The sequence below is a fragment of the Dendrobates tinctorius genome, unplaced genomic scaffold (assembly GCF_039654945.1).
Source record: "Dendrobates tinctorius isolate UK_male_01 unplaced genomic scaffold, ASM3965494v1 ptg000042l, whole genome shotgun sequence".
NCBI lineage: Eukaryota > Metazoa > Chordata > Amphibia > Anura > Dendrobatidae > Dendrobates > Dendrobates tinctorius.
In genome coordinates, this window is record NW_027361710.1 from 1,346,482 (window position 1) to 1,418,570 (window position 72,089).

The window sequence follows — 72,089 nt, forward strand, 5'->3', positions numbered from 1 at the left end:
CAACAATATATTAGCTCGCACTGAATAGCTTTACATTCACTTGAACTATCTTGCACTCAATGAAAGTAGATTTTTGGACATATTCAGTCACTAGTAAAGAAGAGCGAATCTTGAAATTTGTATTTGCCAATTTCAACTAATTTTCCCCTAGTTTGATTTGAAATTAATAAATGTGTGCAATTTTCAATAATGGAAAACTTGTAGTTACTCATAAAATACACGTGAGGGAGAGGAAAGAGAGAACTTCACTGACCATAAGAGCTTACGCTTTACAGGGAAAAAAGTAAGGACCCTGTTGAGCATAAAGATGACCCCAGTGACCTTAAGAGATTACATTCTGCAAGAGAGAGGACTCTGCTGATTATCAGAGCTTACACTTTACAGGCGAGAGAGAAGACTGTTGGCCGTAAGAGCATAAAATCTACAGGAGAGACAGGACCTCACTGACAGGTCCAGTTTTAGAAAAAATGGGGCTATGAGCAAAAGTTTAAAGTGGGGTCCCACATGCTAACGTACTGCACCATGACACAGACACATTTTGGCTGCATTTACATGCGCTGAGTTTAGGCTGTTAAACGAGCATGATCGACAACATTGAAGTTGTTCAACTCCTGTTTCCCAGCCTTTTCACACTGGTTGAGGAAGAATGATGGGCACAGAATGATCATTAGTAGATTAATCCATCCCCATACAGTATCATGTTGTCAGCAGCATATCTGAAGTTTTCACCAGGCGATGTGTTGCTGAGAACAATGATTTTTTTCCAGCATAAACAATCAAATCACTTGATGAATAGAAAGCATTTTCCTTGTTTAGCATAATGCACCCAATAGTCCTCCATGTAGTACGATACACACCCCTCCCTCCATAGTATAATGCACCCCATAGTCCTTGATAGAGTATAATGCAGCCCCTATATGGAATATTGTAGCCTCCATATGCTATTATGAAGCCCACATATGGTATAATGCAGCCCAATATAGTATAATGCAGCCCCATATAGTATAATGCAGCCCCAATATGTTGTAATCCAGCCACCATATAGTGGAATGCAGCCCCATAAAGTATAATGCTGTATCCATATGGTATAATGGAGACTTCTTATGGTATAATGCAGCCTCCAAATGGTTTAATGCAGCCCCATATGATATAATGCAGCCCCATATAATATAATGCAGTCCTCATATAGTATAATGCAGCCACCATAGTCCTTCAGTTCCATATAATATAATGCACACCACATAGTCTTCCAGTGTTATGGCTACAACATACTCTCTGACTTAATAAAAATATAATATTCATCACTCCCCATCCTCCCCCTTTCTCCAGTCTCCACAGCGCATTTCCTCAGTATCTCCACTGCCCAGCACAGAATGGCACCACTTGGGGGCCCCTGAGGTAGTGGAGGCCTTAGGAAAATGCCTTGTTTGCCCCTACCTAATGCCAGCCCTGCCCACTGACAATAAGAGCTTACATTCTACATAAGTGGGAGATATACCCTGTGACTCTGGAGATGGCAAACTGTCCTCCATTGGGAACTGCTGAACTTTAATGGTTCACTTACTGTCTATCACTGTGAAAGGTATAAAGATTTTGTGAGATGTTAAAGATGCAGAGCATTATGAGGAAGCGACAATGCAAAATTACATTTGCTTCCTTTCTGATGCTTCAGCAGTGTGGAAAATGTTGCAGGGAAATAATTTTTTTGTGAATTTAATCTCAAAATCTTGGAATTCACATAAAATCATGAAGTTCAGAAAATGTAACTTTAACTCAGTCCTCATTGGACTGGCATGAATGCAGTCAAGTATATCTCTGCACAATTAGACTATGTACACATGTTGAATATTTGCTTTCAGATATTTCTGCAAGGTTTCTGCATCTTTTGGTAGGGAAAATGCTGCATTTCTGCCTTGTTTTTGGTGCGTTTTTGCAGTGTTTTTTGTATGCGTTCTTGCATGTGTTTTGGTACAGCATGAAGACTTTTTCCAGCTAAATAAAGATATTTAAAAAAAAAGTTTTGTGATGTAATTTCATGGTTCAGCACCACCTTTATCATGCTGATGCAGTGTGGTATTAGGGTCATGGATTAGGGCTTGGTTTCAGCAGCTGTCATTGACACCTAGCCCTAGGTTTAGTAATGGAAAGGTGTCAGCCCGACTCCCTCATTACTAAGCCGATATGTAAACACAAACACAGGTAAACACACACATTGTCACCAACCTATGTAGGAGCCTTAACAGAAGGAATGTAGAGCCTTAACAGAAGGAATGTACAAACATTGTAACCAGACAGCAACTGTTAATTTTAAAGGAAAAAAATGTAAAAAAAAATTGGTTCATGCATAATTTTAATAATGAGCAGAGGGAAAGCTGATGGCTGAGGGATGATGTTAATATTCTGGGAAGTTTCTCAGGCTATTAATATCAGCTCACAGCTGTTTGCTTTGCCTTTACTGGCTAGTTTACAGGGGGACCTCAGAAAAAATTTGACATAAGGTCCACCTAAAAAATCTAACCACTAAAGGCCAGGCAGACAGCTGTGGGCTGATATTAATGGCCTAGGAAGGGGATGTGAAAAACATCAGCTCTCAACTGCCCCAGAAAAGGTATATATATATATATAAATATACACTCACTGGCCACTTTATTAGGTACACCATGCTAGTAAGGGGTTGGACCCCCTTTTGCCTTCAGAACTGCCTCAATTCTTCGTGGCAGAGATTCAACAAGGTGCTGGAAGCATTCCTCAGAGATTTTGGACCATATTGACATGATGGCATCACACAGTTGGCGCAGATTTGTCGGCTGCACATCCCTGATGCGAATCTCCCGTTCCACCACATCCCAAAGATGCTCTATTGGATTGAGATCTGGTGACTGAGGAGGCCATTTGAGTACAGTAAACTCATTGTCATGTTCAAGAAACCAATCTGAGATGATTCGAGCTTTATGACATGGCGCATTATCCTGCTGAAAGTAGCCATCAGATGTTGGGTACATTGTGGTCATAAAGGGATGGACATGGTCAGCAACAATACTCAGGTAGGCTGTGGCGTTGCAACGATGCTCAATTGGTACCAAGGGGCCCAAAGAGTGCCCAGAAAAAATTCCCCACACCATGACACCACCACCACCAGCCTGAACCGTTGATACAAGGCAGGATGGATCCATGCTTTCATGTTGTTTACGCCAAATTCTGACCCTACCATCCGAATGTCACAGCAGAAATCGAGACTCATCAGACCAGGCAACGTTTTTCCAATCTTCTACTGTCCAATTTCGATGAGCTTGTGCAAATTGTAGCCTCAGTTTCCTGTTCTTAGCTGAGAGGAGTGGTACCCAGTGTGGTCTTCTGCTGCTGTAGCCCATCTGCCTCAAAGTTCGACGCACTGTGCGTTCAGAGATGCTCTTCTGCCTACCTTGGTTGTAACGGGTGGCAATTTGAGTCACTGTTGCCTTTCTATCAGCTCGAACCAGTCTGCCCATTCTCCTCTGACCTCTGGCATCAACATGGCATTTCCGGCCACAGAACTGCCGCTCACTGGATTTTTTTTCTTTTTCGGACCATTCTCTGTAAACCCTAGAGATGGTTGTGCGTGAAAATCCCAGTAGATCAGCAGTTTCTGAAATTCTCAGACCAGAACTTCTGGCACCAACAATCATGCCACGTTCAAAGGCACTCAAATCACCTTTCTTCCCCATACTGATGCTCGATTTGAACTGCAGGAGATTGTCTTGACCATGTCTACATGCCTAAATGCACTGAGTTGCCGCCATGTGATTGGCTGATTAGAAATTAAGTCTTAACACACAGTTGGACAGGTGTACCTAATAAAGTGGCCAGTGAGTGTATATATATATATATATATATATATATATATAAAAGATGCACCAAATCTGCCACTTGGCTTCACTCTTCCCACTTGCCCTGTAGAGGTGGCAAGTGGGTTTCATATTTGAGGGATTGATGTCACCTTTGTATTGTCGGGTGACATCAAGCCCACAGGTTAGTAATGGAGAGGTGTCTATAAGTCACCTCTCCATTACTAAACCAATAGTGATATTGTATAAAAAAAACACAAACACCAAGAATACAGTCCTTTATTTCAACTAATGACACAGACTCTTTTAATGAATCTTATTTACACCATACTCACCGAAATCCACATAAGCCAATGTCTCCTGCAACAAAAATAAAATAATAAACCTCAATATTCCTCACCTGTCTGCCGAGAAGATAATCCATAATGTCCCACAACAATCCTGATCACTTTGAGAGCATTCACATCAGTGATGTGACTGCTCTCAAAGACAACTAGCGATATACTGACAGGAGGTAATCACTCCCACAGTGTATAGCAATGAGCTGCTGTGAGAGAGTTTGCCGGAGTCCATCAGCTCCAGTGATCTCCCTTATGGCACCACTGCTGCGTGAGAAAGTTCTCATGCAGCAGTGCCATAAGGGAAAGCACCGAAGCTGATCAGCTGATGAACACCAATGACCTCTCTCACAACCGCTCAGTGATACACTGCAGAAGTGATTACCTCCCATGAATATATAATGGGTTTTTATTTTTATGTGAATATTTATGTATTTTACTTTTTTTAACTGTGAGCAGAGGTGCCAGCAAATGAGACTATGTCTCCCATCAGCTGCACCTTCTGTCACTGTTATCAGTGACAGCATACATAGCCTGATGGGAGCAGTAGTCTCATCAGCCCACGACTGCTGACCTATGGTAAGCTTTTTACTGCAGGTCACCACTGCGGGTCACAGTGACAGCTGCGGGTGTCATGCTGACATCTGATAACATGATCCCACTGCACTCTGACCAACAGTCTGCAGTAGTATTACCGCAGGTCGCAATCACAGCTGCGGAGTCACGCTGACATTTGTCAGCGTTTCCCTGCAGCACTCTGACCGATGGTCTTACCAGCAGTAGCATTAACACCACTAAGAACTAACACATCAGTGTTTCCCATGCTGTCAAACAGATGACAGCATGTGAAGCATCATAGGAAACTGGTAAAATGCAAAACAAAAACTCAGCAAATCCACAGCCAATCTGCAAACATTTTTATACCTGCGATTTGGCTGCGGATTTGACTGACTCAATTGAAGTCAATGAGTTAAAAATGCTGCAGAAACACAAAAAAAATTGACATGCTGCAGAAAAAAAAACACACTGCAAATATTTAAGGAAATTTACTGATCATATGCACAACACTTCAGGATTATCATTGAATTAGCTAGCATAAGGATTCCATAGTGTTTTTGGCCCATTTCCGAGCAGAAAAAAACACAGCAAAAATGCATAAAAAACGCACTGTGCGCACATAGCCTTAGAATGAAGGTCAAATAAAGAAACCTTTTGCAGAAACAGTGTTCTAGGAAGAGCTGAAACAAGGAAGAGATTCTGGTTGATAAAGCAGCAGAGAAGGAAGTCTCCTATCAACTATTGTAAATACTGCATATCTAAAAATGGTAGCTGCCAGACAGTTTTTTCCTGTTCATGATGCGACTAGAGCCTAAATAGCTGATTTTACAAAAGAAAGACTGCACACCATTAATTTGGATTATTTAGCATGCAGAATTTGCATAAAAATAACATACTGTTTCACTGCTACTTACAAAACTAGGACATCTCTCTGCTACAAAACCTTAAAGTGTGAAATAATTTGTTATTCAAAGTTAACATAATTTTGAACAATGCCATTTATCAATTGAAGCCTGTTGGGCATGGCTTTACATTTTACATGTTTATTCAAGGCTAAGAATGCCCAAATGTCAAACTTTGGAGAATTGATTCACATATTTCTGTGTAGTGACAGAAGGCATGCACTATTCATTGTATTATTCCTCATCATAACGTTGCATCTCTCGATAAAAAGAAATAGAGATGATGTTCCTTTGTACCATCTGTGTTGATAACCAAGAAACGTTGCATACAATATTTATTTTCTCCAGCTTGGTAATGGATACTGTGTCACGACTTACAATACTGAGCACAAACCTAACCTCAAATGAGCCTATGGGATCAGTTTTTCCACTAACTTCATTTTAGTACTAGGTGACTACATAGGTCCTTAGATTAAAGTAATATAACTGATAAATTGAAATACAGAATACATATACAATGCAGTGGGCAAATTTGTGGCATGGAAAGATATTTCATGTAAACATGAAATATAAGTAGCAGAAAAAGAAAACTTGCTTTATGAACTGTGATTACTGGGATGTAAAATGCAGAATAAGGAATAGTTTCTGGATTGGGGGAGAACAGTGGGCTCCCATTCCATCCAGAATGATTAGGCTTAGGCTAACTAAGCTAGGGAAGAAAGGCTGATTTGCAAAAGGTATAGAGCCATAGGGTATATAAATGTTACATTTTATTAATTACATCATAGCATATACAGTTAAAAGGTTTAACAAGCAGAGAGAGTATACAGAGGAAAGCGACAAACAATAGCAGGGCACTAGGTTAAGTAATATCTATCATACATCAACATATTCTGTGCAGAAATGTAATATATATGTAACTAGTGGAAGTGGAGGCACAGATGGAGAAGTTCACATTCGTTTTTATTTTTAGAGTGGAACTTGGGGACCACGATCAAGGAGGCTCCGAAGGGGGCATTACTAGTGAGCTCCAGGTATCCTTAGTAAAATCCCTCGAACAGGACCAGAGTGGAATACCTGGGGGACACAGGTGCTACCTCCTGTTAGACCCCAGACACGTGGCATCTGTTCCAGCGGGACAAACGGGTAACAGATATAACAGATCTGATGGAGCTAACCAGCAGACACCGGGTATGTGTGGTGAAGCTGGCACTGGTGAGGAAGGTCTGGTTCCAGGTAGATGATAGGAAGCTGGCTCCAGTAACCTTGATGTAGTCCTTGGGTTGGGATGGCACTTGAATAGATGGATCCTGATGTCGTCTGAGATAGTTGAACACTGGTCACTGATTCTCTGTGGAAACAAACAGTATGAGCAAGTGCAAATGGATTGCTAACGCAGCGCAGACAGAACAGAGACTGTACCGGATGTAGCAAGAGTAGATACTCGTTGCTCTGGCACTCTCCCTATGGAGGAGAGGCCAGAAATAATAATCAGTGTGCTGCCATTGGATAAATGCTATTTTAAAAAAATGCATGCTGTCCCTTTAACCCCTTCACTACCAAGGGTGGTTTGCACGTTAACTCCCGGGCCAATTTTTACAATTCTGACCACTGTCCCTTTATGAGGTAATAACTCTGAAATGCTTCCATGTATCTCGGTGATTCTGACAATATTTTCTCGTGACATATTGTACTTCATGTTAGTGGTAAAATTTCATTCAAATAACTTGCGTTTATTTGTGAGAAAAATGGAAATTTGGCAAAAATTTTGAAAATTTTGCAATTTTCCAACTTTGAATTTTTATGCCCTTAAATCACAGAGATACGGCACACAAAAAACTTGATAACTAACATTTCCCACATGTTTACTTTACATAAGCACAATTTTGGAACCAAAATTTTTTTTTGTTAGGAAGTTATAAGGGTTAAAATTTGACCAGCAATTTCTCATTTTTACAACACCATTTTAATTTTAGGACTACATCACATTTGAAGCCACTTTTAGGGGTCTATATGATAGAAAATACCCAAAAGTGACACCATTCTAAAAACTGCACCCCTTAAGGTGCTCAAAACCACATTCAAGAAGTTTATTAACCCTTTAGGTGCATCACAGGAATTTTTTTGAATATTTAAAAAAAAAATGAACATCTAACTTTTTTTCACAAAAAAAATACTTCAGGTTCAATTTTTTTATTTTACCAAGGGTAACAGGAGAAATTGGACTGCAAAAGTTATTGTGCAATTTGTCCTGAGTATGCTGATACCTGATATGTGGGGGGGGATGACTGTTTCGGCGCATGGCAGAGCTCAGAATGGAAGGAGCGCCGTTTGACTTTTTCAATGCAAAATTGGCTGGAATTCAGATCGGACGCCATGTCACGTTTGGAGAGTCCCTGATGTACCTAAACAGTGGAAACCCCCTACAAGTGACCCCATTTTGGAAACTAGACACCCCAAGGAACTTATCTAGATATGTGGTGAGAACTTTGAACCCACAAGGGCTTTACAGAAGTTTATAACGTACAGCGGTACAAAAATGATCTTTTCACCCCAATTTTTATTTTCCCAAGGGTAACAGGACCCTAAAAGTTACTGTGCAATTTGTCCTGATTACGCTGATACCCCACATGTGGGGGTAAACCACTATTTGGGTGCATGGCAGAGCTCGGAAGGGAAGCAGCGCCATTTGACGTTTTTGGCTGGAATTGAGATCGGACATCATGTCGCGATTGGAAAACCCCTGATGTACCAAAACAGTGGAAACCCCCCACAAATGACACCATTTTGGAAACTAGACCCCCTAAGGAACTTATCTAGATGTGTGGTGAGAACTTTGAACCCCAAAGTGCTTCACAGAAGTTTATAACGCCCAGGCGTGAAAATAAAAAAATATTTTTTCCACAAAAATGATATTTTTGCCCCCAAATTTTTATTTTCCTAAGGGCAACAGGAGAAATAGGACCCCAAAAGTTGTTTTGCAAATTGTCCTGAGTAGGCTGATACCCCACATGAGGGGGTAAAACACTGTTTGGGTGCATGGCAGAGCTTGGAAGGGAAGGAGCACCATTTGACTTTTTCAACGCAGAATTGGCTGGAATTGAGATCAGATGCCATGTTGCGCAAATGTGATGTGCGCAAATAGTGGAAACCCCCAATTCTAACCCTAACCCTAGCCCTAACCCTAACCCTAGCCCTAACCCTAACCCTGGCCCTAACCCTAACCCTAACCTTAGCTCTTACCGTAATGGGAAAATGGAAATAAATACATTTTTTTAATTTTATTATTTTTCCCTAACTAAGGGGGTGATAACAGGGGGTTTGATTTACTATTTATGGTGGTTTTTATGTTTGGCGGCTGTCGCACGCTAAAAGACGCTTTTTATTGTAAAAATAGTTTTTGCATCACCACATATTGAGAGCTATAATTTTTCCATATTTTGACCCACCGAGTCATGTGAGGTCTTATTTTTTGCGGGACGAGTTGATGCTTTTATTGGTATCATGTTCGGGCATGTGACATTTTTTGATCGCTTTTTATTTCGTTTTTTGGGACGCAGAATTTACAAAAACCAGTGTTTCATGAATCTCTTTTGGGTGGTGCGTTTACGCCGTACCAGGTGCGGTAAAATTTATAAGGCAGTTTTATTCTTCAGGTCAGTACGGTTACAGCAATACCTCATTTAGGTCATTTTTTATGTTTTGGCGCTTTTATGCAATGAAAACAATTTTATATAAAAAATAATTATTTTTGCATTGCTTTATTCTGCGAGCTATAACTTTTTTATTTTTTCTCTGATGATGCTGTGTGGCAGCTCATTTTTTGCGGGACAAGATGACGTTTTCAGCGGTACCATGGATATTTATATGCGTCTTTTTAATTGCGCGTTATTGCACTTGTTGTTCGGCGGTATGATAATAAATCATTATTTTTTGCTTCGTTTTTTATTTTTATTTTTTAAGTGGTTCGCTTAAGGGGTTAACTATTGGGACAGTTTTATAGGGCAGGTCGTTACAGACGCAGCGATTCCAAATATGTGTACTTTTATTGTTTTTTTTTTATTTCCAAAAAATGAATTTATTGGGGAATATTTTTTTTTTTTTAATTTATTTAGCGATTTTTTTTTAAATTATTTTTACACTTTTTTTTTTTACTTTATTACAATGTCCCAGGGGGGACATAACTGTCCTGTGACAGATCGCAGATCACTGTGACAGATCAGCGATCTGTCACAGGCACTGCACAGGCTTCCTCATGCCTGCGCTTTGCAGGCACTGAGGAAGCCAGCTTCCTGCAGGCCCCCGGAGGTCCCCGTCGCCATATTGGATCCGGGGACCTGCAAGAAAGGAGTCCCCCGCAGCAGCGCTGCACATTGCGCTGCCGTGGGGGGCTCAGGGAAGCACGGAGGAAGCCCCCTCCCTGCCGATGCTTCCCTTTAACCCCCGGTACACCGCGATCGTGTTTGATCGCGGTGTGGAAGGGGTTAACGTGTCGGGGCGGTCCGTGACCGCCCCTGACACATTGTGCTGGGTGTCAGCTATGATAATTAGCTGACACTCGGCCGCGATCAGCGGCGCTCACCACGTGGGCGCCGCTGATCGCGGTGACGTAATATTCCATCCATGGTAATTAGGTCCAGGGTCATATGGACGGAATATTACGTCAATTGTAGGTAAGGGGTTAAGAGACCAGAGGGAAGCGCACTTGCATCCTAAGCACTCTCCCTGAAGGCTTGCTGGCAGCATGTCAGGAAGTGGGGGAGAGAGAAGCAACAGCAGATGCTGAGAGACAGACAGAGCACGAGGATCCAGACAGGGACCTCGCTGAGGTAGAGGGGCAGCGTGGAGAGCAGGAGCAGGTGAGGGACCAGAATTGGGGGCAGTGTCAGAACTGGGTGCAGGGCCAAAACAGGGACCTGGTGTAACAGCATATACACATATCAATGCACACAGGGTATAATCACCTGTATCCATTTCTTCCCGCTGGAATGAAATTCAGCGCTAGCCTTCTTCAGGGGGTGTGGCATCAGACCAGCAAGGGGTATGATATAAATATCCACCAACCAATAGGAGCAGTGCATGAACTGTACACAAGTTGCACATAACGCAGGGAGATACAAACGCAGGGAGATACAACCACAAAACTATGTCATGGGAGCGGAACAGGTCATGTGACCAGAGCCGGGCATGGATAGAGATACATCATGGCACACACACAGGAGACAGATCCGAGCATAAAAGCACGATTGCAGGTGTATATATCACCATAGTGACATTTGATAATGAGGAATTGTTTTGTTTAATTATCAACAATTATGAGGCCAATGGGATAAAATGTATATATATATATATATATATATATAGCAGGGGAAATAAGTATTTGATCCATTGCTGATTTTGTATGCTTATGACTAAGAACATTATTCGAAGTGCGTCAGGCGTTAAGGGGCTGCGTCCCCGCAAGATGTTTTTCCTTGACATGAAAACAAAATATTGAAGATTTTAATGAAGAGACGCCTGGTGCTGGAACTCTTTTCTCCTTCTTTTGCTATTGTTGATTTTGTAAGTTTGCCCACTGACAAAGACATGAACAGTCTATAATTTTAAGGGTAGGTTAATTTTAACATTGAGAGATAGAATATCAAAAATAAAATCCAGAAAATCATATCCTATAAAACATATAAATTTATTTGCATTTTGCAGTGAGAAATAAGTATTTGATCCCTCTGGCAAGCAAGACTTGATGGCAAAACCCTTGTTGGCAAGCACAGCAGTCAGAATTTTTTTGTAGTTGATGATGAGATTTGCGCACATGTCAGGAGGAATTTTGGTCCACTCTTCTTTGCAGATCATCTCTAAATCATTAAGATTTTGAGGCGGTCACTTGGCAACTCGGAGCTTCAACTCCCTCCATAAATTTTCTATTGGATTAAGGTTTGGAGACTGGCTAGGCCACTCCATGACCTTATTGTGCTTCTTTTTGAGCCACTCAAAAGCTGGTCACAAACATGAGGGTTATAAATACCATCATTATAATTGTAGGAATGGTACAAAATTTAGAGTTTCATTTAACTCCATAGGATATAATGTGTCTAGGGTCTAGATCCATTTACTTTCGCACAGAGAAAGCCTACGTGAAATGTAGTTTAAAGAAATGTAACTGATATATTGATATAGACAATACGTATACATTGAATTGGGCAAATTTGTGGCATGGAAAGACATTTCAGGCAAACATAAAATACATGCATCAGAGAAAGAAAACTTGCTTTATGAACTTTGACTACTTGGATGTAAAATCCAGAATAGGGCATGGTTTCTGGATTGGTGCAAGAACAGTGGGCTTCCTTTCCATCCAGAATGATTAGGCTTAGGCCAACTAAGCTAGGAAAGTGAGGCATTGGGAACCATCAACATCACTGGTATGCTGCATGTGTTGGAGTTCTGGAAATAGGTAGCTTGTACTGTAAAAAATATTGCTTTTTCTGTACAAAAAGAATACAGATAAATCCAAGCTGTTACAAATATGCTTATCTTCTTATTAAATTCCGCTAGATATATGTTGAGAAATCTTTAGAGTAAAGCCTCAAGAGCATGATCCTCAGAGACAAAATCAAATAATAATTATAATATGCTGCATTATTATCAATCAATATTTTGTCACGATACCTTTTCTAAATATCTTCTTAACACTAATACGGAATATATTCTCTTCTATAATAGCTTTTAATAGCTTTTATAGACCAATTTGATTCATTAATATAATATTACATATCCAGGTGAACCAAGTACTGAATTCGTACCTGAGCAAGTTGCAGGCATAGATTATATGGCATTTTGAACTCTGCTCATTAATCTCGTGGCACCTATGAAAGTGATTGAGCTTCTGGACTGTATTCCAAAGGAAATGAACATGCTCCACACATGGCAGATGGAGCAAAGAAGAAAAGACCATGCATAAATTTAGGATCACCACACAAAATACCAATAGATATAGCAAAATATAAATTATTGTTTACAGAACCAAAAAACAACACACAGTTAAAAACACTTAAAAAAATCCAAGGGCCTGAGACAAATATAGTCCCCACAATACAATGTAAGATGATCTCAATAATATAGCCACTGTCTGCTGATAGTTGAATATTGCACAGAAAATATAACATATAGATATGCTGCTAATATAGACCCACAAAGGTGGGATCAAAAACCAGCCCACATTCTTATGATGGCGGAAGACATAAAGGTTAAAGCCACCAATCAAGTCCTGGTATGTACTAAGCTCCTAAATACTGGGTAAAAAAATAACACAGTAAAAAACTGTTTAGCCTGCATGCAGTCAGGCAGAATGATACATCACCGCAGACCAGTCCAGTCAGAAAGGAGTAGCAGTTGCCCCGTCATCTATATGCAGCAGTCATGCAGCCAAAGTGGCGTAGGAGGACCCACGCGTTCCGACACTCAAGGTGTATTTTTCAAGGTGAGTGTAACCGGTTCTGTTAAACCCAACTATTTAAACATAATTCATTAGCAACAGATCCTTACCAGCTGATAGCCGGCGGCAGGAGAACGGCATGAAACATTGTGATGATGCGCAGTGAACTACCCGGAAGTACTCCCTAATCAGGGTCAGGACATGCAGTGCGCTTGCGCAACCAAGGTGTCTCACAGAAGTCACATATATGAATATCGCGCATGCGTAGTAGTTAGCTGACAAAGGCTGAAGGTATTGCCATTACCCATTTAGATGAATGAGAATGCCCACGAAAATAGACGTATTGCGCCGATGAAAATAATGAAGATACACATGACTAAAGCATAATATAGCGCATCATGATCACTCATAAATATCCAGCGCATGTGCATTATCTTACTCGCAAAAGTATAAAACCGCTGCGGTTTTTTGCGCTAGTTTGCATGATTACAAACAAGGAGGTCATGTGTCAAATAGAAAAAGGTGCAGATAAAGTTGTTAAGATAAAAAATCATTATAGCTAAGAATTACAGAGAATAAAATATTTTTATAATTTTTTATAAATGTATAGTTTTTAACCCATGATATCAGGAGAAATTGTCCACAATAGAGGTAATTCATTAATATGGTATTTAAAAAATTTACACATTCACGCCAGATGCCTAGTTCTTTTTAGCACAAAACAAGTTAGAATTATCTGGAAGAGGATTGCTGCAAACAGACGGTGCTCAGATAATAAAGGAAGTATGGATCACCCAAAACGCTCAGATAGTTATGAGCATATAAACCAGAGTAAAGTATCATTTGCCCATTAACATGTAAAAAATGGTGTCTCAGAGAAGAGATTTGTCAGTCCAAATCTATAAGGGCGGCTAAAAATCAATCCCTCCAAATATTAATACACTGGTGCAGATGGTATATACGGATATCCACATACAGTGTATGAGCAGTCACGCCTATTATTCAAAAAAGGTCTAGTTTATAAATGTCATTTGTTGGCACAGACCTCCCCAACAAAACCCTAATGGTATAAAATAATACTTACAAACAGATATATTATGTAACCCAAAACAATGTGTATATGTGCACAGATATACCATTATATAAATATACACAAATTCATGTACACAAATACAAGTCTGCATATTCGAATGGGTGCTGTATAGAGTGGCCATATAAATAACTTTGTAAAAACGATCACTATCACAGTGCAAAAGTATACTAGATCAAATTAAGGAGTTATCCTCAGATTGTCGAGGGCAGTTCACATTATAACAAATGCGATAGGGCAGTGACAAGGTCATATACTAGCAGCATACCTACGTGTTTGGGGCCCTATAGGCTGATGCCCTTAACCCACCGTAAGGTACCACAAAGAAAACGTGAGCATCGTTGTTTAAGGTATAGCTGGCCAAGAAAACATTTACAAATGGCACTTAATCAGACATACTTGACAAAGAGTATAAATTGTACAGTTGTGGCCAAAAGACAAAACACACAATGACCCAAAACACAATTCAAAAAGCACTAGAAAATGGTTTGAGAGAAAGCACTGGAGTCTTCTAAGGTGGCCAGCAATGAGTCCACTCCAGACCTGAATCCCATAAAACTCCTGTGGAGAGATCTAAAAATGGCAGTTTGGAGAAGGCACCCTTCTAATATCAGGGACCTGGAGCAGTTTGCCAAAGAAGAATGGTCTAAAATTCCAGCAGAGCATTGTAAGAAACTCATTGATGGTTACCGGAAGCGGTTGGTAGCAGTTATTTTGGCTAAAGATTGTGCAACCAAGTATTATGCTGAGGGTACCAATACTTTTGTCCGGCCCATTTTTGGAGTTTTGTGTAAAATGATCAATGTTTTGCTTTTTGCTTCATACTCTTTTGTGTTTTTTCATTTAAGACAAATTAAATGAAGATAATAATACCAAAGAATTTGTTTGCAATAATTTTCAGGAAGAAACTGAGTATTATCTGACAAAATTACAGGGGTGTCAATACTTTTGGCCACAACTGTATACATATAGCATAGATTAAACAAATTATTGACAAAAATCTTCATCCTGATTAGACCAAGCCCATCCGAAAAGTGCTTCATTATTACACTTGAACGTAGAAACCTAGAAAAAAAGAGTAGAAATCAACCACAGGTTGGACTTCATAGGAGACCATCAATTGCACTATACTGTATGCTGCAATAGTCCACTATTGCAGCCTATAGACCAAGTAATTCAAGGATCTCAGGTTCAAGTCCAAAAGAAAACTGAAAAATACAAAAAAGTAACAAAAATTATGTTTTAATATAAAAATTTAAATGAAACCCTTATTCCCAGCTAAGAAATAAAGAAATGAAATGAATAAATTAATAAATAAACATATCTGGCATCAGTACATCAGGTAGGTCTATCAAAATATAAAAGTAAGTATCCTTTTTGCAGACATTGCATTGGCAGTGATTTGCAGGTTGTATTACAACTAAGGAAAAATCAACTTTATTTAAAACATCTGATCAAGCAAGTACAAGAGCTTGCGAGTTAAATGGTACCTGTGTGTGTGTTAGGCACCAGGATTCTCCCTCTGCACAGGAGGAATCCTATGCCATGTCTTCTCCTGCAGTCTCCCATTAAGTCTTAGCCACAGCAGATCCTGCTCAGCAGAAACGTCGGACTCAGCGTATTGCTGACCCGTGCTGTGCAACTGAACACTGCTGCTTCTCCAGCTTCAGCTATAGCAATCAACAGCAAACAGCAGCGAGCAGTCATTCCTGAGCCTATTTCCGGGTTTTGCTCTACTGAGCAAGCTCGTGAGGTGGCAATCTCTCATTAGTGGTCGGAGGTCACCTGCTCAGGTCCTCAAGTGAGACCAGATTGGTCCACTAGCAGGGTCGGGATCGGCATCTCTGCTGAGCAGCCCCCTCTGCAGTCGAGACTGGATGAGAGACTGCAGAAGGCAAGGCTCGGGATTCCCCCTGTGCAGAGGAAGAAATCTGATGCCTAACACATGGCATATGGATGCTACGTGAGAAAGAAAAAAAGCATGACACTCACCTGACACTTTCCAACTTTTCTAGCTGAGAATCTGAGCTACTTTATATGCTCAGTTGTCAGCAAACCCTAATACTCTGGTTTCGTCCTGCTGCCTGAGCTGGCCTATAATGCATTGGGGAGTGACAAAATAGAAACCTGACATACACATAGTAACCCAATGCTCATAGGAGCAGAAGACATCAGCCACAGCAGACATAGGATGAATAGAACAACACTAGATTTAAAACAGTTGAGTAAAGCCCCCGTCACACACAACGATCTCGCTAGCGATATCGCTGCTGAGTCACAAGTTTTGTGATGCGACAGCGATCTCACCAGCGAGATCCCTGTGTGTGACACTTACCAGCGACCGGCCCCCCTGCCGGTTATCGCTGATCGTCCTGGTATGGCCAGGACATTTTTTTGATCACTGGTCTCCCACTGGCCAGCATGCATCGCTGCATGTGACAGGCGGGATACCAGCGATCAGCAAGCAGGAGCTGGTAACTAAGGTAAACAGAGGGTTTCTAAGCGGCGCTCAGTGCTTAGAAACCCGATGTGTACCTTACTTACCAGCGCAATGGTGCATTGAGCTGGTTACCAAGGTACACATTGGGTTTCTAAGTGCCGCGCGCCGCTTAGAAACCCGATGTGTACCTTGGTTACCAGTTCCCTGCACCAGCGCGCTGGTAACTAAGGTACACAGTGGGTAATTAAGCGATGTGCGCCGCTTGTTACCCCGTGTCGCTGGTGCTGATCGCTGGTGAAGCTGCCTGTTTGGCAGCTCACCAGCGATCATGTAGCGACACACCAGCGATCCTGACAAGGTTATATCGTTGTCGGGATCGCTGGTGCGTCGCTATGTGTGACGGGGTCCCTAATAATTGTAAAATTAAATTAACCTATAGCATTAAGTTTCATTTCTAACCCAGGCTAAGCTTCCTTCACATTACATTTTTCTTACATAAGAAACAGTAATTTTATATATGTTCTACTTTATATTGTATTTTTTCATTTATTAAATATATAGTTTTGAGCCATCATGCTCTTTTACATACTGTATGACCATTGGTAGCTTAAAAAAAAATCAGTCTGAACCACTATGCGTAACCAACATTTCCCTTATAATTTTACTGAGTTAAAAACTATTTCTATTCCTAAAGGACAGCTCAGGGAACCGTCTCTATTTTACACTTCAAGGATCTAAGCTACATCACAAATAAGCGATCTAGTTTACTAGAAAATTGCTCTGTTGTTGCTCAAGTTGAGGAATTTATGCACAGCATGGTGTACACAGTGCACAGTGGGAGCTACAGACAGCCATGAGTGACAGATTCTCTTACATTACTATTGCTTACTGCTTAATTTTTAAGGAATTTTGTCCCTTCATTTAATTGGATACGAAAAAAACCACTGACGAAGCCTCTGCATTCTTATTAATAACCAGCTTTTTCCGAAAAATACTTAAGATGTTTCTGAAAATCTTAGACCAAAAAAAAAAGAAATAGTAATGACCTTTTCTAGGGTCCTTTCAAATGAATCCTGTAGTAAATAAATCCTTTTATTTAGAATTTAGATGGTGAAATTCGTATTCTAATTGACAGATAAAACTGCGCGAGAAGCACAGGGTTCATTATATCGTAATTTTCTGTGGTGATTGCCAATGGGAAATGCACAAGATTTCTAAAGGTAATTATTTCCAAAAATTTTGATGGATGGTAAAGCAGTCAGGAGTCTGTCCAAATGCCTCACACTGTTCCCAATGCTTGTTCCTGGCTTTCTGCGCTCTCTAATTAAATATATTGAACATATGTTTCATATCGCTGTCATTTCATTTATTGTAATTCATGTCTATGTTATATGGGATATAAATGCTGCTAAAACATTGACTGAAATCATGGCACAAAATGTCTACTCATCCAATCTTTTTATTTAATTGTATTATTAGACTGCCATTAATATTCATAGAAGATATTTAAATATAATCACTCTCATATTAAGCTTCTCAGTATCCAGAGGGTATAGCTGGTGACAAACTAGACATGTGTCCCTGGTTCTGGGCGTCAAAGATGCTGCACAAAACCACTTTGCCATGGTCTGAGCCTTGTCCAGTGAACTAAACCTCTGTCCTTAGTGAAGGGGCAAACCTAGCTGTTTCTCTATTTGGTGGAGTAAGTTCACATGTTTTTAGTGGAATTCTCCAGGAAATACAAATTTCTGGTGGGTGGTGCAAGTTTACACCCTATCTTTGTGTTAAACAGGTTGTTCACTACATTTTAATTGATGATCTATCTTTAGGATAGGTCATCAGTAGAGTTAAGTGAAACTCGAACTTTAAAGTTTCCGGTGCTAAAAGCTGAACACAGACTTCTCCCGGAAGTCCATTTCAGTGTTTGAAGTTCCAGGTAAAGTCCGAGAGAGAGAGATTTTCCAGCTTCAAAGTTCGTGACCCTATTGATTTCAATGAACTTCAGGTTGAAGTTCGGGTACTGTTCTGATACCCGAACTGAACTTTAACCTAAATTTCAATAAAATTAGTGTTTTATCAACAAGAGGTTATCACTAGAAGGCTAGATGTCTCATGCCTCCTGGTCCAACCCTGTTGACCCACCACTGATAAACTGCTTTCTGTCAATGTTCAGTTTACACATAGAGCTGCCAATTAGGGGTGTGGGTGAGGTTATACACATCTCAGCATTTAGAGCACTGCTAGATCTGCATTTGAGAAAACAATTCTATCACAACTGCTGAACCCAGTAAACTAAAGGGGGTTTTACACACAGCGAGATCGCTAGCAATATCGCTAAAGCGTCACCGATTTTGTGACGCAGCAGCGATATTGCTAGCGATATCGCTATGTGTGATACTTACCTCCGACCGGCTCCCCGCTGTCTGTGGCTTATCACGCGAGATCGGCCGGTTCCATTTCTCGTCGGGCGCTTCCTGCTGGGCTTCCTGCTGGCGCTGACGAGCGACGCGTGGACGTGGGTGGGAGGACGTCAGCATCGCTGCGTGTGAAAGGTAAGTATCGACCGCTGCTGCGTCGCTACATCACTAGTGAGATCTGCCTGTGTGGCAGCTCACTAGCGACCATTTAGTGATGCATCAGCGATCCTGACCGGGTCGTATCGTGGTCGGATCGCTGGTGCATCGCTAAATGTAAAGGGGCCTTTAGTGTTGCATCATTAGAATCAGGGTCTCTGCCCCTACAGATCTTAGATTACGTAATAAAAGCTTGATGATAGAGTCCTTTTAATGGATGTATATAAGCAACTTATATAAATAAAATAAATAAAACGTTTACATACGGTATATAGACCTCATACATTTATAAAATATTAAATAATGATATTCTTGGATTGTATCATGGATGAGAATTATGAACTGTATGACAGAATCATGATGATTATTGGGAGTATATAACACATGGAAATCATTATCTATATAAGCTCAAATGTGAAATAATATTTCCAGTACACTTTTAGAGAAGATGAAAGTAGCATTACTATGATTGAGAAATATTTCTTCTATGACTTGCAATTCCAAAACTCCTCACCCTCATTACAATTTATCACACAGGAGCCAGTACACTCATGCAATGTTTTTCAGTAGAAAGGAGAAAGATAATAGCAAAAATGTCTTCAGGTGATCTTATTATCAACTTCAGGAGATTATATAGAGAAAACTTGAACATCTGCAAAATAATATTCTGCTCTAATTCTGATGACAATGCTGTGGTTAAGATCCTTCTCTCTTTTAGAGGTTACTTACATTTGGATAGGGCTAATATTTCTTCCAAATACACTATGGCTTGATAACCATGAAGTAAGAAATATATTAGTGTGCTGAATAAGAACCCACTTATAATTCCAATTAGAGATTATCAAACCTTTAGAAATTCAAATTTTCCAGGTTCAATTCATTTTTCCAAATATTTGATTTGACGCAAATCAATTTACATTTAATTACAATAATTCAATTGAGCACTCTGCTCCCATGCCTTCACATTATGAGATATGAGATGCCCTCACTTGGACATGCATAGTCTGGCTTAACTAACAGTGGGAGGTTCCAGAGTTATGGGACCAGGTGTGCACACGCTGAGAATGGTGCTGTGAATGGTTGAGTTCCAATCAAGTGATTGAACTGACTGGATACTTAAAAATCTATTAAAACCATGCCCCCTAAGAAAGCTATATGTGCAAAAATTGTTTTTGTGAATGGTGGCTGGAGTGCTATTTAGACACAATATAGGTGAGAAATACTCTTGACTTTTGTTCATATATGATAACCCATCTGTCATGATCCAGGTCGGGGTTTGCTTTCTGCTTTGCTTTCCCCAGCCTGGTCATGTGGGGGTTAACCTTCTCTGCCTCTTTCTTGTTTGCGGGTGGCTATTTCTCTGTGCTACCACCGATAACCCTTGTCAGTGATAGTTCCGGACCTCAGCTAGAGCAGCTTACCTAGTATACCCAGTGTGTGTCCTTTGCTCCCTGACTCCCAGCATTAGTATTTACCCCACTCCCTAGGCCCGTCTGAGTGTTTCTTCTTGTGCTTGAACCCTGCAGTGTATGACCTGGCTTGATATCTGACCTGCCCTTCCGGTTTCCATTTCAGTGTTGTCCTGTCTGGCTCTGACCTTTTGGCTTGTTTCTGACTGTGCTCTCATCTGACCCCTTGGACACCGTGCTTCCAACCAGCTTCTGACCCTTTGGCTTGCTTCCAACTCTGCTACCTGTCATCTCCTCTGGTACCGCGTTCCTGGCTGTTGTCGACTTGGCGTGTTTGACCTCTCTACTGTCACCTTGCGGAGCCTGCTCTGCTCTACTACAGGTCTCTGCTGGTGATGTGCTTCTGTTTTCTTCGCTTCTCTGGTGTTTTGCTTTCGGTATAGCATCCCAGGAGCCACTACACACACTTAGGATAATACTTGCACTTTTCATACTGCATTCAAGAATGTGGAAACCATTAGCAGCAGAAGCACCACAACCAAAAATAATGTTTTTTTTTTCCTTTTTTTCTGTGATTAGTGTAAAATTGCAGGCAAAACTTGGCGGTCATTTTTGATGGCAAAGGTAGTAATATTTGTTCTAAAGGGGTATACATGCTTTGATGTTCTCACATTCTCAGGAACAATCCTCCATGTCCCCAGTACACAATAGTGAGCATTCATCTAATGAACCAGTAGAGCATTTGTGATCATTCTCCCTTAGGGAGCTCCCAATGTTGTCCTAGAATATTGTGATCAGTCATCTGCTCCTTTAGGAGACATAACAATTTCCAGTCAGTCTTCAAATCCTTTTATTCCACTGTCAAAAACATTCAGCAACAGACGGTTGAAGATGTAGCTTGATATCTAATTACTGACTCTGAAAAAGCTAAGAACTAGTCCTGTTCTCAAATTCCACTAGTGTAAGATAGTATAAAACTAGAAGATGGCATGATATGCAAGAGAACTATGCAGGAACGCTAACACTTTGAGTGTATGAGTAATTATTCATTTTAATGTGATATATTAGGTATTCAATATAGAATTCCCTAGACCTATCATAATAAACTAAAAGACTTATTGAGACAATGTTAGCTCAACGAGTCCGACTTTCAATGCATGACACAACTCACAATTACGTGTTAACCAAAGAGATGAAGATGACAGAGAAAAATAACCAGAGTCTCAGATAGATGTTGCTGAGGTCATGGTTCTCCATCCAGAAAGCTTCCTCTCGGTTCCCTGCCAAGGTGAGAATTATTGTGGCACTGTTTCAAAATACAATCTGAGGAGCAACGTGGGACTGCTCCTCATTAGTTTTCTCTTAGTATCATCTACTTGCTCTCAGGCTCTTCATTTCTAATCATGATTCTTCAGATTAATGTAGCGCCATTTACCTGCTACAATAATTTATATTAGATTTTTTAACCTTTCTTTATTTTTACTTCTTCCGTGTTATCATTAGATACTACTTCACAGACTGAGCTCTAGGGATTATCTTATCAACCAGTGAGACCTCATTATCTTCTATGTGCTTTCAGAGTGAGTTTTGCTCTTTCGACTGTGAAATCACTGAATCAATTAACTCCAGATCCTTCTTTCCGATCTTCCTCTGTGGTACAGTGCTAAAACATGTTGCCCAGTATAATATTAAAATCGTTTTTTCCCCTCTCTCCCTTTCCTCAGCTGTAACCGGTGGTGTTTGCACCATGTTTTAATTAGGTCCGATTTAGTGACATTTATACTTCAGTTAGGAGAGCAGTCATCCATTACAGAACAACGCTTGATAGCAGACCGTACACAAATTGAGACAGATATGTGTAAAGCTGATGAAAGAAGGGGAAGGGAGAGAACACAACTTGAAAATAGCAAATTAGCTCTCAGAAGACTGCAATTTATTTGATTAATCTTAAAAATATTTTAAGAATTTCAATAAAATAATCCCATTTTTGTAAAATACAATAAGGTAATAAAATCATTTTATCTACACAAATTCTTAATATTAAATACACAATCATATAGTCAATATGTATAAATACAAATATCTTTATTGGTCACATGAACAAGTATGGATAGGCAAGGTTAAAAGATGGGCAGACATACAGTCATGCAGTACGGAGGGCAGGTGAGACTAAATACATGCTGTAATAAAACAGTCAAATATATACAGTAGCTAAGTTAGCCTTCATAACAGAGATCCACTGTCTGGTATCCAAGAGGTATACAATCTGCAAAAAAATATCAAGGCAACGGTATGGAGAATACTAGATAAAGACAAATATCATGTAATATGCCTTTAGATCTGAAGTTTGAAACTATATTGCATATGCCCCAGTCGTTAATCACCTGGCAGAGTATGACAACAGAATCTCCTGTGGTCAGCCTATCCGTAATTGACTGGGGCATACGCAATATACTATGAAACTTCAGATTTAAAGGACTATTACATGATTATTAAGCGTCTTTATCTAGTATGGACTTGCAGAGCTCTAACCGAAATAGTTACTCAGAGGAGTGCCAAGATTGCAATCTTTAATTTGGTATATGTTGGTGAAAAATCACCTCTCTGGCAGTAGAATTACCTGTGGTCAGCCAGCCCGTAATTAGCGACTGGAGCATATGCAACATACTTTAAAATTCAGATTTAAAGGCATATTAAATGATTATTAAGTGTCTTTATCTAGTATGGACTTGCTGAGCTCTAACAGACATAGCTACTCCCAGAAGTGCCAAGATTTCAGTCTTTAATTTGGAGTATTCTTTGGCATCCTGGTGTGCTAAGTCATAATAAGCCGTTTGGGGTTCACCCGACAAATATGGCTCCAGCACCTCTGCCCACTGCTCTGCCAGAAGATTCTCTGTTCAGCCACTGTTAGGGCCTGCGGAACGCATCAAATAATATAAGAGGAGATATGAGGTGCGTTTGCAGCCCGGGGTCCATCGTGCAGAGATGGAACCTGCTTCTGAGTAATGGCGGAACAAGACAGTGGATGAACGCTTGCTCACACGTGGGTTAACCTCACCCAGTGTGAATGGAAGCGAACTCTTTTGCTTCACAGAATTGCTAAATGAATGCTGTGCCTTGTTAGCATCACAGGGTGCAGCTGGTAGATGCTGGTGGGATCCCTATGATTCACTCCCACTATACTGGTGATTGGACTCGCTCTGAGTCAGATGCTGAGTCCAAGCGGAAATTCCCACCCTACACTGACCGATTGTTAGGACACACCAAGCTAAGCATTTACCACACTAAGTGCGTACGGTGCCGCACTGACGGTCGCTGCTGGTTTGACGAAGTATATTCATGCTAGTGCTGGATGGCACTGTCTGGAGCTAGTTAGCTCAAACAGCCAAAACATGCAACAACACTAGGAAGGAGTTCTTTAGGAGCTTTCACTGGATATCAAACATACAGCCACACATACACGATTAAAGATTTATACTAGCGCATGGTCGGGCGGCCATGCAAACCTTTTATAGTTGCTGGCTTTCGGGACCTTCCTAGTGGTCCAATCGGAACCTCTACAGGACCTGAGCATGTGATGCCTGACCTCCAATGAGAGGTCATCCTGTGGGCATGCTCAGTAGAAGGAAAGCAGGACTTAGTCCCTGGAACATGTGCTCGCTGCTGATCAATGCTGGTTACAAAGGCTGAGCCTGGAATGGCAGCTGTAACCAAACGCACAGTATTTTCTTGAGCCAGACACTGGGACCGACGTCTCTGCTGAGCAAGCTCCACTGTGGCTGGAAGAGAATGGGAGGCCGCAGCGGACATGGTTCGAGATTCCCCCTGTGCAGCAGCGGGAACTCGACACCTAACAGCCACCCTCTCGAAAACAGAAAAGTTTCCTGTCACGGATTACCAGAGGGGATATATTTGTATATCCCTCTGCTGCCACCAATTGTCATGAATTACCAGGGAGGATATATTTGTATATCCTACCGCTTTCACCAATTTGTCACTTACCCGCTTCTCTGCACGTGACTTGTGGTTGAGCCTGCAAGGGTTAATCTATCTTCTTTCACTCAGTCCAGCATTCAACCTCTATTCTTTGTTGCAGTGGGAGCATAAATCGGACCACACACGCTGCCATCACTCACTGAACACACTGGCGATGAGTCCTGGAAGTACTACTACTACTACATGCCAATGGCCAGGAGCACACACTCTAAGGCTATGAATTCTTTAGAGAAAAAAGATTTAGACTTATTAAAGTTTAAGCTTTAATGTAATAGATACAGTGCTTACAATAAAATGGATATAAAAATGGAAATAAAAAGTGACATACAAATACGCAAAAACGGTGATAAAATAAAAGGGAGAAAACTTAACAAAAATATCAAACTTTGCAGTCTGGTACTCTGTACCCGAGGGAGGGGGAATATGAAATGGAGAACAACAGCTAGGCTGCCCCTCACTGTGAACAGGTTTCTAAGTGTACAGGCCTAATTTATAGATTAGCTTGGAGATCGGATTTCTAGACCAGCCTCTTTTGTTAATTTTACCAATGAATACATTATTTTTCTTTGAATACTATTTGTGTGACCTTTCTCATAGTTAGATAGTGTCATTCTTCAATTGGCATTGCTCTTCCAAAAGAGCTGGAAGGTGTGAAATGTTTCCACTTTGTGGTTCTCAGTAAAAGCCCCCTGGTGAGATTGGAGACAGGAGACTGCCCTCTCAGGATAACTTAGGTCATGACCTGTGTGGAGAGCTGCAATCTAAGGACAGATGTTAATTTACTGCTGGTCATACATCCATACATATACATATTTCACTACACCTCCCTCCTTATGAACGTGCATGGGGTTAACTTACAGGTCAGCTCCCATGCACGTATCTGGTACCTTGAGGTTTAGCATCTCCTCTACCTGCTTCCTTCATGTGTGCCTTCACCTCTACTGACACCCGGTATGCAGACTGTCTTACTGGGGAATTGGTACCAGTGTCTACATGGTGAGTTGCTAAATGAGTCCTCCCAGGCTTCCCTGTGAAGACTTCTGTGAACTTGCTGAGCACCCCCATCAGCTCAGACCTCTGACTGTGGGATAGCGCAGGGTTAAACACTGCTGACTCCAGGGACTCCATTTACTGAGTCGTAGCCTCCACATCCAGCAACAGATCAGCCTCCCCCTCTTCAGGCAGGCTACAGACAGGTAATACACAGTCCTCCCTTTCATGATGAGCCTTCAACATATTTACATGAAATACTTTCTGACGCTATGCATGTTCATCTAGGGTCACCACTAGTGTTGAGCGATACCGTTCGATACCCAAAAATATCGTATCGGATGGTATCGCCCGATACGAAAAAAATATTGGGTATCGCCGATTCCGATACCGGAAGTCCCATTCAAGTCAATGGGACTTCCGGTATCGGAATTTAAAAAAGCCCTTTATTTCCTTGTTGGCTAATTCTATGTAATTGAAAACAAATAAGAATCATGTAGAATGTATTGTGGGAGGTGGAGGAGACATTAAAGGCATAGTGGTTTATTCAAATCACATGGCATAGCATTAATTCCAATTTTTTTTTCAAGACGTTCGGAGTTAAAAAGATATTGACTATGTTAACTTTTTTATATTTTGTCAGATATGTATGTTTCACAACTTTCATGCTCTTCGCCTTCTTTTATACTTCTCCCACACTTTCTCCTTCATGATCCGCAGCAGTAGCATTTTTTTCATCAACTTTTTCTTCACCTTATTCATCTTCTTCTTCTTCACCTTCTTCCCATTTTTTTTTTCCATTCTTCATATTCTTCTTATTCAGCTATTATTAATTTTCATATGCTATTTCTTCATCTTCTTCCTATTCTTCTTTTTCTTCATTTTCTTATGGTGACAGGCATTCCTGTAGTACTTATCTATAAAAGTTATAAGATTACACCTTACGTTCTGCCTGTCACAAAAGATTTACAACAGGATTTGTCTGCGTTCAGTTTGGCCTGCAGCAGCAGGCATTTTCCAGGGGCACCACGAGGAGGAACGGACTCACCCCCATTTGCTGCTTAGTCTTCTTCTGCTTATAATTTTGATTTCTTCTATGCTGATTGTTAGTCTTATGCTTAATGTTCTTCTGCTTTCTGTTCTTCTGCTTTTGCTTCTTCTGAGTCTTGTTCTTCTGTCTTTTGTTCTGTATCTTGGTGGTTGTCTTCCTGTTCTTTGTCCTCTTGGTCTTATTATTTAGGGTCATATTTCTGGTCTTCTTTGGTGTGGTCTTCAGGGTCGTCATCATCAGGGTCGTCATCATGGAGATCAATAAGGATTACCAAAGACAATTTCAAAAAGCTTGATCTTGGAAATGTAGCAGAAGGTACAAGAAGGCTGAGAAACTGGTGAGAACCAGCAGACAGTACTGGAACCCGTAGTGGCAGCAGAAGGAACAATAGCCAATGGCACTACTGAGGAACAGCTGACGGTGCTGGACCCCGGTTACAAGGCAGGAGGTACCTGTGCTGGAAACCACTATCAAGGACCAGCTGACGGTGCTGGACTTCGGATACCGAGATGGAGGCACCTAGGACAATGGCACTACCGAGGACCAACTGACTGTGCTGGAACCCAGATGGGTAGCAAAAGCTACAAGAGCCAATGGCACTACTGAGGAACAGCTGACGGTGCTGGTCCACGGTTACTAGGCAGGAGGTACCTGTGCTAGAAACCACTACCAAGGACCAGCTGACGGTGCTGGACTTCGGATACCGAGATGGAGGCACCTAGGCCAAAGGCTCTGGCGAGAACCAGCTGACAGTGCTGGCACCCGGATGGGTAGCAGAAGGAACAAGAGCCAATGGCACTACCGAGGACCAACTGGCGGTGCTGGACCACGGTTACTAAGCAGAAGGTACCTGTGCTAAAAAGCACTACCAAGGACCAGCTGACGGTGCTGGACCTCCGGATACCGAGATGGAGGCACCTAGGCCAAAGGCTCTGGCAAGAACCAGCTGACAATGGTGGAACCCAGGTAGGGTAGCAGAAGGTACCCATCCAAAGCAAAGTAGCCAGGCCGCAAGCCGGCCGCAGTTACCGAAACCCACAGTACTACAGGGGGTCCATGTCCCATTGGCACTACGGATCCAGCCTTCAATGCCAGTTCCCACAGCCCACATAGGAGTCACCTAAACTGCAGGCACCGTAGAGTCGGCTAACCCGGCCGCAAGACGACAGGACAATGGATTGGTGGCATAGTGACCTTGACACTACCCGGAAACAGCAGGCGTGCTAAAAACAGGCTGGGCAACAGGGAGTACCCATGCCAAAGACACTGCCGAGAACCAGCTGACGGTGCTGGAACCCAGATGGGTAGCAAAAGCTACAAGAGCCAATGACACTACCGAGGAACAGCTGACGGTGCTGGACCACGGTTACAGGGCAGGAGGTACCTGTGCTAGAAAGCACTACCAAGGACGAGCTGATGGTGCTGGACCTTCGGATACCGAGATGGAGGCACCTAGGCCAAAGGCTCTGGCGAGAACCAGCTGACAGTGCTAGAACCCGGGTGGGTAGCAGAAGGTACCCATCCAAAGCAAAGTAGCCAGGCCGCAAGCCGGCCGCAGTTGCCGAAACCCACAGTCCTACAGGGGGTCCATGTCCCATTGGCACTACGGATCCAGCCTTCAGTGCCAGTTCCTGCAGCCCACATAGGAGTCACCTAAACTGCAGGCACCGTAGAGTCAGCTAACCCGGCCGCAAGATGACAGGACAACGGATTGGTGGCATAGTGACCTTTACACTACCCGGAAACAGCTGGCGTGCTGGAACCAGGCTGGGCAACAGGGAGTGCCCGTGCCAAAGACACTGCCGAGCACCAACTGGCATTGTTGGAGCCCAGGGAAAATCAGGTAGTAGGCCGTGGCCTACTGGGAGGGGATCAGCTGACGTTACCGAAGCCCACTTACACATGAGCGAGTGTTTTGTCTGTGCGGACAGCACTTCTGAGAACCAACTGGCGTTGTTGGAACCCAGGGACAATCATGGTGAAGGCCGAGGCCTACTTGGTACTAGTTTTAGATTGTTTGTAGGCTACAACAGACTGTCAACGTGCTCCAATTAGGCATCTGTCTCCACTCTGTTTCCAGGATTTCACGTGACCACCAACACCGCCAGTTTATGCGTACAGTAGCCGTCTGCCCAATCCACACGTGTTCCTGTGTTACTGGGGTTCTGTAATGTCAGCAGATCCCCTGATGTGTGTCTGACACTGTCTACTGCTCTGTCCACATTCCCAACGCTTGCAGTGGGAAGGTGGACAGCGCAGGAGACAGTGCCGGACACACATTGGGGGATCTGCTCACCTAACAGAACACCAGGAACACAGGAACAAGTGTGGAATGCGCGGACGGCAACTGTGAGCAGGAACTGGCGGTGCTGGAGGTCAGGGGAAATACTAGAGACAGAGTGGAGACAGAGGCCAAATCAGAGAATGTTTAAATCTGAAATAGTTGCAATTTGGAGGCAGCAGCAGTTTGCCCTCCACACAGCAGGGGATCAGCTGACGTTACCGAACCCCACTTTCACATGAACGAGTGTTTTTTTCTGTGTGGACAGCACTTCCGAGCAACAACTGACGATGTTGGAGCCCAGGGATAGTCATTTTGTAGGCTGAGGCCTACTTGGAGGCAGTTTAAGATAAGACGTTGTTTGAATTTGGAGGCAACAGGAGAGTTTGCCGTACACACAGCAGGGGATCAGCAGACGTTACCGAACCCCACTTTCACATGAACAAGTGTTTTTTTCTGTGTGGACAGCACTTCTGTGCACCAACTGGAGTTGTTGGAACCCAGGGACAATCATGGTGAAGGCCGAGGCCTACTTGGTGGTAGTTTTAGATTGTTTCTAGGCTACAACAGACTGTCAACGTGCTCCAATTAGGCATCTGTCTCCACTCTGTTTCCAGGATTTCACGTGACCACCAACACCGCCAGTTTATGCGTACAGTAGCCGTCTGCCCAATCCACACGTGTTCCTGTGTTACTGGGGTTCTGTAATGTCAGCAGATCCCCTGATGTGTGTCTGACACTGTCTCCTGCTCTGTCCACATTCCCAATGCTTGCAGTGGGAAGGTGGACAGCGCAGGAGACAGTGCCGGACACACATTGGGGGATCTGCTCACCTAACAAAACACCAGGAACACAGGAACAAGTGTTGAATGCGCGGATGGCAACTGTGAGCAGGAACTGGCGGTGCTGGAGGTCAGGGAAAATACTAGAGACAGAGTGGAGAAAGAGGCCAAATAAGAGAATGTTTAAATCTGAAGTAGTTACTAGAGTTGAGCGACTTTTGGTTTTTTAGGGTCGCGTTTCGTTTCGTGAAACCCGACTTTTCCAAAAGTCGGGTCGAGCAAGATCGTCCGATTATAGGGAAAAGTCGGGGTCGTCCCGAAACACGAAACCCAATGTAAGTCAATGGGGAATAAAAGTCGGCAGTGAGAGGAGGACAGGAAACACACCTACAGTGCCCATTTGAATGCCAAAAGCATCAATTCTTCTTTCTTAAGCCTGTCAACCTTAATTAACTTCATAATACAAGTTACGCACTGAAAAATGGGGGTTATTTGGCTACAAACTGTGGGGGGGGAGGGCTGGCTCCAGGTTTTCATGTGCCCTGGGCGAAAGAGCGCCCCTTTAACACATACCACAACTCATCATGCTCCGATACGGCAGAGAAATAGCGGTATAGTCCAATGAAAAATACCTCACTTTTTACATCTCATAACGAGGCCCATCTATTTCTGAATACAGAATCATTGGTCCCATATAATGTTTGAAACAGTATATGATGAGCTCCACATAATGCTACAGTATATGTTGGTCCCCATGGATGAAGCTCCACTGTCTTATGGGCCCAAATAATGCTCCAAACATAATGGGCCCCATTTCTAATGCTATAGTGTATAATGGGCCCTGTAAATGCTGCTCCAGTGTCTGATGTCCCCCTTTGGAATGTTCCAGTGTATGGTGGGCCCCATCTATCATTCTAGTGCTCCCCAAAAATTGCTGTCCCAACATTGAAAACAATCAAATAAGTCTCCTCGCTAGGGAATCCCTGTACTTGTCTGGACAGGTGCTGTAGCTTGCTTAACAGCTCGCCAGCCGTTCTCACGCCCAGTATGGATTACACGTGATTGCACAAAGGTGAGAAAGGGTACCGTATCCCCAGATAACATGTATGGATAGCGTACACATTCAAAATATATGTCTCAGGAGGCAGGCTCAGACGGTGTTAGGCCCAGTATGGATTGCACGAGATTGCACAAAGGTTAGAAAGGGTACTGTATCCCTGGATAACATGTATGGATAGCGTACACATTCAAAATATATGTCTATACAGCATGAGGCAGGCTCAGACGGTGTTAGGCCCAGTATGGATTGCACGTGATTGCACAAAGGTTAGAAAGGGTACTGTATCCTTGGATAACATGTATGGATAGCGTACACATTCAAAATATATGTCTATACAGCATGAGGCAGGCTCAGACGGTGTTAGGCCCAGTATGGATTGCACGTGATTGCACAAAGGTTAGAAAGGGTACCGTATCCCCGGATAACATGTATGGATAGTGTACACATTCAAAATATATGTCTATACAGCATGAGGCAGGCTCAGATGGTGTTAGGCCCAGTATGGATTGCACGTGATTGCACAAAGGTTAGAAAGGGTACCGTATCCCTGGTTAACATGTATGGATAGCGTACACATTCAAAATATATGTCTCAGGAGGCAGGCTCAGATGGTGTTAGGCCCAGTATGGATTGCACGTGATTGCACAAAGGTTAGAAAGGGTACCGTATCCCTGGATAACATGTATGGATAGCGTACACATTCAAAATATATGTCTCAGGAGGCAGGCTCAGACGGTGTCAGGCACAGTATGGATTTGACGGCCCAGATTACACAGCGGAGGAGCAGGGAGAGTTAAAGATTGCAAATGCTGGGGCCCTGCCCAAGCAAGGGGGGCCCACTCGTGGGCGTCGGTACTGGCACTGGGCCCCTCATAGTACAGCGGTGTGTCTGACGGCGGGTGTGCACCACCACCGTCAGAGACACTTGATTGCACTATGAGGGACCCTGTGCCAGTGCCCGGGCCCAAGAGTCGGCCTACCCACCTGTCCAGGGCAACGGCACTCGCACGGTGTCGTGCGCTAGGTGGTGACCCCGGCCATGGGGGGGGAGGCAGCACAGTTAGGGAGTTTTAGAAAGTGGCATATGCTGATGTTGGACATTCAGCTGATGCAAAAGGCGAAATAGGTGAAGTACCAGGAAGAGGTGGACTAAAGCAAGCCATTTTTCTGTCACCCTATGTGTCATCAGGGGAAGGTGGGACAAAATCCTTGGAAACCCATGCGTGGTTCATTTTAATGAAGGTTAGATCATCCACATTTTGGGTTGACAGATGGGTCCTTTTTTCTGTCAGGATTGATCCAGCTGCACTGAAGACTCTTTCCGATAGCACACTTGCAGCTGGGCAAGCGAGCTCCTGTAAGGCATATGGGGCCAATTCAGGCCAGGTGTCCAGTTTAGCGGCCCAATAGTCAAAGGGGAATGACCTGTGTGGGAGAACATCGATATGGGAGGAAAAGTAGTTTGTAACCATAGTTGACAACTGCTGTCTCCTGTCACTTTCCATCGATGCAGTATTACCCGTTGTGTGAGCGGTATTTGAAAAATCAGTCCACAACATTGTCATGAAACCCCTGTCTCCAACGCCACTTCTGCTGTGTGCACCACGAACACCTCTGCCAAGCTGCCCCCGGCCCGTACGGCTCGTGTGAGAACCATCACCGCTGCTGTGTGCTGGGAATGCCTCAAGCAACCGATTTACCAGAGTTGCTTGTTTATTAGCCAATATTAGGTCAAGGTTCTCCTGTGGCATGATGTTTTGTAATTTGCCTTTATAGCGTGGATCCAGGATGCTGGCCAACCAGTAGTCATCATCGTTCATCATTTTGGCAATGCAGGGGTCCCTTTTTAGTATCCGCAAGGCATAATCTGACATGTGGGCCAATGTTCCCGGTGTCAATGATGCACTGCGAGTGCTGGGTGGAGGAGCACTTTCTGGCAAATCCACATCCCTCCAGTCACGCACAAACCCTGTACCAGACCTTGCCACGCCAACATTTTCACTTGCCCCACGAGATGCATCCTCCTCCCCTACGTAATCATCCCCATCATCCTCCTCCTCCTCTTCTTCCTCCACCTCGTCCAGGAGAGGTCCCTGAGCAGACAATGGCTGAATGTCATCAAGGATTCCCTCCTCCTCTTCCTCCTCATCAACATTGGCTGCAGACGCCTGCTCCTTAAGGTGCGTCAAAGTTTGCATGAGCAGACGCATAAGTGGGATGCTCATGCTTAGGATGGCGTCGTCTGCGCTTACCAGCCGTGTGCATTCCTCAAAACACTGAAGGACTTTACAAAGGTCTTTCAGCTTCGACCACTGCACACCTGTCAACTCCATGTCTGCTCTCAAAGTGCCTGGCCGTGTATCCTCCCACAAATGCATTATGGCCTGCCTCTGCTCGCACAGCCGCTCCACCATGTGCAGGGTGGAGTTCCACCTTGTTGCAATGTCGATAATGAGGCGGTGGTTGGGAAGGTGGAGCAATCGCTGCAGCTTCTGCATACGAACGGAGTGTACAGGCGACCGGCGGATGTGCGCGCACAGTCTTCGCACCTTCTGGAGCAGGGCTGTTAACTCCGGATAATTTTTGAGGAAGCACTGCACCACCAGGTTCAAGGTGTGAGCCAAGCAAGGTATGTGGCTGAGTTTTGAAAGGGCTATGGCTGCCACAAAATTATGGCCGTTATCACTAACTACCTTGCCTGCCTCAAGATGTACACTGCCCAGCCATGACTCAGTTTGCTGCTTCAAGTACTCGGCCAGCACCTCGGCGGTGTGTCTGTCGCCCAAACACATCATCTGCAACACAGCCTGCTGACGCTTTCCACTAGCTGCTCGATAGGGGGACACATCGTGTGCAACAGTGGCAGCTGCAGATGGAGTGCTCGTACGACTGCGCTCTGTGGACGAGCTTTCGCTTCTGGAGGAGGAGGAGGAGGGTCGAACGCCTACAGCCAACTGTTTCCTATACCGTGGGCTAGGCAGCACTGTCCCACAACCGCTGTCCCATGTGGACCCTGCATCCACCACATTAACCCAGTGCGCAGTGATGGACACGTAACGGCCCTGGCCATGCCGACTGGACCATGCATAAGTTGTGAGGTGCACCTTTCCGCTCACTGACTGCTTGAGTGCATGGACAATGCGGTCTTTCACATGATGGTGGAGGGCTGGGATGGCTTTGCGAGAGAAGAAGTGGCGACTGGGTAGGTCATAGCGTGGTACTGCATAGGCCATGAGTTCGCGGAAAGCTGTGCTTTCCACCAACCGAAAGGGCATCATCTCAAATGAGATTAGTTTGGCAATGTGGGCGTTCAAACCCAGTGTACGCGGATGAGAGACTGAGTACTTTCTTGACCTACTCATAGTGTCTGGGAGAGTGAGCTGGACTTGAGAGCTGCATATGGTGGAAGTAGCGGTGGACAGGGCGGACTGAGAGAGGGTTGATGATGGTGATGGAGTTGGTGTTCTTTCTGATGGCCTAGAATCAGTCTTTCGTTGATATAACAGTGGGATTCCCTGACTGCTGTGGCCTTGCAACGACACCTCAACATTTGCTGCTGTGCTAACCGGTGGGCTTACAGTGGGGGAAACAATGTAGCGTTGCTGACTACCTTCGTTGTGATCAGTTGCACATGTGGCACTTGAGGTTTGGTGTTGTGTCCACGCTTGCAAGTGCATGCTGGTTAAATGTCTAAGCATGCAACTGGTATTCAAATTTTTCAGATTTTTCCCTCGGCTAAAGGTCTTTGCGCACTTCTTACAGATAACCTTGGCCTGATCATGAGGATTTTGTTCAAAAAAGTGCCACACTGCACTCTTCCTACTTTGGCAGACATTTTGCGGCCTAGCACGCTGTGATCTTTTGACCCTCTGGACAAGCTGTCCAGCAACTCTTTTGATGTTTGGAACCTGTCTTTGGAGTGCTCCGGGCCTGCCAGATAACAGCTGTTGCGATGTCGATGTCTGCTGTGGATGCTCCTCATCTGAGCTATTGGAAGCAGCACCCTCTTCCCCCAATGGATGCCAATCTGGGTCAACAACTGGGTCATCCATCACCTCCTCTTCTATGTCATGTGCACCTTCCTCTGTGTCACCGTGTATGGTGGTATAGTGTGCGGGAAGGGGCACCTGAGTCTCATCAGGGTCAGAATCTGGCTCTGTACACTGCGAGGACAATGTAGTGCTCTGAGTGAATGTACCAGCAGAATCATCCATCAGCGGCTGTGCATCAGTGCACTCCATGTCAGATTCATCTTGGCCTGGGTAATTCACCATTTGACTTGATAATCCAGGCATGGTATGTGAAAACAGCTCCATGGAGTAATCAGTAGTATGGCCTGCGTCATCCTTCAATCTTGGTTGGGGTGAAGGACACAAGGAAAGGTGTGGTTCATGAACATGAGCCTCCAATGACGACTCAGTGCTTTTACTTTTTACAACTGAAGAAGAGGAGGTGATAGAGCTGGAGGCTGAGTCAGCAATGTAAGACAAAACTTTTTCCTGATGCTCTGGCTTTAAAAGCGGTTTGCCAACTCCTAGAAAACTAAGCGTTCGAGGCCTTATGTAGCCAGACGATGACGCAGGGTCAGCACCTCCTGCATTCGGTCCTATTTTGCTCTTGCCACTACCATCAGATCCACCACCAACACCATCATTACCAGCTGCCAACCCCCGCCCAATTCCACGGCCTCTTCCACCAGCCTTCCTCATTTTTGGTAGAAATGTAGACAAAATCCAACAAACTATATAGTAATGTAAAACAAGGTACAAGGTGTCTATAGGATAGGGGAGATTTTGAATTTCTGCACACACTTTTGGACACTGGACACTTTTGGATTGTGTGAGGCCCACTGATATCTGAGCGCTATGTGACAGGCTCGATGGCACAGCTGTGACAAAAGTGACTAGAGGATAAGGGAGATTTTGAATCTCTGCACACACTTTTGGACACTGGACACTTTTGGATTGTGTGAGGCCCACTGATATCTGAGCGCTATGTGACAGGCTCGATGGCACAGCTGTGACAAAAGTGACTAGAGGATAAGGGAGATTTTGAATCTCTGCACACACTTTTGGACACTGGACACTTTTGGATTGTGTGAGGCCCACTGATATCTGAGCGCTATGTGACAGGCTCGAGGGCACAGCTGTGACAAAAGTGACTAGAGGATAAGGGAGATTTTGAATCTCTGCACACACTTTTGGACACTGGACACTTTTGGATTGTGTGAGGCCCAATGAATATCTGAGCGCTATGTGACAGGCTCGATGGCACAGCTGTGACAAAAGTGACTAGAGGACAAGGGAGATTTTGAATCTCTGCACACACTTTTGGACACTGGACACTTTTGGATTGTGTGAGGCCCACTGATATCTGAGCGCTATGTGACAGGCTCGATGGCACTGCTGTGACAAAAGTGACTAGAGGATAAGGGAGATTTTGAATTTCTGCACACACTTGTGGACAGTGGACACTTTTGGATTGTGTGAGGCCCACTGATATCTGAGCGCTATGTGACAGGCTCGATGGCACTGCTGTGACAAAAGTGACTAGAGGATAAGGGAGATTTTGAATTTCTGCACACACTTGTGGACAGTGGACACTTTTGGATTGTGTGAGGCCCACTGATATCTGAGCGCTATGTGACAGGCTCGATGGCACTGCTGTGACAAAAGTGACTACAGGATAAGGGAGATTTTGAATTTCTGCACACACTTGTGGACAGTGGACACTTTTGGATTGTGTGAGGCCCACTGATATCTGAGCGCTATGTGACAGGCTCGATGGCACAGCTGTGACAAAAGTGACTAGAGGATAAGGGAGATTTTGAATCTCTGCACACACTTTTGGACACTGGACACTTTTGGATTGTGTGAGGCCCACTGATATCTGAGCGCTATGTGACAGGCTCGATGGCACTGCTGTGACAAAAGTGACTAGAGGATAAGGGAGATTTTGAATTTCTGCACACACTTGTGGACAGTGGACACTTTTGGATTGTGTGAGGCCCACTGATATCTGAGCGCTATGTGACAGGCTCGATGGCACAGCTATGACAAAAGTGACTAGAGGATAAGGGAGATTTTGAATCTCTGCACACACTTTTGGACACTGGACACTTTTGGATTGTGTGAGGCCCACTGATATCTGAGCGCTATGTGACAGGCTCGATGGCACTGCTGTGACAAATGTGACTAGAGGATAAGGGAGATTTTGAATTTCTGCACACACTTGTGGACAGTGGACACTTTTGGATTGTGTGAGGCCCACTGATATCTGAGCGCTATGTGACAGGCTCGATGGCACAGCTGTGACAAAAGTGACTAGAGGATAAGGGAGATTTTGAATTTCTGCACACACTTGTGGACAGTGGACACTTTTGGATTGTGTGAGGCCCACTGATATCTGAGCGCTATGTGACAGGCTCGATGGCACTGCTGTGACAAAAGTGACTAGAGGATAAGGGAGATTTTGAATTTCTGCACACACTTGTGGACAGTGGACACTTTTGGATTGTGTGAGGCCCACTGATATCTGAGCGCTATGTGACAGGCTCGATGGCACTGCTGTGACAAAAGTGACTAGAGGATAAGGGAGATTTTGAATTTCTGCACACATTTGTGGACAGTGGACACTTTTGGATTGTGTGAGGCCCACTGATATCTGAGCGCTATGTGACAGGCTCGATGGCACAGCTGTGACAAAAGTGACTAGAGGATAAGGGAGATTTTGAATTTCTGCACACACTTGTGGACAGTGGACACTTTTGGATTGTGTGAGGCCCACTGATATCTGAGCGCTATGTGACAGGCTCGATGGCACAGCTGTGACAAAAGTGACTAGAGGATAAGGGAGATTTTGAATCTCTGCACACACTTTTGGACACTGGACACTTTTGGATTGTGTGAGGCCCAATGAATATCTGAGCGCTATGTGACAGGCTCGATGGCACAGCTGTGACAAAAGTGACTAGAGGATAAGGGAGATTGGATTGCTTTTAAAAAAGCAGTTTGCGGAGCAGTGGGTAAACAGCAATGCCAGCCTGTCAGGAAGCCTTAAAAGGCAGCCCAACAGCCAACACCACTGATACACCACTATATAGCCTCCCCTTGCACTGCACACACAGTGACTGGTGTGTTGTGCAGGCCAAATTGCTAGCAGCAGAAGCAGTTTTTTTTTCTTCTCAGCAGGACAAAAAAAAAAATTGGGATTGCTTTTAAAAAAGCAGTTTGCGGAGCAGTGGGTAAACAGCAATGCCAGCCTGTCAGGAAGCCTTAAAAGGCAGCCCAACAACCAACACCACTGATACACCACTATATAGCCTCCCCTTGCACTGCACACACAGTGACTGGTGTGTTGTGCAGGCCAAATCGCTAGCAGCAGAAGCAGTTTTTTTGTCTTCTTCCCTGCCTAACGCTCTCCCTACAGAATCAGCAGCAACCTCTCCCTATACTAAGATCGGCAGAAGTAAGATGGCGGTCGGCGTGCACGCCCTTTTATACCCCCTGTGACGCCCACCAAAGCAAGCCAATCACTTGCATGCCCTTCTGAAAGATGGTGGTGACCCGTGCCTATGTCATCACGTTGCCCACAGTGTCCGTGGATCCTGATTGGCTGAAAATAGCGCAAAACAATCTTTTGAAACGCGACTTTGGCGCGTAAGTCGCCGACCTCATCCTAGGGTCGGGTTTCGTTTCATGAAACCCGACTTTGCCAAAAGTCGGCGACTTTTGAATTTTTTCGACCCGTTTCGCTCAACTCTAGTAGTTACAATTTGGAGGCAGCAGCACTTTGCCCTCCACACAGCAGGGGATCAGCTGTCGTTACCGAACCCCACTTTCACATGAACGAGTGTTTTTTTTCTGTGTGGACAGCACTTCTGAGCAACAACTGGCGGTGTCGGAGCCCAGGGAAAATCAGGTAGTAGGCCGAGGCCTGCTTGGAGCTAGGTGTAAATCTGAGGTTGTTTGACTGTGGAGGGAGCAGGACACTTTGCCATACACACAGCAGGGGATCAGCTGACGTTACCGAACCCCACTTACACATGAGCGAGTGTTTTGTCTGTGCGGACAGCACTTCTGAGCACCAACTGGCGGTGTCAGAGCCCAGGGAAAATCAGGTAGTAGGCCGAGGCCTACTTGGTGGCAGTTTTCGATTGTTTCTAGACTACTACTAACTTTCAACGTACTCCAATTAGGCCTCTGTCTTCACTCTGTTTCGAGTATTTCCTCTGGCTTCCAACCACGCCAGTTACTGCTCTGCAATGCCGTCTGCACAACCCACACTTGTTCCTGTGTTACTGGGGTTCTGTAACAGCAGCTTCTCCCTAGAGGTGAGTCAGGCAATGTCTCCTGCTCTGTCCACATTTCCACTACAAGTAGTGGGAATGTAGACAAAGCAGGAGACATTGCCGTGCTCAACTCTGGAGATGAGCAGATGTTACAGGACCCAGGTAACACAGGAACAAGTGTGGATTGTGCAGACGGCACTTGAGAGCAGAAACAGGCGGTGTTGTAGGCTGGAGGAAATACTCAAAACAGAGTGGAGACAGAGGGCAAATCAGAGAACATATTAAATCAGAGGTAGTCAGAAGTTGTAGGCAGCAGGAGAGTTTGCCGTACACACAGCAGGGGATCAGCTGACGTTACCGAACCCCACATACACATGAGCGAGTGTTTTGTCTGTGCGGACAGCACTTCTGAGCACCAACTGGAGGTGTCGGAGCCCAGGGAAAATCAGGTAGTAGGCCGAGGCCTACTTGGAGCCAGGTGTAAATCTGAGGTTGTTTGACTGTGGAGGGAGCAGGAGAGTTTTCCATACACACAGCAGGGGATCAGCTGACGTTAACGAACCTCACTTACACATGAGCGAGTGTTTTGTCTGTGTGGACAGCACTTCTGAGCAACAACGGGCGTTGCTGTAGCCCAGGAAATAAAGTTCAGGTCATAGAAACATGAACACAACAGGAGACCTGGATCCTGTTGCCAGCCAATTATTTATTCTGGAAGAGGACTGGCAAATTCAGGTGAGATCCAGGCCTTGTTCATTTTCAGAAAAGTAAGCAGGTCAACATTATCGGCGGATAGTCGCGTGCGACGGTCTGTTACCACACCACCTGCAGCACTAAAGACACGTTCCGATAATACACTGGCAGCAGGGCAAGCCGGCACCTCCAATGCATACTGGCTAAGCTCTGGCCATGTATCCAGCTTAGAGACCCAATACTTGAACGGGGAAGAGCCGTCTGGGAGTACACTAACAGGGCAAGACAAGTAGTCTGTCACCATCTGACGGAAACGTTGCCTCCTGCTGACTGGAGCCGTCTGTGATGGTGTAGCCGTTTGTGGCGGTCCCACAAAACTTTTCCACATTTGGGCCATACTGGCCTTGCCTTGTCCTGCGGCACTGCCTCTGCTACCTCTTTGTGCAGAGCTTCCTCCACTGCCTCTACCCACATGGCTGCTTTGAAAAGCACTACCAGCAACACTTGCGGGGGGAATGGAGAACATGATGGCCTGCACAAGTGTTTCCTGGTACTCCCGCATTTTTCGCTCCCGGTTCAACTGTGGTATGAGGCTTTGTAAGTTGTCCCGGTAGCGAGGATCTAGGAGGGTGTACACCCAATAATCAGCCATGTGGAGAATGTTGGCGATGCGGCGGTCATTTAACAAGCACTGCAGCATGAAATCAACCATGTGCTGCAGACTGCCAACCGGACCGGAAACGCTGTCCCCAGCTTGAGGCAGCATCTCAGCCTGCTCAGCATCACCCCACCCTCTCTGTACACACTGACTACTAGAGCCTTGTGTACCTCCCTCCTCTGGAGAGATGTGTTCCTCCTCCTCCATTGACTCCTCATCATCCTCCTCACTAAGTGTCCCCTGCCTGGGCCTTTGTGTGGAGGCACGTTGCGCAGACTTGCCAGAAGCAGATGGCATTTCTAACTCCTCATCCTCGACCTCTTCAAAAACCTCCTCACTTAGTGCTTGTAAGGTTTTTTGAAGCAGACAGATAAGGGGGACAGTCATGTTGACTAGTGCATCATCTGCACTGGCCATCCGCGTGGAGTCATCGAAGGCACGCAAAACTAGGCCGATGTCCCTCACAGTGGCCCACTCAGTGGTGGTGAAGTGTGTCCAACGCACAGTGCGACTTGTTTGCGCCTGATGCAGCTGGTACTCCATTACTGCTGCCTGCTGCTCATACAACCGCTCCAACATATGTAACGTTGAATTCCACCTGGTGGGGAGGTCACATATGATGCGATGTTCTGGCAGGTGGAATCGGCGTTGCAGAGGTGCAATGCGCGATCTTGCCATGCTGGAACGCCACAAGTGAGCACACTAGGCGAACCTTGTGCAGCAGTGCATCAAGATCCGGATAGTCCCTCAGAAAGCTCTGCATGACCAAATTGAGCTCGTGTGCCAGACATGGTATGTGAGTGAGGTTGCCTAGGCCCAGAGCTGCCAGTAGATTTCGGCCATTGTCACTCACTACCAAACCTGGCTGGAGATTCGCTGGCACAAGCCACACATCGCTCTCCTGCTTGTTGGCATTCCAGAGCTCCTGTGCTGTGTGGCTCCGATTCCCCAAAGAAATTAATTTAAGGATGGCCTGTTGACGTTTGGCCACACCTGTGCTCATATCTGGCCTAACAGGCTCATGCAGTGCTGATTCCGAGGAACTAGAGTAGGAGGAGGACTCAATATGTACAGACTGCATTACTGCAATCCTTGGAGTTGGCAGAATACGTACAGAGCCACTCTCCAGATCTGTACCCGGCTCCACAACATTGAGCCAAAGGGCAGTGAGGGAAAGGTATCGTCCCTGTCCATGGCTACTGGTCCACGCATCGGTGGTCAGGTGGACCTTGCTACTGACGGCGTTTAGTAGCGCATTTTTAATTTTTCCCTCCACATGCTTTTGCAGGGCAGGGACGGCTTGCCTGCTGAAATAAAAGCGGCTGGGCACATTGTATTGTGGAACTGCCAATGACATCAAGTTCCTGAAGGTGTCAGTCTCCAATAGTCTGAATGACAGCATCTCAAGGGCCAGTAGTTTGGCAATGCCGGCATTCGGAGCCAGTGCTCGGGGATGGTTTGCCGAGTATGGCCGCCTTTTCTCCCATGCCTGTGCTACCGATTGCTGGTGAGTGGCCTGGGAGTGTGCTGATGACTGAGAACGTGGTTCAGTGGGTGGAATTTCACTGGGTCTCTGGACAACAGTGGCAGAGGTTCTTCCATGGCATTCCAGTGAGGAAGTCGAACCAGCTGTGTGTGAGCTGGAGGAAGAGGCCCCAACACGAGCTGAAGAGGTGGTAGGTGCTGCTGAAGGTTGGCCTACATCTTCAGTGTGTCTGTGTAACTCCACCTCGTGCTTGGTACGCACATGTTTCCACATATTTGTGGTATTGAGGTTGCTCACATTTTTCCCTCGTTTAACTTTCTGATGACACAGCTTGCATTTGACAAAGCAAATGTCATCTGCAACTGTGTCAAAAAAAGACCACGCACTGCAAGTCCTGGGAGCGCCCGTTTTGTGTTTTGGAAGAGGATTGCTCCTCAAGGGTGCCAAAGTGGAGGCTACAGGCAACCAAGTCTGCCCCCTCCCTCTCCCTCCTCTTTTGGCCGTTCGGGGAATCTCTTCCTCAGAGCTGCTCCCACCACCTTCCAGTGGCTGACGCCTTGATGGGTCAAGGACCTCATCATCTCCACTCCCCTCTTCAAGCACCGGCTGGTCCTGGGTTGTCTCGCCAGCACCGTACGCACCAGAAATTGGCAACTGAGTCTCATCATCATCAGATGAGCACTGAGGTGTGCTGACAATAGGCACTGGCACACCCGCCTCTTCAGATTCAGAGTGACAAAGCAGTTGCGCATCACTGCATACTCCCTCTTCTTCACGCTCTAGAATGCTGCTTGGCTGGCCACCTCTTTCCAAGCCAACAGATTCTGGGAACAGAAGTAAAGATTGAGATGGCTCCTGTCCAGGGCTCTCAGACTGCCTGGGCAATTTGGCAGGTGGTGAAGAGACAGATGGTTGCTCTTCAGTGCTCTGGCCTTGGGAGGATGCGGAAGTCATTGAAGTGGATGCGTTAGCTGCCATCCATCCGACAACGGCTTCAATTTGTTCGTCACGCAGCAGTGGGGTATGGCGAGGTCCTACAAAGCTGCGCAAGAAGGACTGTTGCCTGGTAAAAGTGGAGGATGCCGGGTCACTGGTGGCCGCAGCAGACACCGAATCCCCATGTCCTCTCCCTGCTGAATCCCCCCGGCCACGACCACGTGCCTTACTCCCTGCCTTCTTCATCTTGGTAGACTGATAAAGATAGGCACAAAAGTAAAAAAGGGGTGGCTTAGTGTTCTTATTCCTGAACACCTGCTAACCAGTATAAGAAACACTAATTTGGCTAAGAGTGTGTGTACTACACTTTAATATGATCTAATGTGGCCTACACAACTGTAAAGTGGAGTGTTTGGTGAACTTTATTTCCTTTTTTTTTTGGGGGGGGGAAGAAAAGGATGTGACCAAAGTTTGAAAGCTATAGTATCACAAACTTTTTGGAGCGATTACAATGCAGGAAGCTAACCTACAATGCAATTGATGAGGCTCCAAAAAATAGGGTGATACTAGTCTGGCTGGCCCTGAAGGGCACAAGCCAGCAAAAAGGCTCCTCTATCTAATCCTATATAGTGTTTGCAACCAACCAATGACAATGGATGCGGATGGAAGCACACTAATATCGGAACAAAAATCTGGATAAATTAGCTGCAAAAAAAGGACTATGTATGAGGCAGTGACGCACGCTGAGCGGACTACAGCTAGCGGTGGCTGTAGAACACACTGCAACGTGAGCTGCACTCACACACAGAGAGACCTATCAGACAGCCAAAAACAGTGCAGAGAAATGGGCTATAGCACTGAAAGGCTGCTGAAAGGCTCCGCTGTCCACTCCTTTAGTGTTTGCAACCAACGTATATGGATACGTATGGAAGCACACTATACAGGAGAAAAAAAAAGCAGCAATAAAAGAAAAATGTGTATGAGGCAGAGACACACGCTGGGCGGCCTACAAGCAGACGTGCCTGCAGGACACACTACACAGCGTGGGTCTGCACTCACACAGCCCTTGCAGACAGCTATTAAAACAGCGCTGCTGGGCTACAAAAATGCTACAGTGGTGGATTATGTAGCCTGTGTAGAGCAATAGATATGTTTGATGATCGCTATTTCTAACTGTCCCTCACAGTCTTCAACAGCAGCCTGTCCCTAACTGAATTCACAGCAGAGTGACCAGAAATGGTGGCTGCAGCGGTTTTTATAGTGCATCATGACATCATTTCAGCAGCCAATCACAGCCATGCCAGTAGTTAACATGCCTACATACCTAACAGGATGTGCCCACACTTCTGAGGATCCCCATTGGCTGAATCAAATTGAGTGGGCTCCTAGCATTATGGGAACTTCCGATTCCGGTATTCGATATGAAAAAAGTATCGGAACTAAGTATCGGAATTCCGATACAGCGAATATCGGCCGATACCCGATACTTGCAGTATCGGAATGCTCAACACTAGTCACCACATGTGAGGGATCTCACAGGGGAAGGGGGGTCAACTTAACTCACCTCAGGGGGAGGGGAGAGATGGACCTAGCAGGGGTCGGCTCTCTGGCACCACCACTTGCTCCAGTTCAGTCAGTGAACTGCACCGAGGGCAAATAGTCACCAGAAGGGCTTCCTTTATAGGTACGAGTTAGTGAGGCGCTCCCAGCGAGGGGGGATATACATAATCAGTCCAGGCTGGAGATATATATAAACTTCCCGGCCGTCACTGCCAGAGTTCCTCACTAAAACAAAATGGTATTCTTCCATCAGTTCCTCAATGGAAATAAGCCCCGTCCGACAACAGGCCTATATTGGGTCAGGAACCAACCCGGTAGCGTATCATATAACCAGCTGAGCGTGCGGATGTGGGGATTCGTGGATCAAGATAAAAGAGCAGCCCAAGATTAATTTTATATTTAATCACCTAAAAGGCGCACTAGAAATATACAAGCATATACTTACAGAACAATATACAAATATGCAGTCAGGGGTGTAGTATAAGGATAGGGTATAGATAGGTTGCAATTAGAGTTGAGCGAAACGGGTCGAAAAAATTCAAAAGTCGCCGACTTTTGGCAAAGTCGGGTTTCATGAAACGAAACCCGACCCTAGGATGAGGTCGGCCACGAGGTCGGCAACTTACGCGCCAAAGTCGCGTTTCAAAAGTTTGTTTTGCGCTATTTTCAGCCAATCAGGATCCACGGACACTGTGGGCAACGTGATGACATAGGCACGGGTCACCACCATCTTTCAGAAGGGCATGCAAGTGATTGGCTTGCTTTGGTGGGCGTCACAGGGGGTATAAAAGGGCGTGCACGCCGACCGCCATCTTACTTCTGCCGATCTTAGTATAGGGAGAGGTTGCTGCTGATTCTGTAGGGAGAGCGTTAGGCAGGGAAGAAGACAAAAAAACTGCTTCTGCTGCTAGCGATTTGACCTGCACAACACACCAGTCACTGTGTGTGCAGTGCAAGGGGAGGCTATATAGTGGTGTATCAGTGGTGTTGGTTGTTGGGCTGCCTTTTAAGGCTTCCTGACAGGCTGGCATTGCTGTTTACCCACTGCTCCGCAAACTGCTTTTTTAAAAGCAATCCCAATTTTTTTTTTTGTCCTGCTGAGAAGAAAAAAAAACTGCTTCTGCTGCTAGCAATTTGGCCTGCACAACACACCAGTCACTGTGTGTGCAGTGCAAGGGGAGGCTATATAGTGGTGTATCAGTGGTGTTGGTTGTTGGGCTGCCTTCTAAGGCTTCCTGAGAGGCTGGCATTGCTGTTTACCCACTGCTCCACAAACTGCTTTTTTAAAAGCAATCCAATCTCCCTTATCCTCTAGTCACTTGTGTCACAGCAGTGCCATCGAGCCTGTCACATAGCGCTCAGATATTCATTGGGCCTCACACAATCCAAAAGTGTCCAGTGTCCAAAAGTGTGTGCAGAGATTCAAAATCTCCCTTATCCTCTAGTCACTTTTGTCACAGCAGTGCCATCGAGCCTGTCACATAGCGCTCAGATATCAGTGGGCCTCACACAATCCAAAAGTGTCCAGTGTCCAAAAGTGTGTGCAGATATTCAAAATCTCCCTGATCCTCTAGTCACTTTTGTCACAGCAGTGCCATCGAGCCTGTCACATAGCGCTCAGATATCAGTGGGCCTCACACAATCCAAAAGTGTCCAGTGTCCAAAAGTGTGTGCAGATATTCAAAATCTCCCTTATCCTCTAGTCACTTTTGTCACAGCAGTGCCATCGAGCCTGTCACATAGCGCTCAGATATCAGTGTGCCTCACACAATCCAAAAGTGTCCAGTGTCCAAAAGTGTGTGCAGATATTCAAAATCTCCCTTATCCTCTAGTCACTTTTGTCACAGCAGTGCCATCGAGCCTGTCACATAGCGCTCAGATATCAGTGGGCCTCACACAATCCAAAAGTGTCCAGTGTCCAAAAGTGTGTGCAGATATTCAAAATCTCCCTTATCCTCTAGTCACTTTTGTCACAGCAGTGCCATCGAGCCTGTCACATAGTGCTCAGATATCAGTGGGCTTCACACAATCCAAAAGTGTCCAGTGTCCAAAAGTGTGTGCAGATATTCAAAATCTCTCTTATCCTCTAGTCACTTTTGTCACAGCAGTGCCATCGAGCCTGTCACATAGCGCTCAGATATCAGTGGGCCTCACACAATCCAAAAGTGTCCAGTGTCCAAAAGTGTGTGCAGATATTCAAAATCTCCCTTATCCTCTAGTCACTTTTGTCACAGCAGTGCCATCGAGCCTGTCACATAGCGCTCAGATATCAGTGGGCCTCACACAATCCAAAAGTGTCCAGTGTCCAAAAGTGTGTGCAAAAATTCAAAATCTCCCCTGTCCTATAGACACCTTGTACCTTGTTTTACATTACTATATAGTTTGTTGGATTTTGTCTACATTTCTACCAAAAGTGAGGAAGGCTGGTGGAAGAGGCCATGGAATTGGGTGGGGGTTGGCAGCTGGTAATGATTGTGTTGGTGGTGGATCTGATGGTAGTGGCAAGAGCAAAATAGGACCGAATGCAGGAGGTGCTGACCCTGCGTCATCGTCTGGCTACATAAGGCCTCGAACGCTTAGTTTTCTAGGAGTTGGCAAACCGCTTTTAAAGCCAGAGCATCAGGAAAAAGTTTTGTCTTACATTGCTGACTCAACCTCCAGCTCTATCGCCTCCTCTTCTTCAATTGTAAAAAGTAAAAGCACTGAGTCGTCATTGGAGGCTCAAGTTCATGAACCACACCTTTCCTTGTCTCCTTCACCCCAACCAAGATTGAAGGATGACGCAGGCCATACTACTGATTACTCCATGGAGCTGTTTTCACATACCATGCCTGGATTATCAAGTCAAATGGTGAATTACCCAGGCCAAGATGAATCTGACATGGAGTGCACTGATGCACAGCCGCTGATGGATGATTCTGCTGGTACATTCACTCAGAGCACTACATTGTCCTCGCAGTGTACAGAGCCAGATTCTGACCCTGATGAGACTCAGGTGCCCATTCCCGCACACTATACAACCATACACGGTGACACAGAGGAAGGTGCACATGACATAGAAGAGGAGGTGATGGATGACCCAGTTGTTGAACCAGATTGGCATCCATTGGGGGAAGAGGGTGCTGCTTCCAATAGCTCAGATGAGGAGCATCCACAGCAGACATCGACATCGCAACAGCTGTTATCTGGCAGGCCCGGAGCACTCCAAAGACAGGTTCCAAACATCAAAAGAGTTGCTGGACAGCTTGTCCAGAGGGTCAAAAGATCACAGCGTGCTAGGCCGCAAAATGTCTGCTAAAGTAGGAAGAGTGCAGTGTGGCACTTTTTTGAACAAAATCCTCATGATCAGGCCAAGGTTATCTGTAAGAAGTGCGCAAAGACCTTTAGCCGAGGGAAAAATCTGAAAAATTTGAATACCAGTTGCATGCTTAGACATTTAACCAGCATGCACTTGCAAGCGTGGACACAACACCAAACCTCAAGTGCCACATGTGCAACTGATCACAACGAAGGTAGTCAGCAACGCTACATTGTTTCCCCCACTGTAAGCCCACCAGTTAGCACAGCAGCAAATGTTGAGGTGTCGTTGCAAGACCACAGCAGTCAGGGAATCATAGAATCATAGAATCATAGAATCATAGAATCGTAGAGTTGGAAGGGACCTCCTGGGCCATCTGGTCCAACCCCCTGCTCAAAGCAGGATTCTCTAAATCATCCCAGTCAGATGTCTGTCCAGCCTCTGTTTGAAGACTTCCATTGAAGGAGAACTCACCACTTCTCGTGGCAGCCTGTTCCACTCATTGATCACTCTAACTGTCAAAAAGTTTTTTCTAATATCTAATCTGTGTCTCTTCCCATTCAGTTTCATCCCATTGCTTCTAGTCTTTCCTTGTGCAAATGAGAATAAAGTTGATCCTTCTACAATGTGACAGCCCTTTAGATATTTGTAGACAGCTATTAAGTCTCCTCTCAGTCTTCTCTTTTGCAAACTAAACATTCCCAAATCCTGCAACCTTTCCTCATAAGACAGGGTTTGCAGACCGGTCACCATTCTGGTCGCTCTTTTCTGAACTTGCTCCAGTTTGTTGATGTCTTTTTTAAAATGTGGTGCCCAAAACTGGACACAATATTCCAGATGAGGTCTGACCAAAGAGGAGTAGAGGGAAATAATGACTTCACGTGATCTAGACTGTATGCTTCTGTTAATACATCCTAGAATTGCATTTGCCTTTTTTGCTGCTGCATCACACTGTTGACTCATATTCAGTCTGTGATCTATTAGTATACCCAAGTCTGAATCCCACTGTTATATCAACGAAAGACTGATTCTAGGCCATCAGAAAGAACACCAACTCCATCACCATCATTAACTCTCTCTCAGTCCACCCTGTCCACCGCTACTTCCACCATATGCAGCTCTCAAGTCCAGCTCACCCTCCCAGAAACTATGAGTAGGTCAAGAAAGTACTCAGTCTCTCATCCGCGAACACTGGGTTTGAACGCCCACACTGCCAAACTAATCTCGTTTGAGATGATGCCCTTTCGGTTGGTTGAAAGCACAGCTTTCCGCGAACTCATGGCCTATGCAGTACCACGCTATGACCTACCCAGTCGCCACTTCTTCTCTCGCAAAGCCATCCCAGCCCTCCACCATCATGTGAAAGACCGCATTGTCCATGCACTCAAGCAGTCAGTGAGCGGAAAGGTGCACCTCACAACTGATGCATGGTCCAGTCGGCATGGCCAGGGCCGTTACGTGTCCATCACTGCGCACTGGGTTAATGTGGTGGATGCAGGGTCCACAGGGGACAGCGGTGGTGGGACAGTGCTGCCTAGCCCATGGTATAGGAAACAGTTGGCTGTAGGCGTTCGAACCTCCTCCTTCTCCTCCAGAAGCGAAAGCTCGTCCACAGAGCGCAGTCGTACGAGCACTCCATCTGCAGCTGCCACTGTTGCACACGATGTGTCCCCCTATCGAGCAGCTAGTGGAAAGCGTCAGCAGGCTGTGTTGCAGATGATGTGTTTGGGCGACAGACACACCGCCGAGGTGCTGGCCGAGTACTTGAAGCGACAAACTGAGTCATGGCTGGGCAGTGTACATCTTGAGGCAGGCAAGGTAGTTAGTGATAACGGCCGTAATTTTGTGGCAGCCATAGCCCTTTCAAAACTCAGCCACATACCTTGCTTGGCTCACACTTTGAACCTGGTGGTGCAGTGCTTCCTCAAAAATTATCCGGAGTTAACAGCCCTGCTCCAGAAGGTGCGAAGACTGTGCGCGCACATCCGCCGGTCGCCTGTATACTCCGTTCGTATGCAGAAGCTGCAGCGATTGCTCCACCTTCCCAACCACCGCCTCATTATCGACATTGCAACAAGGTGGAACTCCACCCTGCACATGGTGGAGCGGCTGTGCGAGCAGAGGCAGGCCATAATGCATTTGTGGGAGGATACACGGCCAGGCACTTTGAGAGCAGACATGGAGTTGACAGGTGTGCAGTGGTCGAAGCTGAAAAACCTTTGTAAAGTCCTTCAGTGTTTTGAGGAATGCACACGGCTGGTAAGCGCAGACGACGCCATCCTAAGCATGAGCATCCCACTTATGCGTCTGCTCATGTAAACTTTGACGCACCTTAAGGAGCAGGCGTCTGCAGCCAATGTTGATGAGGAGGAAGAGGAGGAGGGAATCCTTGATGACATTCAGCCATTGTCTGCTCAGGGACCTCTCCTGGACGAGGTGGAGGAAGAAGAGGAGGAGGAGGATGATGATGGGGATGATTACTTAGGGGAGGAGGATGCATCTCGTGGGGCAAGTGAAAATGTTGGTGTGGCAAGGTCTGGTACAGGGTTTGTGCGTGACTGGAGGGATGTGGATTTGCCAGAAAGTGCTCCTCCACCCAGCACTCGCAGTGCATCATTGACACCGGGAACATTGGCCCACATGTCAGATTATGCCTTGCGGATCCTAAAAAGGGACCCCCACATTGCCAAAATGATGAACGATGACGACTACTGGTTGGCCAGCATCCTGGATCCACGCTATAAAGGCAAATTACAAAACATCATGCCACAGGAGAACCTTGACCTAATATTGGCTAATAAACAAGCAACTCTGGTAAATCGGTTGCTTGAGGCATTCCCAGCACACAGCAGCGGTGATGGTTCTCACACGAGCCGTACGGGCCGGGGGCAGCTTGGCAGAGGTGTTCGTGGTGCACACAGCAGAAGTGGCGTTGAAGACAGGGGTTTCATGACAATGTTGTGGACTGATTTTTCAAATACCGCTCACACAACTGGTAATACTGCATCGATGGAAAGTGACAGGAGACAGCAGTTGTCAACTATGGTTACAAACTACTTTTCCTCCCATATCGATGTTCTCCCACACAGGTCATTCCCCTTTGACTATTGGGCCGCTAAACTGGACACCTGGCCTGAATTGGCCCAAAATACCTTACAGGAGCTCGCTTGCCCAGCTGCAAGTGTGCTATCGGAAAGAGTCTTCAGTGCAGCTGGATCAATCCTGACAGAAAAAAGGACCCGTCTGTCAACCCAAAATGTGGATGATCTAACCTTCATTAAAATGAACCACGCATGGGTTTCCAAGGATTTTGTCCCACCTTCCCCTGATGACACATAGGGTGACAGAAAAATGGCTTGCTTTGGTCCACCTCTTCCTGGTACTTCACCTATTTTGCCTTTTGCATCAGCTGAATGTCCAACATCAACATATGCCACTTTCTAAAACTCCCTAACTGTGCTGCCTCCCCCCCATGGCCGGGGTCACCACCTAGCGCACGACACCGTGCGAGTGCCGTTGCCCTGGACAGGTGGGTAGGCTGACTCTTGGGCGCGGGCACTGGCACAGGGTCCCTCAAAGTGCAATCAAGTGTCTCTGACGGTGGTGGTGCACACCCGCCGTCAGACACACCGCTGTACTATGAGGGGCCCAGTGCCAGTACCGACGCCCACGAGTGGGCCCCCCTTGCTTGGGCAGGGCCCCAGCATTTGTAATCTTTACCTCTCCCTGCTCCTCCGCTGTGTAATCTGGGCCGTCAAATCCATACTGTGCCTGACACCGTCTGAGCCTGCCTCCTGAGACATATATTTTGAATGTGTACGCTATCCATACATGTTATCCAGGGATACGGTACCCTTTCTAACCTTTGTGCAATCACGTGCAATCCATACTGGGCCTAACACCGTCTGAGCCTGCCTCCTGAGACATATATTTTGAATCTGTACGCTATCCATACATGTTATCCGGGGATACGGTACCCTTTCTAACCTTTGTGCAATCACGTGCAATCCATACTGGGCCTAACACCGTCTGAGCCTGCCTCCTGAGACATATATTTTGAATGTGTACGCTATCCATACATGTTATCCAGGGATACGGTACCCTTTCTAACCTTTGTGCAATCACGTGCAATCCATACTGGGCCTAATACCGTCTGAGCCTGCCTCATGCTGTATAGACATATATTTTGAATGTGTACACTATCCATACATGTTATCCGGGGATACGGTACCCTTTCTAACCTTTGTGCAATCACGTGCAATCCATACTGGGCCTAACACCGTCTGAGCCTGCCTCATGCTGTATAGACATATATTTTGAATGTGTACGCTATCCATACATGTTATCCAGGGATACGGTACCCTTTCTAACCTTTGTGCAATCACGTGCAATCCATACTGGGCCTAACACCGTCTGAGCCTGCCTCATGCTGTATAGACATATATTATGAATGTGTACGCTATCCATACATGTTATCCAGGGATACGGTACCCTTTCTAACCTTTGTGCAATCACGTGCAATCCATACTGGGACTAACACCGTCTGAGCCTGCCTCCTGAGACATATATTTTGAATGTGTACGCTATCCATACATGTTATCCGGGGATACGGTACCCTTTCTAACCTTTGTGCAATCACGTGCAATCCATACTGGGCCTAACACCGTCTGAGCCTGCCTCCTGAGACATATATTTTGAATGTGTACGCTATCCATACATGTTATCCGGGGATACGGTACCCTTTCTAACCTTTGTGCAATCACGTGCAATCCATACTGGGCCTAACACCGTCTGAGCCTGCCTCCTGAGACATATATTTTGAATGTGTACGCTATCCATACATGTTATCCAGGGATACGGTACCCTTTCTAACCTTTGTGCAATCACGTGCAATCCATACTGGGCCTAACACCGTCTGAGCCTGCTTCATGCTGTATAGACATATATTTTGAATGTGTACACTATCCATACATGTTATCCGGGGATACGGTACCCTTTCTAACCTTTGTGCAATCACGTGCAATCCATACTGGGCCTAACACCGTCTGAGCCTGCCTCATGCTGTATAGACATATATTTTGAATGTGTACGCTATCCATACATGTTATCCAGGGATACGGTACCCTTTCTAACCTTTGTGCAATCACGTGCAATCCATACTGGGCCTAACACCGTCTGAGCCTGCCTCATGCTGTATAGACATATATTATGAATGTGTACGCTATCCATACATGTTATCCAGGGATACGGTACCCTTTCTAACCTTTGTGCAATCACGTGCAATCCATACTGGGACTAACACCGTCTGAGCCTGCCTCCTGAGACATATATTTTGAATGTGTACGCTATCCATACATGTTATCCGGGGATACGGTACCCTTTCTAACCTTTGTGCAATCACGTGCAATCCATACTGGGCCTAACACCGTCTGAGCCTGCCTCCTGAGAGATATATTTTGAATGTGTACGCTATCCATACATGTTATCCGGGGATACGGTACCCTTTCTAACCTTTGTGCAATCACGTGCAATCCATACTGGGCCTAACACCGTCTGAGCCTGCCTCCTGAGACATATATTTTGAATGTGTACGCTATCCATACATGTTATCCAGGGATACGGTACCCTTTCTAACCTTTGTGCAATCACGTGCAATCCATACTGGGCCTAACACCGTCTGAGCCTGCCTCATGCTGTATAGACATATATTTTGAATGTGTACACTATCCATACATGTTATCCGGGGATACGGTACCCTTTCTAACCTTTGTGCAATCACGTGCAATCCATACTGGGCCTAACACCTTCTGAGCCTGCCTCATGCTGTATAGACATATAATTTGAATGTGTACGCTATCCATACATGTTATCCAGGGATACGGTACCCTTTCTAACCTTTGTGCAATCACGTGCAATCCATACTGGGCCTAACACCGTCTGAGCCTGCCTCATGCTGTATAGACATATATTATGAATGTGTACGCTATCCATACATGTTATCCAGGGATACGGTACCCTTTCTAACCTTTGTGCAATCACATGCAATCCATACTGGGACTAACACCGTCTGAGCCTGCCTCCTGAGACATATATTTTGAATGTGTACGCTATCCATACATGTTATCCGGGGATACGGTACCCTTTCTAACCTTTGTGCAATCACGTGCAATCCATACTGGGCCTAACACCGTCTGAGCCTGCCTCCTGAGACATATATTTTGAATGTGTACGCTATCCATACATGTTATCTGGGGATACGGTACCCTTTCTAACCTTTGTGCAATCACGTGCAATCCATACTGGGCCTAACACCGTCTGAGCCTGCCTCCTGAGACATATATTTTGAATGTGTACGCTATCCATACATGTTATCCGGGGATACGGTACCCTTTCTAACCTTTGTGCAATCACGTGCAATCCATACTGGGCCTAACACCGTCTGAGCCTGCCTCATGCTGTATAGACATATATTTTGAATGTGTACACTATCCATACATGTTATCCGGGGATACGGTACCCTTTCTAACCTTTGTGCAATCACGTGCAATCCATACTGGGCCTAACACCGTCTGAGCCTGCCTCATGCTGTATAGACATATATTTTGAATGTGTACGCTATCCATACATGTTATCCAGGGATACGGTACCCTTTCTAACCTTTGTGCAATCACGTGCAATCCATACTGGGCCTAACACCGTCTGAGCCTGCCTCATGCTGTATAGACATATATTATGAATGTGTACGCTATCCATACATGTTATCCAGGGATACGGTACCCTTTCTAACCTTTGTGCAATCACGTGCAATCCATACTGGGACTAACACCGTCTGAGCCTGCCTCCTGAGACATATATTTTGAATGTGTACGCTATCCATACATGTTATCCGGGGATACGGTACCCTTTCTAACCTTTGTGCAATCACGTGCAATCCATACTGGGCCTAACACCGTCTGAGCCTGCCTCCTGAGACATATATTTTGAATGTGTACGCTATCCATACATGTTATCCGGGGATACGGTACCCTTTCTAACCTTTGTGCAATCACGTGCAATCCATACTGGGCCTAACACCGTCTGAGCCTGCCTCCTGAGACATATATTTTGAATGTGTACGCTATCCATACATGTTATTCAGGGATACGGTACCCTTTCTAACCTTTGTGCAATCACGTGCAATCCATACTGGGCCTAACACCGTCTGAGCCTGCCTCATGCTGTATAGACATATATTTTGAATGTGTACGCTATCCATACATGTTATCCGGGGATACGGTACCCTTTCTAACCTTTGTGCAATCACGTGCAATCCATACTGGGCCTAACACCGTCTGAGCCTGCCTCATGCTGTATAGACATATATTTTGAATGTGTACGCTATCCATACATGTTATCCGGGGATACGGTACCCTTTCTAACCTTTGTGCAATCACGTGCAATCCATACTGAGCCTAACACCGTCTGAGTCTGCCTCATGCTGTATAGACGTATATTTTGAATGTGTACGCTATCCATACATGTTATCCAGGGATACGGTACCCTTTCTAACCTTTGTGCAATCACGTGCAATCCATACTGGGCCTAACACCGTCTGAGCCTGCGTCATGCTGTATAGACATATATTTTGAATGTGTACGCTATCCATACATGTTATCCAGGGATACGGTACCCTTTCTAACCTTTGTTCATTCACGTGCAATCCATACTGGGCCTAACACCGTCTGAGCCTGCCTCCTGAGACATATATTTTGAATGTGTACGCTATCCATACATGTTATCCGGGGATACGGTACCCTTTCTAACCTTTGTGCAATCACGTGCAATCCATACTGGGCCTAACACCGTCTGAGCCTGCCTCCTGAGACATATATTTTGAATGTGTACGCTATCCATACATGTTATCCAGGGATACGGTACCCTTTCTAACCTTTGTGCAATCACGTGCAATCCATACTGGGCCTAACACCGTCTGAGCCTGCCTCATGCTGTATAGACATATATTTTGAATGTGTACACTATCCATACATGTTATCCGGGGATACGGTACCCTTTCTAACCTTTGTGCAATCACGTGCAATCCATACTGGGCCTAACACCGTCTGAGCCTGCATCATGCTGTATAGACATATAATTTGAATGTGTACGCTATCCATACATGTTATCCAGGGATACGGTACCCTTTCTAACCTTTGTGCAATCACGTGCAATCCATACTGGGACTAACACCGTCTGAGCCTGCCTCCTGAGACATATATTTTGAATGTGTACGCTATCCATACATGTTATCCAGGGATACGGTACCCTTTCTAACCTTTGTGCAATCACGTGCAATCCATACTGGGACTAACACCGTCTGAGACTGCCTCCTGAGACATATATTTTGAATGTGTACGCTATCCATACATGTTATCCGGGGATACGGTACCCTTTCTAACCTTTGTGCAATCACGTGCAATCCATACTGGGCCTAACACCGTCTGAGCCTGCCTCCTGAGTCATATATTTTGAATGTGTACGCTATCCATACATGTTATCCGGGGATACGGTACCCTTTCTAACCTTTGTGCAATCACGTGCAATCCATACTGGGCCTAACACCGTCTGAGCCTGCCTCCTGAGACATATATTTTGAATGTGTACGCTATCCATACATTTTATCCAGGGATACGGTACCCTTTCTAACCTTTGTGCAATCACGTGCAATCCATACTGGGCCTAACACCGTCTGAGCCTGCCTCATGCTGTATAGACATATATTTTGAATGTGTACACTATCCATACATGTTATCCGGGGATACGGTACCCTTTCTAACCTTTGTGCAATCACGTGCAATCCATACTGGGCCTAACACCGTCTGAGCCTGCCTCATGCTGTATAGACATATATTTTGAATGTGTACGCTATCCAAACATGTTATCCAGGGATACGGTACCCTTTCTAACCTTTGTGCAATCACGTGCAATCCATACTGGGCCTAACACCGTCTGAGCCTGCCTCATGCTGTATAGACATATATTATGAATGTGTACGCTATCCATACATGTTATCCAGGGATACGGTACCCTTTCTAACCTTTGTGCAATCACGTGCAATCCATACTGGGACTAACACCGTCTGAGCCTGCCTCATGCTGTATAGACATATATTTTGAATGTGTACGCTATCCATACATGTTATCCGGGGATACGGTACCCTTTCTAACCTTTGTGCAATCACGTGCAATCCATACTGGGCCTAACACCGTCTGAGCCTGCCTCATGCTGTATAGACATATATTTTGAATGTGTACGCTATCCATACATGTTATCCGGGGATACGGTACCCTTTCTAACCTTTGTGCAATCACGTGCAATCCATACTGGGCCTAACACCGTCTGAGCCTGCCTCATGCTGTATAGACATATATTTTGAATGTGTACGCTATCCATACATGTTATCCGGGGATACGGTACCCTTTCTAACCTTTGTGCAATCACGTGCAATCCATACTGGGCCTAACACCGTCTGAGTCTGCCTCATGCTGTATAGACATATATTTTGAATGTGTACGCTATCCATACATGTTATCCAGGGATACGGTACCCTTTCTAACCTTTGTGCAATCACGTGCAATCCATACTGGGCCTAACACCGTCTGAGCCTGCGTCATGCTGTATAGACATATATTTTGAATGTGTACGCTATCCATACATGTTATCCAGGGATACGGTACCCTTTCTAACCTTTGTTCATTCACGTGCAATCCATACTGGGCCTAACACCGTCTGAGCCTGCCTCCTGAGACATATATTTTGAATGTGTACGCTATCCATACATGTTATCCGGGGATACGGTACCCTTTCTAACCTTTGTGCAATCACGTGCAATCCATACTGGGCCTAACACCGTCTGAGCCTGCCTCCTGAGACATATATTTTGAATGTGTACGCTATCCATACATGTTATCCAGGGATACGGTACCCTTTCTAACCTTTGTGCAATCACGTGCAATCCATACTGGGCCTAACACCGTCTGAGCCTGCCTCATGCTGTATAGACATATATTTTGAATGTGTACACTATCCATACATGTTATCCGGGGATACGGTACCCTTTCTAACCTTTGTGCAATCACGTGCAATCCATACTGGGCCTAACACCTTCTGAGCCTGCATCATGCTGTATAGACATATAATTTGAATGTGTACGCTATCCATACATGTTATCCAGGGATACGGTACCCTTTCTAACCTTTGTGCAATCATGTCCAATCCATACTGGGACTAACACCGTCTGAGCCTGCCTCCTGAGACATATATTTTGAATGTGTACGCTATCCATACATGTTATCCAGGGATACGGTACCCTTTCTAACCTTTGTGCAATCACGTGCAATCCATACTGGGCCTAACACCGTCTGAGCCTGCCTCATGCTGTATAGACATATATTTTGAATGTGTACGCTATCCATACATGTTATCCAGGGATACGGTACCCTTTCTAACCTTTGTGCATTCACGTGCAATCCATACTGGGCCTAACACCGTCTGAGCCTGCCTCCTGAGACATATATTTTGAATGTGTACGCTATCCATACATGTTATCCAGGGATACGGTACCCTTTCTAACCTTTGTGCAATCACGTGCAATCCATACTGGGCCTAACACCGTCTGAGCCTGCCTCCTGAGACATATATTTTGAATGTGTACGCTATCCATACATGTTATCCGGGGATACGGTACCCTTTCTAACCTTTGTGCAATCACGTGCAATCCATACTGGGCCTAACACCGTCTGAGCCTGCCTCCTGAGACATATATTTTGAATGTGTACGCTATCCATACATGTTATCCAGGGATACGGTACCCTTTCTAACCTTTGTGCAATCACGTGCAATCCATACTGGGCCTAACACCGTCTGAGCCTGCCTCATGCTGTATAGACATATATTTTGAATGTGTACGCTATCCATACATGTTATCCGGGGATACGGTACCCTTTCTAACCTTTGTGCAATCACGTGCAATCCATACTGGGCCTAACACCATCTGAGCCTGCCTCATGCTGTATAGACATATATTTTGAATGTGTACGCTATCCATACATGTTATCCAGGGATACGGTACCCTTTCTAACCTTTGTGCAATCACGTGCAATCCATACTGGGACTAACACCGTCTGAGCCTGCCTCCTGAGACATATATTTTGAATGTGTACGCTATCCATACATGTTATCCGGGGATACGGTACCCTTTCTAACCTTTGTGCAATCACGTGCAATCCATACTGGGCCTAACACCGTCTGAGCCTGCCTCATGCTGTATAGACATATATTTTGAATGTGTACGCTATCCATACATGTTATCCAGGGATACGGTACCCTTTCTAACCTTTGTGCAATCACGTGCAATCCATACTGGGCCTAACACCGTCTGAGCCTGCCTCCTGAGACATATATTTTGAATGTGTACGCTATCCATACATGTTATCCGGGGATACGGTACCCTTTCTAACCTTTGTGCAATCACGTGTAATCCATACTGGGCGTGAGAACGGCTGGCGAGCTGTTAAGCAAGCTACAGCACCTGTCCAGACAAGTACAGGGATTCCCTAGCGAGGAGACTTATTTGATTGTTTTCAATGTTGGGACAGCAATTTTTCGGGAGCACTATACTCTGGAGAATGATAGATGGGGCCCACCATACACTGGAACATTCCAAAGGTGGACATCAGACACTGGAGCAGCATTTACAGGGCCCATTATACACTAGAGCATTAGAAATGGGGCTCATTATGTTTGGAGCATTATTTGGGCCCATAAGACAGTGGAGCTTCATCCATGGGGACCAACATATACTGTAGCATTATGTGGAGCTCATCATATACTGTTTCAAACATTATATGGGACCAATGATTCTGTATGGAGAAATAGATGGGCCTCATCATGAGATGTAAAAAGTGAGGTATTTTTCATTGGACTATACCGCTATTTCTCTGCCGTATCGGAGCATGATGAGTTGTGGTATTTGTTAAAGGGGCGCTCTTTCGCCCAGGGCACATGAAAACCTGGAGCCAGCCCTCCCCCCCACAGTTTGTAGCCAAATAACCCCCATTTTTCAGTGCGTAACTTGTATTATGAAGTTAATTAAGGTTGACAAGCTTAAGAAAGAAGAATTGATGCTTTTGGCATTCAAATGGGCACTGTAGGTGTGTTTCCTGTCCTCCTCTCACTGCCGACTTTTATTCCCCATTGACTTACATTGGGTTTCGTGTTTCGGGACGACCCCGACTTTTCCCTATAATCGGACGATCTTGCTCGACCCGACTTTTGGAAAAGTCGGGTTTCACGAAACGAAACGCGACCCTAAAAAAACAAAAGTCGCTCAACTCTAGTTGCAATTACTGTGTTACGTAGCATATGACCACAGGGGGGCGCTGATGGATCACAAGTCCAAATCTTAGTTGCAGGTTTTCCTGGCTCTGTCTGATAATGGGTCCTCCAGCCAGAAGTAAACTGAGCTCCAAGTGAGAAGCTGACCCTTATCTCCTTGGCTGCTCCTCCCACACTCTGCGCCTACCACTGGGCTTGTGCAGCCTCTCTCCTCCCATCTCTGAGAGTATGATTTCCAGTCCAGAACCGTGAATGGCCCACAACTTTCTGCCCAAAGCTCTGAATGGAATGGCAGCAGTGCCACTGGCTTTGGCTGGATTTTATCTGCGCATAAAGTCCAAATATGCCTTTCCTATATAATTCCAGGTTGCTAAGTTTTATAACTCAGTTGTCTAGAGTGCTACAGGTGGCTAAATAATATGGGCACATGGGTAAAGGAATACTGATTCGGATAATGTGCTCGGCTACTCCCAAAGATATTGCATTCTGTTATTATAGGTCATTTTCCAGATTCCATACCTCATAGCCTTGCTGTGATTTGCTGTATGACGACGCATATCCATGTGTTTCAAGTCGGACAAAAGACTTCAATTTGCCTGTAGCTGGCAGGGGATTTTGCACCTTTGTGTTATGAGCTTCAAAGGATTTGTTCCTAGTTTTTCAATTAAAGATAAACACTGCATGGATTTGTATAGCCTTGGGGGATGGCAGGGTGAGGGCACACTTCAGGAATGGAGTGAACTGTACTTCGTCCTTCACATCACATAATTAACATAATTTAGCCTCTTGTATATAGTGTATGGTCCCTCCCAAGTGGCCAGTAATTTATTCTGTAACATAGGGACCAACACCCTAACTTTCTGCCCATCCTCATAGGCCCTCAGTCTGGCATCACGGTCATTCCAGACCTTCTGGTTGATTTTGGACTGGGTCACGTTCTCATGGGCCAGGTTGTTCAGTTTTTGCATTCTTTCTCTGAGCTGCAGAACATATTCAACCACCAAGACACCCTTCCAACAGTTCTTAATCAAATCAAGTGGTTCCCTGACCCTCCCCCATAAACCAGTTCAAAGGGGGAGAATCCTGTAGATGCCTAAGGTTCCTCTCTGTATGTAAACAACAGATGAGGGAGGTACCTCTCCCAGTCTCTTCCTTCAGTCTCCACCATTTTGAGCATTTGTTTTAATGTTCCATTAAAACGCTCGCAGAGCTCGTTGGCTTGGGGATGATAGGCACTGGTCGCAAAATGCTGTACTTGTATTTTTTCGCAGAGGCTTTCCATCAGATTGGACATGAATTGGGTACCCTGATCAGTTAACACTTCCCTGGGAAAACCCACACGAGAGAAAACAGTCAGTAAAGCATCCGTGACTTTGTCTGCTCGGATGGAGGACAGTGTCACAGCTTCCGGATACCATGTAGCAAAGTCCACCACCATGAGGATGTATTTCTTGCCAGAGCTGCTAGGTATTGCAAGTGGCTCTATGATATCCACAGCCACTCGCTGGAAAGGCTCATCAATCACTGGCAGTGGTATCTATGGGGATTTCTGTATATCCCCAGACTTTCCAACTCTCTGACAAACTACGCAGGATCGACAGTAATTGGCAATATCGGTCCCCATCTTGGGCAAGTAAAAATTGTGTTAGGAGAGCTTGTCTTTTTTATTCCAAGGTGCCCAGCCAGAGGAATTTCAAGAGCAATTCTCAATAATCGTTCCCTAAATGGATAAGGAATGACTAGTCGCTTTTCACAATCCCAAGGTTCTGTAGTATCAGTGGGGAGAGTCTCTTTATACAGTCTGCCTTGCTCCCAGTATATTCTCTTAGTCAGAAGCAGTGCGGGGTTGATCTGCAAGACCTCTGAGCTTCTCCAGACTGACATCTGTCAGCAGAATCTCCTGAAAGCTCTGACTGTCAATCTGCAGCCCCTGGACTAATGTAACTGCCAGGCCCTGGTCTGAAGCCGAGTCTTCAGTGTCGGTTATCAAGGACCTTGTTGGGTCTGCCATGTGAGGAGGCTATGAGGCCACAGTATGGTTCTCCTGTTCTGGCAGTTCTGTTTGAGCTTCATCCTCTAATCTCTGGGCCACAGCATGACTCTGGGTCATAGCTGCCACATATGTACATTCCTGTGTATTGGTACATTTTCCCTCCTTGCACGGGATCTCAGGTGGGTTGCTTTCTTCCACCTTCTCTGTAGTATTTACTTGTAAGGGAGGGATTTAGTGGGACACCATCCTCCCCAGGTCTGTGCCTAGCAACACATTGGTGGGAATAGCCTCTGATACTCCCACTTCTCTCAGTCCTTTCCCTGCTCCCCAGTCCAGGTACACATCGGCCATGGGCACGGCAGGGATGACCTCTCCAATTCTGGCTATAGACATAGTCTTTCCTGGTATGATATCTGCAGGGGTTATCATTGCTTGACACACCAGAGGTCACCTCCGCCCCAGTGTCTCTGAGACCAATGGTGACTTTGTTGCCAACATTGACAGATTGACAGTTCTCATTGGTCCTCACATCAGAACTGGCCACAAAGAGGACAGATGGTGGGGGCCCAGACAGCTTTGTGTTTGTAATTGGGCGTTTGTTCCTATCAGGGCAGACAGCGCTAACATGTCCCACTTAGTTTCAGGAGAAGCATCGGCGTGTATCACCTAGAGAATGTCTATTCCCCAAGACCCCATAGGAGATGGGCTTGGGCAGCACTGGTGATCGGCTTGCAGAAGGAGAAGGGTCCTAGTTTGGCTTACCACCCTTCCAGCTGAATCCGATGGCTTCCGCACCTCAGATAGCTGTCCGTTGATCCTCATTGTAGATTCTGGAACTTTTGCTGAAAAACTTCTGGGGTTAGGTTGTATTTCCTGATCAGGGCCTCTTTTATTGCCTCATAGTTCTCATCTAGTTCTGGTGAGAAGCCAGCAAAAGCTTCCAGAGCTTTCCCTCTCAACCCTGGGGTTAGATACTGCCCCCACTGCCCACTGGGTAGATGGTATTGCCTGCAGGTTTTTTCAAACCTCCGAAGGAATGTATCTTTCTGTATCCTTCTCCATCACCGGGAAGTTTTCCAGACATGGTTTTCTTGGATTTATGTCCTGGAGGGTGGTCAGCTGCGGACATTCTATTTGAGTCATCTGAAGCTTGAAAGCTCTTTCCTCCCGGTGTTCTGCAGTCTCTCTATCAGTCTGGCGTGCTGCAGCAGCAGCCTGTTGGTATGGTACAATAAGCTGAATGTGCAAAATGGGATAACTAGCAGTTGTAAGTCCATTTGTAATCTAGAGTCCATAGGCTCCTCATCACTGGCATTACTGGCACTTCCAGAAGGTATCTCCAGTGCAAGAGCTGGCATTGCTGGGTCTCTCTGAGGTGCACTCTCTCCTTGGCCAAATGCTTCAGTACTTTGCTCTATGTCCTGCTCGACCAAGGCACGTATCAGCAGTTCCTTGGATTTGTCCGCTGTCTATATTCCTCTCTGCTCACAGAAGGCGTCTTGTACTGGGCTGCCATATCGATTAACAGTCTTTGCCATATAAAAGAGAGAAAAGAAAACGGGGAAGGGAAACGGTTTGTCCAAAAAGCACTGAGTTGAACGGGTGCACTGCTCACAAGGATACCAATTCTTTAGTACAGGGAATAATTGCCTACACCATGCACTAATGCTTTAATAGAAATAATTTCTATCCCACCGCTCTGCCACCATTTGTCACAGATTACCAGGGGGGATATATTCGAATATCCCCCCATTGCCACCAATTGTCATGAATTACCAGATATTTTTCATGTACCCGCTTCTCTGCACGTGACTTGTGGTTGCGCCTGCAAGGGTTAAACTATCTTCTCTCACTCAGTCAGTCATTCAACCTCTGTTCTATGCTGCAGTGGGAGCATAAATCACACCACGACACGGACCACACGCTCCACTCATACACACTGCCACCACTGACTGAAACTACGGGCAATGAGTCCCAGAAGTACTACTACTACGTGCCAATGACCAGTAGCACACACTCTAAGGCTATGGATTCTTTAGATAAAAAAGATTCAGACTTATTAAAGTTTTAAGCTTTAATATAAAAGATGCAGTGCTTACAATAAAAAAGATATAAAAATGGAAATAAAAAGTGACATACAAATATGCAAAAAGAGTGATAAAATAAAAGGGAGAAAACTTACAGAAATACCAAACTTTGCAGTCTGGTGCTCTGTACTTGAGGAATGGGGAAATATGAAATGGAGCACAACAGATGCCCCTCACTCAACAATGGATGCCCCTCACTGTGAACAGGTTTCTATGTGTACAGGCCTAATTTATAGATTAGCTTGGAGATCGGATTTCTAGACCAGCCTCTCATTCTAATCCTTGGTTTGTGACTGGACCATGGTTATTTTACCAATGAATACATTATTTTTCTTTGAATACTATTTGTGTGACCTTTCTCATAGATAGATAGTGTCATTCTTCAATTTGCATCACTCTTCCAAAAGAGCTGGAAGGTGTGAAATATTTCCACTTTGTGGTTCTCAGTAAAGTACCCTGATGAGATTGGAGACAGGAGACTGCCTTCTCAGGATAGCATAGGTCATGACCTGTGTGGAGAGCAGCAGTCTAAGGACAGATGTTAATTTACTTCTGGTCATACATATACATATTTTACTACACTTCCACATCATCCCCCGGGATAATCTTTTGCATGGCTAGTCTTACCGCTTTCTGGACGTATGAGCCATCACCTGGAGTGGGGAAAGGGATTGCTGGCCTCAGACGAACAGCTTCTGCAGGGAGTTCCAACTTCTGCTGTTAGCGCCTTTTGTTGCTGTCAGTGCTGTTGGTGCTGCTGTTGGAGTTGCTGTGCCGACAGTTTGTTAGTTTTCAGTTCCACCAGCTGCTGTTGTTGACTTGCCAATTGTTGCTGCTACTTTACCTGGACCAGTTTCTTCACAAGCTCATCCATACTGTTGGACATCTCCTGCTGGATAATGGATTTTTCCCAGGACATACAATTCGTCCACAGCCGCAATGCGTGTTCCAGGATTGATGTCCACATTTGCCACCAACTGTGAGGTGTTGACTCACTTCACTGCTGGCAGAGGTAAACACAGGAATATTTATTGGGTAAATAACCTCCTGGCTTATTGCAAGACAGCATAAAACATGGCAAGATTTTACAAAATAAACATGGCCTATCTGGCATTGTGGCAAAACCAAAGATAAGTCACAGCAAAGTCGTTATTTCTGAGGGGTTCACCAGCTCAGACCACCATATATCCTCAGTACCTCCTGGAGCCACATCTGGAGACTTTCCTCTCCAAACATACAACACAGAGAAAAAAAAGCAGTGGCTGAACATAACACCCCAGCCACACCCTTGAGGTGGAGATATGGCGCTTAGGTGTCCAACCAATCTCTCACCTACTCACCAAAAAACCGCACTCGCTTATAATGGCTGGTTAACCCCCTCAGCACATAGCATGCTTGAGAGAAACTTGCTAATTATGCAAATTGTCTCTTCAGAGAGGAAGAGGCCTAGAACTCTAGTGCCACATATTGGAAGTAGAGAGACTTATGACACATATCTCCCCTCACATACAGCGCAGGTGACCCTGACAATAATATATATTATATATATATATATAACAAAATTGACAAAACAGCACAAAATAGAAAAAAGATTATATACACACATACATTATATCACACACACATATATTATACTAGCTGAAGAGCCCGGCACTGCCCGGGCATAGTAACTAACTGTGGTTAGTTATAACAAGCTATAATTATCCTCCATCCCATAGTCCCGTGCCCATATACCCATCATACATATCCATCATCCCATAGGCCCGTGCCCATATACCAATCATACATATCCTCCATCCCATAGTCGAGTGCCTATATACCCATCACACCTCCTCCATCCCATAGTCCCATGCCCATATACCCGTCATACATATCCTCCATCCAATAGTCCAGTGCCCATATACCCATCATACATATTTGCCATCCCATAGTCGAGTGCCCATATACCCATCATACATATCCGCCATCCCATAGTCCCGTGCCCATATACCCATCATACATATCCTCCGTGCCATAGTCCCATGCCCATATACCTATCACACATATCCGCCATCCCATAGTCCAGTGCCCATATACCCATCACAGATCCTCCATCCCATAGTGCCGTGCCCATATACCCGTCATACATATCATCATCCCATAGTCCTGTGCCCATATACCCATCATACATATCCTCCATCCCATAGTCCAGAGCCCATATACCCATCACACATCCTCCATCCCATAGTCCTGTGCCCATATACCCATCATACATATCCACCATCCCATAGGCCCGTGCCCATATACCCATCACACATCCTCCATTCCATAGTCAACCATTGTGACATCATAATAAGCGGCGGGGCTTGCAACCTATGATGACATCAGCGTTGCCATGGCAACCATTGTGACATCATAATGAGGGGTGGGGCTTGATACACACACACTGTTTCCCCAGTATGCAGATAGGGGAATTATGACATCATAATGAGGGGTGGGGCTTGACACGCACACACTTTTTCCCCAGTATGTAGATAGGGGCAAAATTGTTTGGTGAATTGGAACGCGTGGGGTTAAAATTTCACCTCACAACACAGCTTAGGATGCTCTCGGGGTCCAGACGTGAGACTGTGCCAAATTTTGTGGCTGTAGCTGCGACGGTGCGGATGCCTATCCCGGACATACACACATGCATACACACATACATACATACATACACACTTTGAGCTTTATATATTAGACTAGCTGAAGAGCCCGGCGCTGACCGGGAATAGTAACTAAATGTGGTTAGTTATAGCAAATTATAATTATCCTCCATCCCATAGTCCCGTGCCCATATACCCATCATACATATCCACGATCCCATAGGCCCGTGCCCACATACCCATCATACATATCCTCCATCCCATAGTCCCATGCCCATATACCCATCATACATATTCTCCATCCCATAGTCCCATGCCCATATACCTATCATACATATTCTCCATCCCATAGTCCCATGCCCATATACCCATAATACATATTCGCCATCCCATAGTCGAGTGCCCATATACCCATCACACAGCCTTTATCTCATAGTCCCATTCTCATATACCCATCATACATATCCTCCATACCATAGTCCCGTGCCCATATACCCATCATACATATCCGCCATCCCATAGTCCCGTGCCCATATACCCATCATACATATCCTCCATCCCATAGTCCAATGCCCATATACCCATCATACATATCCACGATCCCATAGGCCCGTGCCTATATACCCATACATATCCTCCATCCCATAATCCCATGCCCATATACCCATCATACATATTCTCCATCCCATAGTCCCATGCCCATATACCCATCATACATATTCTCCATCCCATAGTCCCATGCCCATATACCCATCATACATATTCGCCATCCCAAAGTCGACTGCCCATATACCCATCACACATCCTTCATCTCTTAGTCCCATGCTCATATACCCATCATACATATCCTCCATCCCATAGTCCCGTGCCCATATACCCATCATACATATCCTCCATCCCATAGTCCAGTGCCCATATACCCATCACACATCCTCCATCCCATAGTCCCGTGCCCACATACATATCCGCCATCCCATAGTCCCGTGCCCATATACTCATCATACATACTCCATCCCATAGGCCCGTGCCTATATACCCATCATACATACCCTCCATCCCATAGTCCCATGCCCATATACCCATCATACATATCCTCCATCCCATAGTCCCATGCCCATATACCCATCATACATATCCGCCATCCCATAGTCGAGTGCCCATATACCCATCACACGTCCTTCATCTCATAGTCCCATGCCCATATACCCATCATACATATCCTCCATCCTATAGTCCCGTGCCCATATACCCGTCATACATATCCGACATCCCATAGTCCAGTGCCCATATACCCATCACACATCCTCCATCCCATAGTCATGTGCCCATATACATATCCGCCATCCCATAGTCCCATGCCCATATACCCATCACACATCCTCCATCCCATAGGCCCGTGCCCATATACCCATCATACATATCCTCCATCCCATAGTCCCATGCCCATATACCCATCATACATATTCGCCATCCCATAGTCGAGTGCCCATATACCCATCACACATCCTTCATCTCATAGTCCCATGCCCATATACCCATCATACATATCCTCCATCCCATAGTCCCGTGCCCATATACCCATCATACATATCCGCCATCCCATAGTCCAGTGCCCATATACCCATCACACATCCTCGATCTCATAGTCAACTATTATGACATCATAATGAGCGGCAGCGGGGCTTGCAACCTATGATGACATCGGCGTCGCCATGGCAACCATTATGACATCACAATGAGTGGCGGGGCTTGATACGCACACACTGCTTCCCCATTATGCAAATAGGGGCATTATGACATCATAATGAGGGGCGGGGCTTGACACGCACACACTTTTTCCCAAGTATGTAGATAGGGGCAAAATTGTTTGGTAAATTGGAACACGCTGGGTTAAAATTTCACCTCACAACATAGCTTAGGACGCTCTTGGGGTCCAGACGTGTGACTGTGCCAAATTTTATGGCTGTAGCTGCGACGGTGCGGATGCCTTTCCCGGACATACACACATAGACACATACATACACACATACATACTGTACATACACACACATACATACTGTACATGCATACATATATACACACTTTGAGCTTTATATATTAGATATACACATACAATATATTAAAAAATTGATTTCAAGCAGAAATGTCTGCAATCATCCTATTCATAAAACTACAGCTTGCCGAGGTGTATGTAACTGATGTTAAATCTATCCCTTTTATATCAAAAGATGTTGATGTACAGTTTCAGAAATTGATGTTACATATAATATAGTGCTATAATTTGAATAAAGGTTGTCAATATTTTTGGAGGTGAAACGTTTGTGACAATTGTAACTATAAGGCTGTGTTCACACACAGCGTTTTTTAGCTGTATTTTTAGCGTTTTTTCCAATAAAACCACTAAAAATAAGCTTCCCATTCATTTCTATGCATTTTGCACTTTTTGTGCATACTGATGCGTTTTTTACCGCGAAAAAACTGCATCACAGTAAAAAGCGCAGCATGCCCATTAATTTCGCTGATTTTTCCGCATTTCTGGCTATTTCTATGTGTCTTGAAAACGCGCAAAAAAACGCATGAAAACCGTGCATTTTTTGCGCAAAAAACACGCAGAAAACGCATGGAAAACGCGCAGAAAAAAACGCGCGTTTTCTGGGAAGGGAGTCAGGTTTTTCAGCAGAAATTTTCTGCTACATGTGCACTTAGCCTAACAGTTGTTACTCTCAAAGAAGTATTAGAGAATAGAAAAATCTCAAAGAACATTTAAGACCTTCTGTATCAAAGTTGTCTTGCACAAAAAGTAGTCTAATTTCTTACAAAAGCCAATCAGAGTTCAGCTTTACTTTCCCGACTTTTACCTAGAAAATGAAACTTAGAGTTTGAATGGTTGCCATGGAAACTAAAACTATGTTTTCTCTGTTTCACTTCACTAAGTATGTCACTATAAAGGTCATAGTCATACAGATTAAAGGGCAGGTTTAAATACCAGTTCCTACTTATCTGTCATTACCAGCAGGATGCAGTTAAATCACATACTACAATGTATGGGGAAGCAAGCTCACAAGTGCAATCTGTATATATAAAAATCAATGTGTGTGTGTATCACCAACCAATCACGAAGCATCTTTCATTTCACCAGAGCTGTTCAAAAGAAGCTAAAGTGTGATTGGTTGCTATGACCAATAGTTTTCCTTGCAACCAATCAATAAGTATCTCTCGTTTCACCAGAGCTCGTTAAAAGTAGCTGAGCTGTGATTGGTTGCTATGCGCAAGTTTTCCCACTTGACAACACCTCAGCAGACACTGACATGGTGGGAGAAATCTAGCATCCCCAGGAACATAAGCTCCCAGCCATCGTCTGTCCCCCAGAAAGGAGCAGTGAGTACATGACACAAATGAATCCCCCCCTCCTGTGTGGTATCATTAAGTGACACACATGAATGTAGGAAAATGCACATATTGAATATCATGTGGATTTAATATTTTCTCACAGACACTTTTATGCATTATTGATGTGTTACTGTGCTCTGATGCTGTGAGTTTTTTTAAAGTGCTACTTTCCTCATAATTCACCTGAATATACCCATATAACATGTAATGCTTTTCCCATAACAACCAATTAAATATGATGCTATACTGCATACAGATGCTGTACATCCACGAGCAACTCAGCCGGACAAATTACAAGTTGACGGTGCATGAAAATGTGTGTGAAGGTTTCTCTACTGTACTAATGTATAAGGTTCGTGCCTGTCCATTGGTGAAAAGCATGACTGTGATATTTATAGTGGCAGATAAGTGAGAATATCAGCCTGATCAGTAGAAAACCTGGGATCTTAGTGAACCATGTTTCTGTGCAATTTCACTATTCTACTTTTACTGGCTTTAACAGGATAATGTGGGATATTAGGGGTAGTAGTCCAGTAGCTCTGGCTGACGGATGATGTGGGATATTATACTGTAGTGAATGTGGCTATGCAGAGTGGGCGGGGCTATACACTCAGCTTTATATATAGATATAATCATTATAATTTGTTATAACTAACCATAGTTAGTTACTATGCCCGAGCAGCGCCGGGCTCTTCAGCTAGTATATTAATATAATTGAAAATCAACAATTTACGTATCTATGGTTCCACTTATAGCATGTCTACTTAAGCTTAGAATTGCTTGATGCTAACCAGATTTTTTTTTTGCGGGCTTGCAATTTACTAGTAATGCAATGATAATAAATTAAGGAGTCTGCCAGCTCTTAAATTTAATTTAATCGCAACTTGTTTGATTTAATCAGAACTTGCAAATACTCAGGATACTCCACTCAAAGTCGATTTGCAGCTTACTGATCTCACCTCTAATCTAGAATGTAACAATTAAATAAAAAATGTGGTCGTTAGGAGACCAACAAATGTAACCATCGTAAAAAGCCATTCTTTCCCTCCCGCACCTTTTCAGGCATGAGTTCCGACAGCGGCATTAACCATGCATGCACCAGAAGCACATCACAAACCACACCCATTGATGCCCCTGTCACATGACCGTTGGGTGCCGACGAATTGGCATAACAACCCGGGGTATGCTCGAGACCCCTGTGGTTGTAATTGCTGATCTGTCACATGACAGCGTGAGCTCGCAGCTTCGACCAGAGGTAAAAAGTTTACCACTGGTTACAGGTAGTGGCTGATGGGACTACTGCTCCCATCAGCATACGCTTGCAGCTGCTAACAGCTAGAGCAGGTGCCACTGCTGAAAGTATTTATCAGCTAGCACCTGCACTATAAAACATATCAAAAAAATTACATGGGTTCCCCTGTATTTTTGATAACCATCTGGGCAAAAATGGCAGCTGTGGGCTGCAACCTTCAGCTGTCAGCTTTAGCAAGGATGGTTATCAAGAATAGAGGGGTCCCATGCAGTTTTAATTATTTAAATAATTTTAAAAATGGCATGTGGTCTCCCCCATTTTTGACAACCAGCCAAGCTCAAGCAGACAGCTGCGGGCTGGTATTCTCAGGCTGGGGAGGGGCCATGGATATTGTCTCCCCCAGCCTAAAAAATTGCAGATTTCAATCAATTAGATGCACCTTGCCCAACTCTTTCCACTTGCCCTGGTGCAGTGGCAAGTGGGGTAATAGTTAGGGGGTTGATGTCTCCTTTATATTGTCAGGTGACATCAAGCCAAGAGGGTAATAATGGAGAGGCATCTATAAGATGCCTCCATTACTAATGCCATGGCCATCTAATATATAAAGCTCAAAGTGTGTATGTATGTATGTATGTATGTGTGTATGTATGTGTGTATGTGTGTATGTCTGGGATAGGCATCCGCACCGTCGCAGCTACAGCCACAAAATTTGGCACAG